This window comes from Vicia villosa, unplaced genomic scaffold (genome assembly GCF_029867415.1).
Source record: "Vicia villosa cultivar HV-30 ecotype Madison, WI unplaced genomic scaffold, Vvil1.0 ctg.001304F_1_1, whole genome shotgun sequence".
NCBI lineage: Eukaryota > Viridiplantae > Streptophyta > Magnoliopsida > Fabales > Fabaceae > Vicia > Vicia villosa.
In genome coordinates this window covers 69,282-129,935 of record NW_026705567.1, presented here as the reverse complement: position 1 = coordinate 129,935, position 60,654 = coordinate 69,282, and the positions used below count along the sequence as shown (strand labels likewise).

The 60,654-nt window shown below is 42.3% G+C and overlaps 4 protein-coding genes and 2 long non-coding RNA genes across 7 annotated transcripts in view; 3 read left to right on the top strand and 3 right to left on the bottom strand.

The window, feature by feature from the left end:
* Positions 1 to 28,149: 28,149 nt before the first annotated feature.
* On the bottom strand, positions 28,150 to 33,207 carry LOC131634485 (kinesin-like protein KIN-10B). 2 transcript variants are annotated; one of them, XM_058905156.1, is made up of 13 exons: positions 32,825 to 33,204; positions 32,560 to 32,728; positions 31,379 to 31,769; positions 31,092 to 31,297; positions 30,324 to 30,643; positions 30,176 to 30,242; positions 29,882 to 29,951; positions 29,222 to 29,556; positions 29,092 to 29,138; positions 28,966 to 28,987; positions 28,712 to 28,774; positions 28,578 to 28,616; positions 28,150 to 28,470 (listed from the first exon to the last, which is right to left on the bottom strand). In XM_058905156.1, the coding sequence occupies exons 1-13, from the start codon at positions 33,052 to 33,054 to the stop codon at positions 28,399 to 28,401; spliced, it is 2,031 nt and encodes a 676-aa protein (XP_058761139.1). In that variant the 5' UTR covers positions 33,055 to 33,204; the 3' UTR covers positions 28,150 to 28,398. The 2 variants fall into 2 exon arrangements, with proteins under 2 accessions (XP_058761139.1, XP_058761138.1); XM_058905155.1 differs by having other exon boundaries at positions 30,176 to 30,239; positions 31,092 to 31,769; positions 32,825 to 33,207.
* An 898-nt stretch (positions 33,208 to 34,105) lies between these two features.
* On the top strand, positions 34,106 to 35,633 carry LOC131634469 (uncharacterized). Its single transcript, XM_058905141.1, has 3 exons — positions 34,106 to 35,074; positions 35,186 to 35,343; positions 35,438 to 35,633. Exons 1-3 carry the CDS (start codon positions 34,106 to 34,108, stop codon positions 35,631 to 35,633), a joined length of 1,323 nt encoding a protein of 440 aa, XP_058761124.1.
* Positions 35,634 to 45,883: 10,250 nt separating this feature from the next.
* Positions 45,884 to 47,579, top strand: LOC131634481 (uncharacterized). The gene is made up of 3 exons (XR_009293550.1): positions 45,884 to 46,313; positions 46,390 to 46,669; positions 47,193 to 47,579. It is a non-coding gene; the product is annotated as an uncharacterized LOC131634481 (long non-coding RNA).
* A 6,545-nt stretch (positions 47,580 to 54,124) lies between these two features.
* Positions 54,125 to 55,820, top strand: LOC131634480 (uncharacterized). Its single transcript, XR_009293549.1, has 3 exons — positions 54,125 to 54,554; positions 54,631 to 54,910; positions 55,434 to 55,820. It is a non-coding gene; the product is annotated as an uncharacterized LOC131634480 (long non-coding RNA).
* Positions 55,821 to 59,386: 3,566 nt separating this feature from the next.
* Positions 59,387 to 59,785, bottom strand: LOC131634468 (uncharacterized). Its single transcript, XM_058905139.1, has one exon. The coding sequence runs from the start codon at positions 59,783 to 59,785 to the stop codon at positions 59,387 to 59,389; it is 399 nt and encodes a 132-aa protein (XP_058761122.1).
* A 486-nt stretch (positions 59,786 to 60,271) lies between these two features.
* The window catches only part of LOC131634467 (uncharacterized), a 680-nt gene continuing 297 nt past the window's right edge, over positions 60,272 to 60,654 (bottom strand). Inside the window, exon 2 of the mRNA XM_058905138.1 lies at positions 60,272 to 60,654. This exon is cut by the window's right edge and continues 103 nt beyond it. Coding sequence (XP_058761121.1) covers positions 60,272 to 60,654 — 383 coding nt within the window.

The window sequence follows — 60,654 nt, the reverse complement described above, 5'->3', positions numbered from 1 at the left end:
GTTTTATCCTCTTGAAGGACAGGTTGTCTTCAGAACTCCGTTGAGCAGAGGCAGCAATATTCCAAAGTCCGATCACCCTCAGGGGCACAGAAGCATTTGATTACTCTATCGAGTAACTTTTCACTCAATCCAAGGCAATCAGGTCAAGATTCGAAGAATCTCTCAAAATGCTGAATAATCAAGGGCATTCACCCAAGCACAGTAGAAGCTACTTCCAATATAGGTCAAGCAGGGGCATGGTTCCAAAATTCTTGATACTGGGGCAAGTTTTTTTCATGATAGCACGGATCTCAAGAAGTTCTTACATAACGAATCTCTTCAAAGTCCTCACAGGCTGGGGCAAGGGACTATGCATTGGCATTTTATCCTAATCAGGAGGTGTTCAGTTTAAGTTCAGGTGTGAGCTAAACAAATTATGAACTCGAAGACCGTCGAGAAGTCAGGGTCATCATCCTCAGCAGTTAGAAGCTGAAATTCTAATACTTGTTGGCATCCTTACAATCAATGTGAATCTGCAGAATTCTTTGAAAGCCAATGCCTGTTTGGTCCCTTTGAAGTCAACACTTGCTTGACCTCTTAAGCCCACTTCCTGGTGGCACTCTCCTGGAAAGTCAATGCCTGTTTGATCCCTTTGAAGTCAACTTGCTTGACCCATTAACCCCACTTCTTGGTGGCGTTCCCTTGAAGAACTAATGCCTGTTTGATGCTCCGGCCGATACTTGTTTGGTGTTCTAATCATGGCTTGCCTATCAGCTCATTGAATCCATTGCTTGTATGGAAAGTTTCAAAGCCAAGATGGCTGACAATCTGTTTGCTCTTGCATTTTCCCGTTGTGGGTACATCCTTTTGAGCGCATCATATCAACACATTGGCGGATCTAGCCGAGTGAGAGATTCTCATTCCCCAGCTGAGTGCATCTAGATGAGGTTTTCTTTGTTCCAAGATTCTCATCTCCTCAGCAAAGCACATCTCAATGCAATCTCTGTGCTTCAGAAGTCTCATTCCCAGGTGGAATGTCTTCTCCCCAGTTGAATCACGATTGAATGGTGTCTGATTCCCCTAGCAAGCTCTTAATGAGGTTCTTTGCCCGAATGCCTCTCTTTCCCCAGTAGAGCGCTTCTCTCTCCATCAGATGGACCTGTTTTCCCCAGGAGAGTCATCTTATTCCCCAGTGGAGTGATCTTAACAAAAGGTTCTTACGCCGAGTTCCTTATCCCCAGCGGATCTCTCATATCCCTAGCAGACCGCTGTACAGAAGTATTCATCTTCCCCACTGAATCTTTCCTCAGCAAAGAGTCACATGTATCCTCAGCATAATCTGTTTCCGTCAAGGATTTCCCCAGCGGAATGCGTCCTACACAAGCAAGTTGGTTGCTCCTCATCAGAGTTATCTCCATGACTTGCTCTTATCTCCTCATCCCCGGTGTGTCGAGAATTTGCTTCTCCAATGAACTTGCAAGGGTCTTCCCCAAGCAGTTAAGTGGGACGTTCTTATCTCCAAGCAGGATTTGTTCCCCAAACAGAGCTCGCATCCAGATTTGATCGTCTCCAGCAGATTTCTGATCCATCTTTGCCAGCTCGCAGCTTGTGGCTTCTAGTCACTCAATTTGTCCTCCCCGCAGAGTTCCATACTCTCTCCAGGACTTCTTCAGCAATTCAGTGCTCCTCCGTTGTTTCCTTAAGCAACGCCCGAATCATGCATCATTCGCATTGCATTCTCTAAGCGTGTAGCGTCTTCCTCCTCGGAAACGTTATTCCATACACATTCATACATGCATCATGCATAAATCATATCATATCTGTTTCTTTCTGCAGGAAAGTTATCAAGATACAAATGCTCCCTAGAGAGCAATATTCGCCTAGTCATTACAGGCGCTTATCCTGATGTTTTGAATCAGAAGAGGATTGTTCTACTTATTTTCTGGCATAGCTCAGATCAGTTCAAAGACATTCCTATTCCCGATGCCCCCAGATCGGTGGAAGATATTTGTTCCTATTCCTGATAAATCAGACTTTCAGTTGAAGGAACCGCCTCCGGATCTCCCAAGATCTTCCGAAGGAGCAAGCCCTCTGATACATCAGATCAGTTGGAAATATCTACTCCCTGACGATTTAGTTCGTTCAGAAGAAGAAATTCGTTTGCCCAGTCCTGATACCTTACTATCAGTTGAGGACGTTTTCTTTACCCGGCGTACACAGTTCGGAAGAGATATCTGTTCCTATCCTAATATCCAGTTTCAGATTAGTTGAAGGAACCGCCTCCGGATCTCCCAAGATCTTACGAAGGAGCAAGCCACTGATATCATCAGATCAGATGGAGATATCTGCCTGATTGACTTTTTCAATCAGATGAAGATTGTCCTACTTATTTTCTGGCATCATGTCCAGATCAGTTTAAAGGCATTCTTTCCCCGGCGTACACAGTTCGGAAGAGATATTGTTCCTATCCTGATTTCCAGTTCAGTTGAAGGAACCGCCTCCGGATCCCCGTGGTCTTACGAAGGAGCTAGCCGCTAATTCCCAGATTAGTAGGAATATCTACCTGATGATTTAATTGCATCGGAAGAGATGTCTGCCCAGATTCCCAGATCATGATTCCCAGATCAGAGATACCTATTACCCGTTGATGTCCGATTCAACCGATGTATCTCCCTCGATTCCCAGATCGACTTAAGACATCTATCCCGATGCAAGTTCGGAGACATCTGCTACGTCTGATACTCAGATCATTCGAGATGTTCCTTCTCTTGATGCCCAGATCAATTGAAGTGTTTCCCCTGCCTGTGGGTGCCCGTTCCTTCTTATCACAAGTTGGAGCATATTTAATTGTCCAGATCAATTGAAGTTTTTTCTCCCTGCTTGCGGGGTGGTACATTCCTTCTTCATTGCTAGATGGAATCTTCTATTGATCAAGAGCGCAAATTTTCGAGTTCATTCTGGTATTCAATCTCCTTTCACCTCAACTATTCGAAACATACGTTTCTCACTCGTCAGGTTCAAGAAGTTTGAATAGGGGCAGCTGTTGCACCCCAAAATTTGCCCTCTTTCTCTGTGCCATAAGTTATAAATGACGTTTATTTCGTCAGTTGAAAATTGAAGAAAATTATAAAGAGTTTTATTGAAGATGCGAGTTGATTTGAATTTGTTCATTGAGACTTGAGGTAGATTTAAGTTCAAGGATAATCAAGGTGAATTAAAGTCCTTAAGCACTTGTGTGAGATTTCTTGGTATCAAGTTAAAAGGAACAATTCAAGATTATCAAAATGCAAACATACAAAATTCGAGTTTCAGCCTTATTCATCCAAAGATTCAAAGGTCATTCAATTACCTTGATGATCCATTCAAGTGTCTCTTCCACTACAACTTATTGGTGGATTGTTTTATAGGTCATTGAACAACTTTTTTTTCTTTGTTATCGAGTTATGGTTTGAGTTACTATTGAAGGATAAGTGCAAGTGCCGGTTTTAACTACAAGCATTGAAATAAACGGCATGATTCGGTTTTGTAAAATGTCTATCCATTATGAATTTACAAGTTTCATCAATTACATCACAAGACATGAATTACATGGAGAAGTTTTGATGCCTAAGTCTAGACTAATTTTCTATTGTCTATAATCTTTAGTCCTGTTCCATCCTCATCATGCTTTCCAAAACCCTGCAGCATAATACAAAGTCAACAGCACCGCATATGAAAGGATATACCGACTTGGCACCGTTTCCACACTTGTTGCAAAAACCTCTTCCCATCAAACCGTAGCCTCACCAAAACTCCCTGCATCGTAAATAAACCAAACAAAATCTCAGCTTGCAAAAAAACCGGGTCGGCATAGCACATGTTACAAGAAGAGGAAAACCGATAACCTGTTAAAAAAAAAAGAGAGAAGTTCAGAACAGAAAAAAGATAACAGAAAACCAAAGAAAATGTAACAAACTCTGCAACCGAAATCTCTCTCTTTCTGGATCATCTTCAACCTTCTTCAGATATTCTTCACCTTCCCTCATCTTGGCTTCTTCATCACCTTCAATCACCTTCTCCAATCTCCATCATCGAACCTTCGTCACCTTCATTACCTTCATCACTGTAAATAACAAGAGAAAAACTCAGAAATTCAGAATCGAAGAACGTAACAGAAACTCAGAACATGTAACAAACTTTCTGCATCTCTGATCAATCATCATTTTCGGTAATCATCACCATAGCAAACCTCCAATCGCACATCTCAATTCACCGAACCTGCAGAAATCAAAAGAAAGAAATCACAACAATCTTCATCGGCGATCGTCACAGATTCATTGCACTAATCATCGTTTTCGACCTTCATCAACAAAGAAGCTTAACCAAATTCTTCACGCAATCACCAACATCACGATAACCTTCTTCTTCGATCTCAACGTGCAACATGTTCAACAATCCTCATCATCGATATTTCATCGTCAATCTCTAATCAACAACAACTTCTATAACCTGCAATGAACAACCACCATATTCATTCATTTTCACTGTGAACAGCAAGATTTCCGCGTCACCAAGCGAATAGGATAGAGAGAAGAGTGAGACGGAGGACCGATATCGAAGAGATGAGGTGGTACCTTTAGGTTATTGTTCACGGCGGAGATTGAAAGGGAGATACCGGAAAGGGAATCGAGAGTCTGAGAGCGGAGATCCGAAGGAGATGAGGGAGAGATATGAGACTGAGACTGTGAGAATGAGGTTCCGGTATCGCGCCGTCGCGCTGAGAGGAGGAGGGGAGCCACACCGCCGCGCCGATTCGTTGAGGAAGAGAGGGAGAGAGTCTTTCACGTAAACGCCAAGGGTCACAATTTCTTACCCTAATCCCCTTTGTTCATTAATTTTCTTGTTTTAATTGAAGTTAATTGCAGTAAATGGAATCATGTAGTGGTTAATTGACATTAACTAAGAGAAATTCGTTTAATTAGGATTAAGATGAGTGGAGTGGGTTAACACAAATCTGAAACATCAATGTGGATCTGAACCACACAATTGGGCTTCTGAACACCATTGCGATTCTCACCCTCTAAGCCCGCATCACCATTGTTTTTTGGCCTGAATTCAAAACTGAACAAAAACAATCTCTGCTGGGCCATCCACACAGTGGGCCTGCGCCCTTTGCTTATTACACCATTCTTTTCAATTTGAACCCCCCTGATTCAAGTTTCTTAGGTGTTTAGAATTGAATTTTGTACATAATTTCTTCCTATTATTTTCTAGATGATAATGCCATGAAAACAATAGTTTTTGTTAGGTTTTTGCATGATAAAAAATAACTAAAAACATGTAATATCTTTTCTTGTTAGAATTAGATTTTGTTTTCTATATTTGTTTTAAAAATAATCAAAAACATGTAATATTTTTAGTTAGAATTAGATTTTGTTTTCTATGTTTGATTAGATTTTTGCTTGATAAAAAGAGATAATAAAAATATGTAATATTTCTTTGTTAGATTTTAAATGCTTTTGTTACTTAGTTTTGTTCTATTATTTTTTAGATGAAAATGTCATGAAAAACAATTTGATCTTGTTAGACTTTTGTTTAGAATTTACTTAGAATTTAACTTCTATTATTTTCTATGGCGGGTGCGTGTCTCCTTGTTATTACTGATTTGGTTGTTGAGATGTGCGAGGTACTTCGAGAGAGCCTTTGATTGCGATTCGACTTGCTTCGTGTTCTACTTTATTTGTGGGACACAAATTCGCTTCCGGTGCGATTGATTTGCGTCGTGTTCCACTTTATTTGTGGGACACGAACTTATGCCCGAGGCGATTCATCTGATCTCTCATTCATTGAGATGTATATTCCTGCATTGTCTGGCTTGTGTTCTCTTGCAGGTTGCTTATGTGGTTATGCTCGACGCGTGCCACATGTCGCCTGTGATTTATTTTCACGACGACGCTTTCTGACTCGCTTTGCTGGATGTTAGATTACGTGAAGTTTCTTCTTTGCTTACGCTTGCTAGCTCATTGCGGATTTGCTATCCGTTTGGTATCGTTCTCTATTCTCTTTTACCTCTTTCTGTACTTTATCGCTTTCTCGCATCATCCCTTAACATGAGAAGTAGGAATTAGACATGCATCTGGCCAAGCCCTCGAAAGAGGCTCTGTTTTTGTTGGTGTGTTTATATTTGTGCTTTGCGGCAGGGAGTCACGGTGTAATAAGTCCTATATGGCACTCCGTTAAGTCCTCATGGAAGGCATGCGGTCAAGGGTTCGTAATCAACCCCCGCCTAGTCTCATCGAGTCTGTTTGGTATGCGCACGCTTCGCGTTGTTTGCTTCCGAACGTGCAAAAGATCTTGTTATCGAGTATGTCAGGTAAAGGGTTCATGCAGTCGGACCCCCGCCTTTCCTATAGCTCATGTCACTCGACGTTGATGCTCGGTGTACGCACGCACCGTTTTCCTTTATGATCCGTGACGGCTTGGTTGCTGAGAGGGGTCCGCCCTCTTGTCTATGGCCCGATCATTTTCACGAGGTCTAATGCTTGGTTGACTTGGGTTGAGCTGCTCCCCTTGGCTATGGCGGGACCGCCTTTCTACCACTTGGCCAATGCCTTTGGTTTGTTTGCTTCACGAGTGGATGCTCGTTTGTGTGCTCATTGTGTGCTTTTGTCTTTTCCTCCCGTAGGTTGCTAGCTTAGCTTAGACTTGTACCCTTTGTATGATAACATTAGGTAGCAAGCTTTCCCCCTTAGCTTAGGTTTTCCTCATGCATTCTTTAAAACACAAACCACACTCTTTAATTTTCTTTTCTTAAGAGCTTGTTATTTCCGCTCCATTCCCAAGCATAAGTCTCCAAAGGTCGAGCAGCGGAGTGTGAATATAACTTGTTCACCTAAAAAACACAAAACAAACAGAAATTAGTTAGCCGAGCTACGGTAGCTCTGATTCTGCAAAACAGATACGTAGGCAGCGGGGTAGGGCCCGTGCGAGCATAATTCTTTATTTTCCCTACATTCTGCATTCATTTTAGTCCAGATTAGCGCAGTTTGCTTACACACCCATAGATTTAGACACAAGCGTGGATACCATCGAGTACGATGGGCGCGAGGGGTGCTAATACCTTCCCCTCGCGTAACCGACTCCCTTACCCTTTTTCTCTGGTCGTGAGACCGTTGTTTTGTTTTGTGGTTTGCTGGCATTCCCTTCCTTTTCAGGATAAATATGTTAGTGGCGACTCTGTTAATTTTCGCGGTAGCGACACCCTCATGAAGTTCTTGTAATATTTCAAACGCCTGAGTGGCGTCGACGCACTTGAGTAGAGGAATGGAAAATTTGCGTCAGTACAGCTTGTCTTCGACGATGACGTACGAGCAGACTCGTCTTTTGATGAAGGAGGCTTCCTTCGTGTCGGTCGGCAGATCATCCTTTTTGAGAAAATTGTATACCGAGGTCATCCAGCATCAATTGTCCCCGATGGCGTGCACCTGGAGTAGGGTGGTGTTTTTGTTCACGCTCGGTTTTGGGAGGATTTCCTGGATTACTGATTTGCTTCCGCCCTTTTTCCTCGTGCTAGCGAGTTTGGAGAGGACATCAGCTCGGGAGTTGTGTTCGCGGGATATGTGTTCGACCTCTGCCCGGGCGAAGTTTCTTATCTTTTGTTTTACTAAAGCGAGATACTCAATGAGGGTGTCGTTTTTAGCCTGGTAGTCGCCATTGACTTGCGAAGCGACGAGTTGAGAATCCGTGTAGATCTTAACTTCTCGGGCGCCTATGTCCTCGGCGAGTCGTAGACCGGCGAGGAAAGCTTCGTATTTGGCTTGATTGTTCGGCCTGGTGAACGATAGGACTGAGGAGACTTCTATGACGAGGCCCTCGTCGTTTTTGAGGATAATGCCTGCTCCATTCCCCGAAGTGCTAGAAGCGCTGTCGACGTAGATAGTCCACCCGTTCTCGATGAGGAAGGTGGTGTGGTGTGATCGCCGTTATTTCGGCCACAAATTCGGCCAGTACTTGAGCTTTTAGGTATTTCTTGCTTTCGTACTGGATGTCAAACTAGGACAACTCTAGCGACCATTTTAGCATTCTACCGGCCATATCCGGTCGGCCGAGGAGCTGCTTGGTGGGTTGGTCGGTCCTGACGGCGACCGTGTGTGTGAGGAAGTAGTATCTCAGCCTCTAGGCGGCGGTTATCAGTGCCAAAGAGATCTTCTCGGTTTTTTGGTACCTTACCTCGGGTCCTTGGAGTGCTTTACTGGTGAAGTATACGGGTTTTTGCCCATTTTCGGTTTCTCGAATGAGAGCCACGCTGACGGCCTCGTCCGAGACGACTAGGTAAAGGTATAGTACCTCCTCATTCTCTGGTCAGGTAAGGACGGGCGACTCTGAAAGGACTTGTTTGAGGTGGGAAAGGGCTTGCTCGCACTCTTCGGTCCACTCGAAGGTTGCTTTCTTTCGTAAGAGCTTAAAAAATGGGAGAGCATGTTGGGTGGATTTTGCCACGAATCGAGATAATGCTGTGAGCATCCCGTTTAAGACTTTGATGGATTTTTTATTGTTGGGCGTTATTAGTTTAGAGAATGCTCGGCATTTGTCAGGGTTGGCTTTGATTCCTCTCTCGGTTAAGTAGAATCCGAGGAACTTGCCTGCCAGGACGCCGAAGGTGCACTTCTCTGGATTGAATCGCATCTTGCAATTCCTTGCTTGCTCGAACACGCGCTCGAGGTGTGCGGTGTGATCGATGTCTTCTCGGGATTTGACGATCAGGTTGTAACACCCCATAAACTTCTTTATTTAATTTAATTAATTTTTTATTAAATATTAGAATTAATTGAATTATTTGAGAAATATGGAGTAATAAGGCTAATGGGCCAGTGTCGCAAGTAGCAATTGGGGGGTGTGTCAGTTGCAAAGCCTTTTCTAAACTAAGGTTATATTTTTCATAAAATAGAAAAGAGGAAATTTTGTGAAAAGAGAACCAAAAAGGAGAAGAGAAGATTGAACGTGAAATTGGGAGAAGAGCAAGTGCGAAGAGCAAGAGCATCCAAGAATTCGACATCGAGGTAAGGGGGGATTCTTCTCATTAATCTCTATTATGGGTATTATGAATGATTCGATTGAATTCGTATGTTAGGATTCTGAATTGGATTATATGTCGGTGTTTGGGGTTTTGGGGTTTGTAGAACTTTAGGTTCAATTTATGATGTGTGATGCAATTGAGTTGTTGTGAATGATGTTTGACGTGATTACTGATGTTAATACCTGTTAGATGTATAAATGTGCATTTTCGTGCTGTGATGAGATTTTGGACGTTTTGGGATGATTGGGTTCGCACTTGGGATGAAAACAGTGCTGCAGAAAAGTGATTTTTCTGCTATATCAGTAATGTAACCGGTTACATGGGGGAGGTAACCGATTACATGGTCTCAAACAGGCGAAGAACTGCATTTCGCGATGATGTAACCGGTTACATCATTTAGGTAACCGGTTACCACTGGGCGAAATTGAAAAATAAAAGTTACTGCCAGTGATGTAACCGGTTACATCATTTAGGTAACCGGTTACCACTGAAGCTTTTTGGAAAAATATTTATTTTTAAAAATCCGTAACTTCTAAACCGTTAATCCTTTTTGTACGCCGTTTCGAGGACCTGGTAGATGAATCAATTCCCTATTTTATGGTGTATATTAGGGGATTATAATTTTAAAAATCATTTTTTTGGTTTTGTGAATTGGTATTTGATAGTAGATTGAGTAATGGTACGAACATGCTATGCGGTGTTTTGAGCTAGTATGATTGCTGAGATGATAATATATTGTTGTGATTAAATGTATTATGTTGTGGTGAATATCAAATGGTTTTGATATTATTATGCTTGTATGTTGTGAAATAATGATTATGAATTGTTGGAGAATGTTGATGATGAGCATGTCGTGGTTGATGCATGCATTTCATAATCATGTTGTGGGCTGTATCCCTTATGGTGGTGGGTTAGCGGTAGCTAATTCCCATTGTGTGGAATTAGTGAGAGAAGTAGCTGAATCTTTATGGTGGTGGATCGGTGAGATGGGTTATCCCATGTTTGGTACCACATGTATTTAGTCGCATTGCATTAGGTTGTTGTGCATAATTGTAACATGAATGGAAGTTGTCCAATGTTGCAATTTATGTGTATTTTGGTATGAATGGCTGTATTTGATAAATGTTGCTATGCTATCTGAATATAATTGATTTGGGTGAATGATGTATGGATGAAGTTGTATTGTTTATATTCCTATAACATTTGTTAATGCGAATGAAACTCAACCTTACTGTTGTTATTTTTCATATTGAGGAGTAGCTTGTGTACTTGGTGAGGATTAGCTCGTCAAGTAGTTCGTTAGAGTCAGTTGGGTCTGGGTCATGCTCTGGTCGTGTAACACCGGGAACGTTATTTTAGGATTGGCTGATAAACTTCTGTTTTGTTTATGGTTTATGGTTGAATTATGAGTGTCCGACTCTGAATGTTTGATTATTCAGTTGTTAAGAATATTCCGCTGTGTTAACATGCTACCTGAGTAATTTTTGGTTTATCGTTCCTTTTTATGGCATGACATGAATATTTATTTATTTTATTGGAGTTGTAATACCCTTTTTCATGTTTTACTCTGATTAATGTTAATATTTCGCGGGGTTTAGAAGGGTGTTACAATAGTGGTATCAGAGCATAGTCGGTCGTTTGAGTCAGAGTCTTAGTGTCAGTTAATCCTTCGTATACGATTAGTGTAAGGATGACACTGTCGATACTTCTTGTTCTAATGAATATTGTTTGATATTTAGCATAACAATGGCCGGAAGAGGAGGAAGAAATGACGACGCGATCGCTGAGGCTCTGGGCATGATTGCTGGTGTGTTGGGAGGGAATGCCAATGGAGCTGGTATTGGTGCTGACAAGCAGCTGAACAGTTTTCAGAGGAACAATCCTCCGTTGTTCAAAGGCACGCACGATCCCGAAGGCGCTCAGAGGTGGCTGAAGGAAATTGATAGGATCTTCAGAGTGATCGATTGTGCTGAAAACCTGAAAGTGAGGTATGGGACTCACATGATGTCTGAAGAAGCTGACGATTGGTGGATGGCTAGTAGGGATGAGCTTGAATCGGCAGGTGTAGCGATTACTTGGGCTGTATTCAGGCGAGAATTCCTGAGGAGGTACTTTCCTGAGGATATTCGAGGCAAGAAAGAAGTTAAGTTTTTGGAGCTGACACAAGGTAACATGACGTTGCCAGAATATGCTTCAAAGTTTGTTAAGCTGGCCAAGTACTATGTCCACTATAACAATGATGAAGCGAGCGAATTTTTAAAATGTGTCAAATTCGAGAATGGTCTCCGTGATGAAATTAAGCAGGGACTCAGGTATCAAAGGATTCGTCGGTTTACAGATTTGGTAGATTGTAGTAGAATCTATGAAGAGGATAACCTCAAGCTGAAGTCATCTCACTTCCGCGAGTTAGTTGACAAGAAAGGGAAGAAGCCTATGGACCGTGGTAAACCATATGGTAGAGGTAATTATAAAGTTGGAAGTTGGAAGAAGCCTAGTGGGGGAGACTCTAGTGCTCCTGTTAAGTGCTTTAAGTGTGGGGAACTGGGATATCGTGTTCACGAGTGCAAGAGTGAAGAGAAGAAGTGCTACAGGTGTGGTAAAGCAGGCCACATTGCTGTTGACTGCAAGGGAAGGATTGTGACTTGTTATAACTGTGGTGAAGAGGGCCATATTAGTCCACATTGTCCTAAGCCAAAGAAGAATCAAGTTGGGGGTAAAGTTTTCGCTTTATCAGGTTCAGAGACTACTCTAGAGGATCGATTGATTAAAGGTACGTGTTTTATCCATGGCACTCCTTTAATTGCAATAATAGATACTGGAGCAACTCACTCGTTTATTTCGTTGGATTGTGCTAAACGTATGAACTTGGAAATATTTGATATTAATGGAAGTATGATCATTGACACTCCTGCGTCGGGTTCAGTGACTACTTCGTTTGCCTGTTTGAACTGTCCAATTGATATTTTCGGTAGAGAGTTCGGAATGGACTTAGTGTGCCTTCCTTTGGAACAACTTGATATTATTCTGGGCATGAATTGGTTGCAATTTAATCGGGTTCACATCAACTGTTTCACGAAGACAATTATTTTCCCTGAAGATGTCAGTGTCGAGAATTTAGCAATGACTGCTAGACAAGTGGATGAAGCAATGAAGGACGGGGCTGCCGTGTTTATGTTGATTGCATCCATGGAAGTGAAAAAGAAAGCGGTAAGTAGTGACTTACCGGTAGTATGTGAATTCCCAGAAGTTTTCCCAGAAGATGTAAGAGAGTTACCGCCAGAGAGGGAGGTAGAATTTGCTATTGAGTTAGTTCCTGGAACTAGTCCTGTGTCGATGGCGCCGTATCGTATGTCGGCATCTGAATTAGCGGAGTTGAAGAGTCAGCTGGAAGAATTGCTGGAAAAAGATTTCATCCGTCCTAGTGTGTCGCCGTGGGGTGCACCGGTGTTGTTGGTAAAGAAGAAAGAAGGCTCTATGAGATTGTGTGTGGATTATAGACAGCTGAATAAAGTTACTATCAAGAATCGGTATCCATTACCGAGGATTGATGATTTGATGGATCAACTAGTTGGTGCGAGTGTGTTCAGCAAAATTGACTTGAGGTCGGGATATCATCAGATTCGGGTGAAGACGGACGATATTCAGAAAACGGCATTTAGAACAAGGTATGGTCATTACGAGTATACAGTGATGCCATTTGGAGTGACTAATGCGCCGGGGGTTTTCATGGAGTATATGAATAGGATCTTCCATCCTTACCTGGATCAGTACGTGGTGGTATTTATCGATGATATTCTAATATATTCTAAGAGTGAAGAAGAACATGCAGAGCATCTAAGGATGGTATTAAAACTATTGAAAGAAAAGAAACTTTATGCAAAACTGTCAAAGTGTGAGTTCTGGCTAAGTGAAGTAAGCTTTCTTGGGCATGTAATTTCTAAAGATGGTATTGTCGTTGACCCAACAAAAGTGGAAGTAGTGTCTCAATGGGAAGCTCCGAGGTCAGTTTCCGAAATCCGTAGTTTCCTTGGTCTTGCGGGTTACTATAGAAAGTTCATCGAAGGTTTTTCGAAGTTAGCGTTGCCATTAACTAAGTTGACTAGGAAGGGTCAAGCATTTATCTGGGATTCAAAGTGTGAAGAAGGATTCCATGAATTGAAGAGGAGGTTGACTAGTGCGCCGATCTTGATTTTGCCAAATCCTGCGGAATCTTTTGTTGTGTATTGTGATGCTTCATTGTTGGGATTAGGAGGTGTACTAATGCAGAATCAACAGGTAGTCGCGTATGCGTCGAGACAACTCAAAGTGCATGAGAGAAACTATCCGACTCATGACTTAGAGTTGGCAGCAGTGGTATTTGTGTTGAAACTGTGGAGACATTATCTGTATGGTTCAAGGTTTGAAGTATTTAGTGATCACAAGAGCCTGAAGTACCTCTTTGATAAAAAAGAGCTGAATATGAGGCAAAGGAGGTGGTTAGAGTTCCTCAATGATTATGATTTTGGGCTGAATTACCATCCAGGTAAAGCAAACGTGGTTGTCGATGCTTTGAGTAGGAAGTCCTTGCATATGTCTATGCTTATGGCGAGAGAATTGGATTTAATTGAACAATTCAGAGATTTGAGTTTAGTATGCGAAGACACTTATGTCAGTGTTAAGTTGGGTATGCTGAAGCTGACTAGTGGTATTCTGGAAGAGATTCGAGAGGGTCAGAAAGCTGATGTAGAGTTGGTGGATAAGTTGACTCTGATTAACCAAGGCAAGGGAGGTGAATTCAGAATCTACGAGAATGGTATTATAAGGTTTGGTAATCGTGTTTGTGTTCATAATGTTTCCGAATTGAGGAAGAGTATTCTCGAAGAAGGACATCGTAGTGGATTGAGTATACATCCTGGTGCTACCAAGATGTATCATGATTTAAAGAAGCTGTTTTGGTGGCCTGGAATGAAAAAGGAAATAGCTGAATTTGTCTATGCTTGTTTGACTTGTCAGAAGTCGAAGATTGAGCATCAGAAACCATATGGAGCTATGCAACCGTTATTTATTCCAGAATGGAAGTGGGATAGTATATCTATGGATTTTGTTTCTGGTTTGCCTAAGACGGTGAAGAACTATGAAGCCATTTGGGTTATTGTAGATAGGTTGACAAAGTCTGCTCATTTTATACCAATGAGAATGGATTACCCGATGGAGAAGCTGGCTCAATTGTACATTGAGAAGATAGTGAGTTTACATGGTATTCCTTCGAGTATCGTGTCAGATAGAGATACAAGGTTTACATCCAAATTTTGGGAAGGTTTGCCGAAGGCTTTGGGTACTAAGCTGAGATTGAGTTTTGCTTATCATCCGCAGACGGATGGACAGACAGAAAGAACTATTCAATCGCTAGAAGATTTGTTGCGTGCTTGTGTGTTGGAAAAAGGCGGTACTTGGGATAGTTATCTACCCTTGGTCGAATTTACCTACAATAATAGTTTTCACTCGAGTATTGGTATGGCTCCGTTTGAAGCTTTGTATGGTCGGAGGTGTAGGACGCCTTTATGTTGGTATGAATCTGGCGAAAGTGCGGTAATTGGACCAGAGATTGTTCAAGAAACGACGGAAAAGATTAAGATGATTTAGGAGAAGATGAAGGCCTCTCAAAGTCGTCAGAAGAGTTAGCATGACAAGAGACGGAGAACACTTGAGTTTCAAGAAGGGGATCACGTGTTTATGAGAGTTACTCCTATGACTTGTATCGGACGAGCTCTAAAGTCAAGGAAGTTGACTCCGCATTTTATTGGCCCGTTTCAGATTTCAGAAAGAGTAGGAGAGGTGGCGTATCGCATTGCGTTGCCACCGACGCTTGCGAATCTGCATGATGTATTCCATGTGTCGCAGTTGAGGAAATACATTGCTGATTCGTCTCATGTGATCCAAGTGGATGATGTACAGGTAAAGGATAATCTGACAGTTGAAGCTTTGCCTATGAGGATTGAGGATCGGAAGGTGAAACAATTGCGTGGCAAGGAGATAGCGTTGGTCAGAGTAGCTTGGGGAGGACCAGCCGGTGGAAATGTTACGTGGGAATTGGAGAGCCAGATGAAGGACTCCTACCCGGAACTCTTTGCCTAAGGTATGTTTTCGAGGACGAAAACTTTTCTAGTGGGGGAGGGTTGTAACACCCCATAAATTTCTTTATTTAATTTAATTAATTTTTTTATTAAATATTAGAATTAATTGAATTATTTGAGAAATATGGAGTAATAAGGCTAATGGGCCAGTGTCGCAAGTAGCAATTGGGAGGTGTGTCAGTTGCAAAGCCTTTTCTAAACTAAGGTTATATTTTTCATAAAATAGAAAAGAGGAAATTTTGTGAAAAGAGAACCAAAAAGGAGAAGAGAAGATTGAACGTGAAATTGGGAGAAGAGCAAGTGCGAAGAGCAAGAGCATCCAAGAATTCAACATCGAGGTAAGGGGGATTCTTCTCATTAACCTCTATTATGGGTATTATGAATGATTCGATTAAATTCGTATGTTAGGATTCTGAATTGGATTATATGTCGGTGTTTGGGGTTTTGGGGCTTGTAGAACGTTAGGTTCAATTTATGATGTGTGATGCAATTGAGTTGTTGTGAATGATGTTTGATGTGATTACTGATGTTAATACCTGTTAGAAGTATGTATAAATGTGCATTTTTGTGCTGTGATGAGATTTTGGACGTTTTGGGATGATTGGGTTCGCACTTGGGATGAAAACAGTGCTGCAGAAAAGTGATTTTTCTGCTATATCAGTAATGTAACCGGTTACATGGGGGAGGTAACCGATCACATGGTCTCAAACAGGCGAAGAACTGCATTTCGCGATGATGTAACCGGTTACATCATTTAGGTAACCGGTTACCACTGGGCGAAATTGAAAAATAAAAGTAACTGCCATTGATGTAACCGGTTACATCATTTAGGTAACCGGTTACCACTGAAGCTTTTTGGAAAAATATTTATTTTTAAAAATCCGTAACTTCTAAACCGTTAATCCTTTTTGTACGCCGTTTCGAGGACCTGGTAGATGAATCAATTCCCTATTTTATGGTGTATATTAGGGGATTATAATTTTAAAAATCATTTTGTTGGTTTTGTGAATTGGTATTTGATAGTAGATTGAGTAATGGTACGAACATGCTATGCGGTGTTTTGAGCTAGTATGATTGCTGAGATGATAATATATTGTTGTGATTAAATGTATTATGTTGTGGTGAATATCAAATGGTTGTGATATTATTATGCTTGTATGTTGTGAAATAATGATTATGAATTGTTGGAGAATGTTGATGATGAGCATGTCGTGGTTGATGCATGCATTTCATAATCATGCTGTGGGCTGTATCCCTTATGGTGGTGGGACAGCGGTAGCTAATTCCCATTGTGTGGAATTAGTGAGAGAAGTAGCCGAATCTTTATGGTGGTGGATCGGTGAGATGGGTTATCCCATGTTTGGTACCACATGCATTTAGTCGCATTGCATTAGGTTGTTGTGCATAATTGTAACATGAATGGAAGTTGTCCAGTGTTGCAATTGGTGTGTATTTTGGTATGAATGACTGTATTTGATAAATATTGCTATGCTATCTGAATATAATTGATTTGGGTGAATGATGTATGGATGAAGTTGTATTGTTTATATTCCTATAACATTTGTTAATGCGAATGAAACTCACCCTTACTGTTGTTATTTTTCAAATTGAGGAGTAGCTTGTGTACTTGGTGAGAATTAGCTCGTCAAGTAGTTCGTTAGAGTCAGTTGGGTCTGTTGTATGCTCTGGTCGTGTAACACCGGGAACGTTATTTTAGGATTGGCTGATAAACTTCTGTTTTGTTTATGGTTTATGGTTGAATTATGAGTCTCCGACTCCGAATGTTTGATTATTCAGTTGTTAAGAATATTCCGCTGTATTAACATGCTACCTGAGTAATTTTTGGTTTATCGTTCCTTTTTATGGCATGACATGAATATTTATTTATTTTATTGGAGTTGTAATACCCTTTTTCATATTTTACTCTGATTAATGTTAATATTCCGCGGGGTTTAGAAGGGTGTTACACATGTCGTCCATGTATACCTCGAGGGTATCGCCGATTTCTCTTTGGAATACTCTATTCATCATTCGTTGATAATGTGGCGCCGACATTCTTGAGTCTGAAAGGCATTACATTGTAGTAACAATTCCCTGACTCAGTCATGAATGTCGTGCATTTCTTGTCGCATCTCGCCATGGGGATTTGATTATAACCTAAATAAGCATCCATAAAAGACAAAATTTTATAGCTGGCCGAGTTGCCGACCATCCTGTCAATGTTAGGTAACGGATAAGCATCTTTGGGACAAGCCCTATTAAGATCGGTATAATCAACACACATTCTCCATTTTCCATTAGATTTTTTAACTAGTACAACGTTTGAGAGCCAAGTTGAATATTTGGCCTCGGAAATAAAATTTTCCTCTAGGAGGTCTTTTACAGCTTTCTCGGCAGCCTCCGCTTTCTCAGGAGACTACCTATGCCTACGTTGTACTACTGCCCTAGCGGCTGGATCAATGGTCAGATGGTGGCAGGCGATCTCGGGGTCGAGTCCGGGCATTTCAGCTGCGCTCCAGGCGAACAAGTCTGCATTTTCTCGAAGGCAGGCCACGAGCTGCTTCTTCGGTAGATCCGGGAGACCTTTGCCTATCTTCACTACTTTGTTGGGATTGTTACCTAGCGGGATGAGCTCGAAGTCCCCGTCCGGAATCGGTCAGACGGGGTGTGCTGTTCCTGGCTGTGGTTCTTCCCCGCTCTTCAGTTCCTCTTTGGTGAAGCGAGCGTCAAGGTCGACCGAACTGACGTTGGCCGGAGGCTGCTGGTCTTCTTGGGCTGGTTTGTCTTCGACCCATGGCTTCTTGTTGGGGGACGATTTGCTGCAGTCCTTTCATTGATGCATCGAAGATTCTTCTTACTGCCTCGATGTCGACGTTGAGGGTGGCCACCCGTCCTCTCTTTCTGTAGAACTTCATTTTGAGATGGACGGTCGAGGGAACAGCTGTGAGCTCGGCCAGGGTTGGTCTACCGATGATGCAATTGTAGAGAGACGGGAAGTTGATAACCAAGAAGCGTGTCTTGACTTGTCTGGATGCTTCTCTTTCACCGAGGGTGACGATAAGCTCGACGTAGCCCCACGGTTTGGTGGTGGTCCCGTTGAAACCTTGGAGGTCGGAGCCCACATAAGGAATGAGGTGGGAGTCGTCGAGCTGGAGGGTCTTGACGAGTTGGGAGTACATGATCCTTCGAGTCTCGAGGCTTGTCATCGTTTCTTTTTTCGCTTCCCCGACGAGAAAGTGAATAGTCTTGGCCAGAGCTGCGGGAGGCGTCATAGCTTCCCGGTCCTCTATTAGTAGCTGCCTCGCTTTCTTCGTAGGCGATATAAGCCTGAGCCTTGAGGAGGAGGGCGTCCATGGTATGTACCTTCTCGATCCCGATGGCTTTTTTGAAGTCGTTGCCGGGGGTAAGTCCTCGTTCAAGGAGGTACCTCTTCATATGACCCGTCGTTTGTATCTAGACGGCCTCCTTGTTGAATCTATCGAGGTATTCTCGGAGTGGCTCGTTGGCTCCTTGGACAATGGCCTCGAGGGTGGCTTCAGAATTTGGTTGCCGACGAGAGACTGTGAAATGGTTGGAAAAAAGGCTCTTTAAATCTGGCCAGGAGTGGATGGAGTTGGGAGGGAGGTTCCGGTACCAAGTCATTACTCCCTTCCTGAGTGTTGTCAGGAAGATCATGCATTTGATAGATCCTCGGACTACGTGGTAGTCCATGACAGCTTCGATACTCTGAATATGATTGTCTGGATCTGTGGTTCCGTCGTAGAGATTCAGAGTTGGGGATTTCTCCATTCCCCTGGGAAGTCGGGCTCTTCTGATTTCTTCAGACAGGGGGCTGCGGAGGTCGTCCTTATCACTACGCCCGGGTGACGGGGAGTTTCTCCCTCGGTTGCGGTGGCGGCGTCGAGGGGGGCTTCGCGGGCGTTTCTTCCTGTGCGTCCTCTTTGGGGAACGACGATTGTCCTCAGGAGGAGAGCGTTCGCGGTTCTTCTCAGAGTTCTTCCTTTCCAAAATCGGGCCTCGAGTTCGAGGTCTGGGGGAGATGCTTCTCGAATCTTCCCTCTCGGGTCCTCGCTTTGAGGAGGGAGAGTCTTTTCGGCGAGGGGAAGGTGTAGGAGATCTTCGACGATGATATCTCATAGGCAGGGTCCGAGAGGATGAAGAGGAGTGCGATCAGTAACGTCTCCACGGGGGAGATCGCTGTCTCTTCTCTAGATTGTCGATGCGCTCGGTCTGCTGCCGAATCAGACGATTCGTTTGGGGTCGGCATTCTCTGGGATGGGAACGTCGAGGTTTTCATAAATGTGCTCTTGCTGGCCCCCGTTTTGTTGAGATGTGTGATTGAAGGAAGAAACAGGTTGTCCGTCTCTGAAGTCGACTCTGTTGTCTCGGGTTTGGACCTGCTCATTGAAAGTGGGTTGAGACATTTCTTGTCTCTGTCGATTCTGCGCGTCAGTTCCAGGCCGCTACTATTCGTGCCTGACGCGACCTTGCCCGTCGACCGTTGCAACGTGGATTAGGGGGTCGACATTGAAAGGGTCAGGACTTGGGTTGTTGTTGTTGTCGGCCATGACGATCATAGAATGAGTTTGTGATTTGGTCTTTGTTTCAGGAAATACGGGGAAGCAAGTTTCCCACAGACGGCGCCATTGATCTTACCTGATCAGATGGATCTTCAATACCTGCAAAGATCTGGATCTTCTGTGAACAGGGGGTGTACCTACAAGGTACTCTGATGCTAAAGTAAGAAGATGAGCAACAGAGCGCAAGCGCAAGGTAAAGGATAAGAAGTGAATACCTGACCCTCTAGTGAAAGAGGTTATTTATAGCCCCTAGCGTTAGGCCAAGATCTCGCTACTAGACTGGATACCCAGGCCCAGTTAGGATACTGCCAGGATTCCAGGCGGAAATATCAGAGACCAGTACGTGGTCTCCGTCCTGGTCAACCACTCTGAAGTTTAAGGGAGACGCGGTCTTTCAGAGACTATGTGCACTCCGTATTATTCGGGGGGTTTGGGTGCGAAGTGACCCTATGAGGAGGAGGGTCCTCGGCGGAAGGGACGCTTGCGGGGAGCGTGCCTAGTAAGCCTGAGTCTGGACGAGGAGGGAAATCCTCGTCAGAGGGGACACTCGCGGGGAGCATCATATACCAAGCATGTGCTGCAGTGCTCCAATGTTATTGGGTTTCCGTGGAGCCGAGCACGTGTTCGCTCCTCGAGGGTTTAGAGAAGTTTAGGCTTCCAAATCCAATCAGACCGAAAGTAGACTGGGCTGAATCTTGGCCCAGTCTAGAACAATTTTCATATCCATGATGTGCTCGAGTACTGTTATGAATTCTTTGTTGGTTCTCAGCATTATGGGGTGAATATCCCATAAAAAATGTGCAATCATTTACGCTCTCAAAATTTAATTTGTTGCGTGTGAAATAAAAGTTTGGTTGAGTTGTATGTTGGGTCATTATGAGGAGGAGCATTGTCATAAATTCATTTAAAGGTCAAAGATTCAATCAAGTAAGTGAGGGAGATAATACATATTCATATAAAATCTTAAGACAATGAGTGCACAGATCCTCCAACTTATAAAGTGATCAACTTTCACTTTTCTAAGCGACGTGGGACTTACACAAACCACACATATTTCTCAACAATATCACTTATAAGTGTGAGTTCATTCACTATGCTCCCCCTCAAACAAAAACCCTTTCATCCACATACTTGCACTACCGTGACAAATAATCTTACCACTTCACGGGAACTTCAACGAGAGGCGCTGGCTAACCACCACCATGTAAGAAAGACTCTAGATATAAGGAGTGGATATTTTATTCGTGAAAATTCTGGTATGTCCTGATGTCAAGACATCTGATCTGTTATTAATGTAGCACAAGCAGAATACAAGGATCCCTAATTATTTGATCTCTTATGAAAGAGTCAATGAGACCTGGGATCACACATGTTTAGCATACATGACCAGATTATAATTTTTACATGGTTCTATATAGGAATAGCTAACACTTCTGAACCTGATGTTATAGACAAAGTCATAACATTCAAAACTGAACAAACAATGCAGAAGATAAATAACACAGTTAATTGTTAACCCAGTTCGGTCTAACTACCTACTCTGGGGGCTACCAAGCCAGGAAGAAGATTCCACTATAAGTAGTACTATTTTATATAAACAACCTCTGGTTTACAGATAAACAACCTCTGGTTTACCTAGTCACTAACCAACGTAATCTCTATCTCAGAACTCCATCCAAGATAAGAAAACCTCTGCTCACTCCCCGGTGATACCTAACTGTTACAACCCTGCAACTGCTATTTACACAATTAACAATGAACACATACTTGATCTGCTTCACAACTTCAATCAAGCTTACAATACTCAACTCTTACCTACAGGTTTCGAGTGAGGACAATCACTTCTCTAACCTACAGGTTTCGAGAAGGACAAGGCAGCATCCCACAACCTAGGTGTTCTACCTATAGAAACCCTAACGATTACATCGTTAAAACCAGGTTTTCTATGTCAAACTAGGTTACAAAATTTTCCTATTTATAACCTGATCCCAATTGGACTTGGGCTTACAAATTGCAGCACTCTGGCTGTTACAAATATGCAGAAAATATTCTGCTACAAATAAGGTCTTTCAATCCTGAGTTTCCTAAATTAGAAACTACTGAATCCAATCTTCTGATCTGATTCTTCCTGAATCTTCAATCTTCTGATTTGATTCTTCAATTATTCCTTTGACCTTTAAATATGCGCCATATAGGATTACATAATATTCACATAGAATATTCTGTATCTATTAAGTACAAACTTAATCTTCCTTCTAGTTCTGCAGGTGCGATGTCATGAGTTGATGTCATGACATTCCATCTAACACCTTGCTTGTAACTGTTTTGTTCTTTATAAACCTGCAAGATTCACATTTTGACCATTTGCTGCTATTATATGTTTTAGCCAAACATTAGACAATAATACAGGACAGACAGAGCATCAACAATTCGAACCAGGCTATGATACCAAATGGAGATTATAGGAAATAACGAAGGTCTTTGGTCTTTGTTCAATGGTCAAATGGTTAATTAGGAAACAGTTCCAAAAGCAATTACTCTTTCCAAAGCAGTTTTTGACTGTTTTCCTGATAGGAGTTATCTTGAATTACCGGTGCATGCATAGTCATTGAATGAACTTTACACCGACCGTTGATGTGTAGATAAACTTCAATTCAGATTTCCTTGTTTGACTGTGAAGATTCAATGTCTTTAAACATGTCATGACATTATGTCAGACATTGTCACTTTTCTTTCCTTCAGGCACATAGCCCAAGATTCCGTTAAAGATTAAGACAGAGCATCATTTGGACCAATTAACAGACTCCCTACTTACTCACTAGTCATAGACATAGACTTCTGTTATTTTTGGACACCTTGAGACTGTTAGCACACAACTACCTCATTAGTGTAGAGAAGGAATAGTGGTTACCAGTTGCACATGGTTAACTTGAACCATTCAAATAATTGACAAAAGTATCACATTTTCTTCATGATGTAAAAGTATTTTTAACCAAGAAATTTCTCCTGACAAAAGAAGTTACTCCCCCTATCCGAGATAGTTTGAGCTCCCACAGACGGAATAAGCTTGAAATGATGAATGGAAAATATAAGACTCATCTTCATATCTTCAAGAGCCGCACCCTCTGTTCAACAATCCTGCTGAACACACTCATTATAGCAAATTTGTTCCTCACACTAAATACTTACACCAGAAGTAGAATGTCATAACATTGTGTCTGACATTTGTACTACCAGTATTCTCCACAAGTTTCGTCCTCTTTTATTTTCAACAGACCCTTGCCTAAGAACTTATCTCCTTTAGAGATGATCAATAGATGACCCCTTGATACTAAAATCACACACACAGAGGTTGCCACAATCTCAACAAACAGAACTGCCACTCCAGGAATTTTGTTGAGCATAACCCTACCATGTTTGAATAAGATCATGGTCTGCTTAAGATACTTTGAAATCCTTCTTGATAAGGTGTTTTTCAATCTCACACATTGATTAACATAATCCTTGAACAGAAGAGATTCTCCTTTATCCTTAGCTGTGTTGATCCGATCATAGAACTTTTGTCTTCATAGTCATTTTCACTAAGTGAAGTCTTCATCATGAAAGTAATTATGTATGGCCATAACACATTACTTACATCCAGATCAGAACCTGCCCATTCTATTCCACATTATGTCCAAACTGCCACTCTAAACAATAATGTTGCCTTTTCAAACTTCTATATATTCCCAGTCCTTCTACCAGGAAATATGTACTTCGTGATGTTGATACCTAAGACACAAGTTCATCTGAACTCAAACAAACTCTTGACTATCCATAGAGATAACACTTCTCTATAGAGGACTTGGAACACAAGAAACGAATTGTGTTCACGACTCGAAATAAGACTCTTTATTCTTTACCAAACAGTTGTAAAGAATGACCTCAGACTTAACAATGCCTGAACACTACCCTTAAACCCATTGATTGACTCAAATAGACAATCATAAGCTAGACTCTAGACACTTCTCATATTCGAAAGAAGAACATGAGGGACTCAAACAAGACTCAAACAAAACAAAAAGACTCTATATTCCTGAGCAATTTAAAAAACATACCTGGACTTCACTCAAAGTCTTGATCAAGAAATGTTATTTGAGAACAAACTGCATCAGGTGGACTCGTGCATAGGTTGGATCATGCACTTAGATCAGAACAAGTGATACACACCTTCAATTCATGCCGTCAGATGATAATGCAAAGAATATTCTTTGCTGGTCTTTGAGGATAAACATGACTTGAGTTATGTTCCGAGGTTTTTGTGTGACTTTGTTCTTCTTTCTTCAAGATTAGTCTTTGAAAGACTTTTCAAATGAATAGAAGTAGAAAAACATTGTCTTTGCTGATCTTCATACTCTTTTACTCCCCCTGAGATATACAACTTTAGGACATCTTCGATGTCTATCCTTGAAGTTCTCTTCATTTGGAATTTGCCACAGATTCCAAGTTTAGAAACCTCAGTTTGCTTGCTACACAAGATCCAGATTGCCACATTCTGTAACTTGAAAATAGAAGAAACTATGATTATATAACCATAAATTGATCTTCAATATACATGTTTGAGTTGTTTTATACAGACTTTGTAAATATCCAGCTCCCATCAAGATATTTAACAGAATTAGTATCCCACATCAGAGACTCTTGCCTTCTTCTTTGATGTGTGAAGATAATTGAGAACTCATGGTTGTAAGAACTTCTTCTCAGCATCCAGGCTCTAAACCTAATAAGTACTAAGTCTCACGTCAAAGTACTTACCAGCTTTTTAGTTAGAATTTGCTACTCACACTAGGTCATTATGACTGATTACCTCTTCACATTTATACTTTCTGTTCTTGGAAAATAAAATAAATAACTAAAGATCTTGAGATGTTGTAACATCAGATGTGACATCATCCTTCATGGTTCTTGGTTAACATCTTTAATGTCAAATTGACAATACTCAGGTTAGTAACAGAATAATCCAATAGTCAGCAATATCCAGGCACATCAAGGGATAAAATAGCCAGCATCTCAATAACCTTTTCTTCAGACTTTAATTCTGATTTTGAGATGAAGGATGCAATGGTCTGTACCTATAGAGGAGATTCCCTCAGCTAGGTTTCTGGAACAGACTTAGTCATATCATAACACTGAATTAGTCAGATCCATCTGACTTTCTTGATTTCAAATCATACTACCCTTTCTGGATAACAACTAGGGCAGTACACATTCTTAACCATATTTCACTGTGATTGAGACACAGTATTCAGCTCCAACAACTGCTCTATGGTTATGAATACTTATCTGGTTTCATTGATCAGAGGAAACTTACAAATATAGGCTCTTCAAGAGTACAACATAAAGGATTAGAAAGGAATACCTTTATGAGTTTTTCTTAGTGGAACTGAGCACATGTTAATCGTGTCCTGATTAACTTAGCCAGATGTCTCCTCTTCCAGACCAGGAGTAGGTTCCAAACCAATGTTCTCACACTACATTAGTTTAGCACCAGAACATCTGTTCTTCAGCTGGTAGCTGCATACCAGTTATTAATGTCCCAACATCAGATAGGACATATGTTCCTCTTTTTAGGAACACCTCAACCTTGAAGATTTCAAGGTACACACTTGCAGATAATTATGAATATCATTGATCAGGTGACATTCATCAGCTCAAATAAACCATGCCATTATGAGTGGACTTGAGAGATTACTCAAGTATCTTTGACACTTTAATTATAGCTGTCAATACCTGCCATACATTCTGTTGAACCTTCATAACCCTAGGGTTTCTCAGAGACTATACAGCGGAAAAATAGTCATATTTCAAAAGAATTCACACAATGCTTACTTTAAGTGTTAGTAGTAAGCATGACAACTACAGATTGATTGTTACTCAACCTTGCACAATGCTTGCTTCTGCACCAAGCAACTGATTAGACCAAACCAAAATCCTGACTTGACGAACTTACACACAACAGAGGTTACCTTATCAATATCTTCACTCCCGCATGAAGGTTTTGATGAGCTTATTCTCTATTCATAGATACCAACTGAATTTGTATTTAAATTCAAGTTCTTCACTCCCGCATGAAGTCCTTGGACTTAGCACTCTTCATCCCAGCATCACAGCTCTTAGGCCAGGCTGGTCTAATCATATAGGTCCATCCTCCACTTCAAGGGACCATACAATATGAACATTCTTTTGTTAAAACACTCTTCTGCTTTTACCACAACCAGAATTTATCCCTTATGGATCTCATCCAGAAACAGACAGGATGCTTGCTCTGATACCAATTGAAAATTCTGGTATGACATACTCGGATGTCAATCCTGATGTCAAGACATCTGATCTGTTATTAATGTAGCACAAGCAGAATACAAGGATCCCTCATTATTTGATTACTCTTAGGAAAGAGTCAATGAGACCTGGGATCACACATGTTCAGCATACATGACCAGATTATAATTTTTACATGGTTCTGTATAGGAACAGCTAACACTTCTGAACCTGGTGTTATAGACAAAGTCATAACATTCAAAACTGAACAAACAATGCAGAAGATAAATAACACAGTTAATTGTTAATCCAGTTCGGTCTAACTACCTACTCTGGGGGCTACCAAGCCAGGAAGAAGATTCCACTATCAGTAGTATTATTTTATATAAACAACCTCTGGTTTACAGATAAACAACCTCTGGTTTACCTAGTCACTACCCAATGCAATCTCTATCTCAGAACTCCATCCAAGATAAGAAAACCTCTGCTCACTCCCTGGTGATCCTAACTGTTACAACCCTGCAACAACTATTTACACAATTAACAATGAACACATACTTGATCTGCTTCACATCTTCAATCAAGCTTACAATACTCAACTCTTACCTACAGGTTTCGAGTGAGGACAATCACTTCTCTAACCTACAGGTTACGAGAAGTACAAGACAGCCATCCCACAACCTGGGTGATCTACCTATAGAAACCCTAATGATTACATCGTTAAAACCAGGTTTTCTATGTCAAACTAGGTTACAAAATTTTCCTATTTATAACCTGATCCCAATTGGACTTGAGCTTACAAATCGCAGCACTCTGGCTGTTACAAATATGCAGAAAATATTCTGCTACAAATAAGGTCTTTCAATCCTGAGTTTCCTAAATTAGAAACTGCTGAATCCAATCTTCTGATTTGATTCTTCCTGAATCTTCAATCTTCTGATCTGATTCTTCAATTATTCTTTTGACCTTTAAATATGCGCCACATAGGATTACATAATATTCACATAGAATATTCTGTATCTGTTAAGTACAAACTGAATCTTCCTTCCAGTTCTGCAGGCGCGATGTCATGAGTTGATGTCATGACATTCCATCTAACATCTTGCTTGTACCTGTTTTGTTCTTTATAAACTTGCAAGATTCACATTTTGACCATTTGCTGCTATTATATGTTTTTGCCAAACATTAGACAATAATACAGAACAGACAGAGCATCAACAATTCGAACCAGGCTCTGATACCAAATGGAGATTATAGGAAATAACGAAGGTCTTTGGTCTTTGTTCAATGGTCAAAGGGTTAATTAGGAAACAAAAGTACGCTCAAGCTGAAGGAAGAATTTCATCGAACAACACTAAGATCTGTGATGTTGTACGAGACAGATTGTTGGGTTGTTAAGAATCAACGTGAGATAAAGTGTTGTAAAGACAAGGATGTTGTGTTGGATGTGTGGTAAGAATAGATGTGATAAGATTAGAAATGACATTAGGGAGAGTGTCGAGGTAACACTTATAATAGAAAAGATGGTGTAAGATATAGACTTAGGTGATTTGAGTAAGTAGAGAGAAGACTTGTAGATTTATCATGAAAGTATATCAAATAGAGATGAGCCAAACAACTAGAGATGGAGGAAAACCTAAAAAAAATAACTAAAAGAAACTATTGAAAAAATCTCGAGATTAACAAATTTGATAGAAACTTGATTTTAGATGAAATAAAATAGAAACTTGATTTTAGATGATATGTAACCGACTCCTCTTAGTGGGTTAAAGTTCGGTTGCTGTTTGCCTTTATTTTATATTTTATATTTTATATTTTATTTTTACACATTTTTTGTATTGTTTTTGTAAGTTATCAATCTAATACAAAATGAGATAAAGGTAAGGTTTTCAAAAATAGTTGGTGCATTCTCGATCTGTTTTCGATTAATGGTGGGATGAGTGAAATAGGGGAATTAGCTCATTTTGCTATTGCTGACTTATCTTATATATGCTCTCTTTTAAAATGAATTTAAAGATTTTATGCATAAAAAAGTAAAAATAATATTTCTTTTAAGACAAACTATGCACCGGTTTTGAGGGAGTAACTTCAATGGAATATAGTCATTGTGAATTGACACCATATATTGAAAGAGAGAATCACACTTTTTTGTTAATGCAGAGTAAAATATTTTTGTGCTGTCTTGTCTTCTTACAACAACACTGTAATACACAACAAGCTGAAATAAGCACTTGTTATTCCAATACTAACATACAACAACCAGAAATATGTTGCTAGTGGCAACAATGCTACAAAACACACAATAAGAAACTACACTTGGTTCTTTAGCTTAAAGACCATAACATGGAAATCACACACAATTTTAGAATGGAAGTTAATCCATTGTTGAATCTTCTTCTTTATGTTCAAAGAGCTTTTTTGCAGATTTAGTGAACAGGTTCTTAGCCTGCCAAAAAACAGTACAAGTTAATTTAGTTCACATTTCTAGAAGTAAACTTTTACTTTTAAACTAATATTCTATTATGCTTATATAGTGGTGGTGAGTGAGTATACCTGCTTCAAAGAGAGGCCAATCTTCTCCAAGTCACTTAACTGCAAAATGCCACACAAGAAAGCATCATTAAAATCATATTGATGAATTAATTAAACCTCTGTCTTACAAGTTAGGAGTAATCTTTTATACTAACCGATTTTAGTGGACTTTCTTCTCTGAGTTCTATTATGTATTCTGCCCTTTTCTCCCCTATGCCCTGAAGGAATAAATTGATTGAACCCCGAATATTAGAAAGTGAAGAAATATTATGTCACATTTTGATTTGAGAAAACTAGCTATACTTTAAATTTGTTTCTCAAAACAAGACAGACCCTAAAGAATGGTGCAGTAATAATGTATAAAGGAAAACTGTCACAAATAAAGAGACTATTGATATTGGACACGTACCTTTAGCTCTAGTAGTTCCTCTCTGCATTTAAGAATTAAACAGTGTGTTAAGGCACGTTGAAAGATGGTTTCACTAAGTATGCTTTTGAAATTATGCAAAAAATATAGGGCGAGTGTTTGCTTTACCTGCTTGCATTGTTTAACAAATCAATGTATTCTTGAACTAGACATTTCTGCATATTGAAAAAAATTGATATGTGAGAAATGAGGTTCATAAAATCCATTTGGTTAATGAAGTTAAAACAACTATCTGTACCTTTATTGCAGAACTTCGTGCACTGAATTTGTCAAGTGGAGTTTCATTTTGCTGCAATCCGTTATTAGTAGATGTAGCAGAAAAAGGTGTTTGTGTCAAAGTTGAGTTAGTGTTGATTGGGGTGAGGGCTTCTTTTAATGGACTTTGTAGTACTGCATCTTTACTCACATTTGCAATTGGCAAGTTCACCCCTTGGCTTAATGGACTTTGTAGTACTGCATCTTTACTCACATTTGCAATTGGCGAGTTCACCCCTTTGCTTAATGGACTTTGTAGTACTGCATCTTTACTCATATTGGTAATTTGCGAGTTCACCCCGTTGCTTAATGGCTCAACTGCATACAAAAAAAATGAGCTTTAGAAAGCACGGTTCAATTATAATTTTCCGGCTACCGAGTAGTAATCAATGCGTCATGCAAAATATCTAAAACTTCCTTGTCATATTGGGATCAAATTTCTACTTAACAGAACTACACCGCAATCAGGAAATTCTAAACTGTTGGATGATGATTGTTTAATTCATATTTTAAGCTCAGTACATCAACTATTAAAGGTAACTGTTACGGTGATTGCAATATGATATTTCAACTGCAAAGTATCCATTTGCATCATAATGCGGAATAAATGTAAATACAAGAATCACACAAAGTAGTGACATACCGGGTAGATTTCGATGTGTCTCCAACGCAGCCTTATTGACCTCATGCTCAATCTCTCTCCTATCATTGTCCTGTATAGCACTAAATATTAATATATCAAAGAAAAATGCAACTTACACTTCATAAAAATGTTACTATCCACGAGGAGAAAAAGTGTTTCCATATGTACTTTTGATAATGCATGTCCTTTTCAATATTAGTGGCATAGTACTTGTTATTAGTGAACTTCTTAGTACATGTACTTTTTATTAGTGAACTTCTTAGTACATGTACTTCACTTATGAAACTCACTAACCTCATTGAAAGAATCAAAAGCAGCTTCATCATCCATCAAATTTCTAAAAGAATCAGCAAAGGTCCTGCTGCTTACACAATAAGACAAACATCAGTAAAAGAAAGCCAATGTTATAATAGGCTAGAATAGGAGTAGGACTACTTGTTACCTTTCAGTAGTATTTTGAGCATCTTGGTTGATGGAAGTTCTTTCCATCTTCACTGAAGTACAGAAAGTAACTGACTTCTTAGCAGAGGTCATTATGGAACCTGGAGTTTTTTTCATAATTGGAGATTTAAATGGCCCAAGTCTTTGCTGTGAGGCTTTTGCCTTGCCTTTTGATTCTAGCCAAGATCTCAATTTGGCTTCCATGTCAACATTAGCTTTTGGCGTCTCAAGTTTATGAGCTGAAGGTACAAAATTAGAGACATGCCTTGATCGAGCAGCCAAACCAACGGTATTAACAGATTCTTGGTATTCTCCTGGATTCTGAAATTAAACAAGAAAGGCAATAATTTAAAACTGAATCTAATTGATGCGAGTCTTATATCGGCTAGAGATATTACATTAGTAATGCTTTTGCGGTTTAATCAGACATCATCTTATAAGTTGGTTTAATGAGACTGAATTAGGACTAAAATTCATATTCTAAGATATGAAATCAGACTACATCTTAGATCTGCTATTGGATCTGGATATTTGTTATTCCAACCACATTTGTTCACATTTCAGATGTCTAGTTGAATGCGGGTAGAATAACAAAAGTCTCAACGCTGATCATAATTAATAGGTGAATCAAACTAATATGCAACTCAGGAAACTTTAATGGTTTGATAAGTAATCTGCAACTTATTAATCACTCTCTCAGGCTCTCTTTTGCTATTCAGTTAAACCAACATGAAATGAGGAGAAAATAACTACAAAATGTCTAGTTTACCAGGCAAGCAACCATCAGCGCACGACTCGTTCCCCCTAGAGAGTCTTGTAATATACGGGTCAATTTGCTTTCTCTATAGGGTATTCTTGGTTGGTTGTTGTTCAACGCGTATATCACGTTCGACAGTGCAAACAAGGACTGATTTATCTTAGTGCTCTCTTGAAGACGTATCCCTTCATTGCAGCTCCTTCTGTTATCTTCATTACCTGCATCAACCATAAACAAATTACCACTTTCTGTTGCTTGCAATAAATCAAATCTGTTATTCCAAATGAGTGGACGGTAACCTGCTAAGTCGATGAGATTCAGCTTTCCACATACAGATCTTCCTGTCTCATCAGGAGTAGATACTACAGATATCACAAACACTGCATGACTCCTACTGGAAACATCATTGAGAGCTGTATGTGCAACTTTGCGCCTCTGAACACCGCTGGCAAAAACATCTAGAAACTCTGACATTGTTCTTACAGGAACTTGAGACAACCCTCTAAGATGAATTTGACCATCTTGGTCATCCAAAACTGAAATCTCGGTTGCTTTTAACTCTAAGAGGTCGTAACATCGGTCCATGTAGACCTCATAGAATGATAGATGTGCTGTGCTTCCAGTGCTTTGACACATATAAATGATATTTGACATTGCTAGCGGAATCAAGCCAGGATGTTCTTCAGTTCCCTGCAACACCAAGCATCAGTTACTACAACTACACAACACATACAAGAAACATACTGGATAAATTATTACTCTTCCCAAATTTTATAAAAATCGTAACACGTGCCTCTCTTCATTTAGTATTGGCAATGATACCATAAAAGTTTGTATTTCGTAAATCCTACTACCATAAAAGTTTGTATTTTATAAATCCTACTACCAATTAAGCAGAGCCAAATTGTGCATAGCCACAGGATCCAAGCATCATTGCACAACATAAGATTCAATTAATGAAGGATGACATAATTCCCTCTCAAATATCATATCCTAACTGCAAAAATGAGTCGTTTGCTTCTAAATTTCTCTTAAAACTTACAGTATACAAACATGAAAAATAATACTATTCCTCCCCACCCTCTAAATTCTAAACTTATATTTACAACCAAGGTTTTACAAAACAGTTTGTTACCGCGAAAACAGACGCGGCAAAACAAAACCAGAAGGTACCGATCCCGATACTGTTATTCACCTTTTTTGTGATGAAGAACAAATTATGGTTAATTCACGCTGCGACGACCGCAATCAGAGTCGCGACACATGTACCGATCAGAATCGCGAAAACCTTTCAAAACCTTGTTTACAAATTACAACCATATACTACAAATTTGAGAAATCTAATGGAGCACTCATTCACTTTTCTGATCCCTCACATAACCACAATACGGTGACTACTTGCTACAACCTAATTAACAAAAACTACATTTTACAAAAACAATTAATCACACAAAGTGTAGAATGAAGATCAGACTCTCACCTGCATAGTGTAAGTCTTCCCACTGCCAGTAGCCCCATAAGCAAACACAGTCGCATTGCATCCATTGAAGATATGAGGCATCATGGGGCTCACTTCCGTTTCAAATATCCGAAAAACATTGTCGTCTTCTTGATCATAGAAAGAGTCCAATTGGTAACACTCACTACGACTAAAACCAAACAACCAAACAAAAAATAAAAACCAAAATCCAAAGATCTCGTAATTGTAATTCACAAAAAAAAGGGGAAAATGAAAGTTCTGAAACCTGGTGTATGGGTCTTTGAGATAAACTGCAACTTCATCTTGAGATTGAGAATCTTGATGATCTAAAAGTGAAATGCAAGAAACTCGGTTGTTATTTGATGTGAATTCCTGAGGAAGAAAGGGTCTAACCCTAACTATGACCCTCACGTTGGAAACTGAAGTGGGGTTGTTTGAGGGTTTGTTGGGGGTTTTGGGATCGTTGGATGGGTGGCAAAGGGAAGTGGCAGCCATTGATGGAAGAAAGATTGGATTTTTGAGACAGGTTTTCGAGAATTGCGGAAGATTTGTGAAATTGATGAGAAGAGAGTGGAGAGGTTTTTGAAAGGAATTGACCGTTGGTTTTGGTTTGGATATAACGCACTTTTGGTTTGAATTTAAATGTACTTTATGATTTATGAATATGCGCATGTATGTTAGGACCCATCGATTTATCAAAAGGTGTAATAAAATAGTCTTGGTCAACTGTTTTTAATGTTCTAGAATAAATATTTTAAAATTATATTCTTATTTTAGTTGGTTTTGGTAGATAATTGAATTTATCGCGATAAATAAACAAATTAATTAAAATTAATTCTCTTTTTTTTATCAATGAGAAAAAAAGAAATAATAAAAAAATGTCTCTGACGATATATCAGAACAAAATTTCTGTACACCATTATCAACACTTCTTATTATTGAAATTGTTCTGGTCTGGGCCGAGCAGGCCCAACCCTTGTTACCAGCCGAGCAGGCCCAATTCCCTTGGCCCAATTACTGGACAACAGATAAGGGCTGCCCTTCGCGAAGACTCTGGCCGAGCAGGCCCAAACCTTTGGGCCCACTTACTGGATAACCGTCAAGGAGTTATCCACGCACGAAGACCACGCGTCACGCAGCGAGGGATTCGGTCAACCACCTCCGAACCCTACGCTATGATCATCCGGAACGTGAGTCTCCTGCTGACTCAGCCCTAGCATGGGACGTTCTGGCAGTTCCCTAGCACGTGGGCCTCCAGTTGGATTTGGCCCAATTAGGGAACCTTGGCCCAGCGCTGGGGGCTATAAATACCCTCTTTCACTAGAGGGTCAGGTATTCTATTCTTAACTCTAAACCTCATTCTCTGATAGCTACTGACTTAAGCATCGGAGAACCTTGCAGGTACCCCCCCCCCCCCATCTTGCTCTTCAAGCCAGATATTGCGCCTTGACGATTCTCCTGATCAGGTACGATCAGTGGCGCCGTCTGTGGGAACCTTGCTCCCCCTTCTTTAACAAAGATCAAAGCATAACCTTTCACCATCGTCATGGCCAATAACAACATACCTAGTCCTGATCCCTTCATCCTGGAACAACTGATTGAAGATTCCAGCCGCGAACTGACGAATCGCCGTCGGCAGGAACGTGCTTTTGCCGGACAGAGGCAACAGATTCAGCACATTCAACACGTGCACGGCCTTCAACAAGTCCAGAACGTCGAACAAACCCATCCTGAAGGACAAGTTCAGAACGGGGAAGACGGGCAGACCCGGCCCCAGACTGAGCCAGAGCAGCTCCAAGTGGTGAATGAAACTGATACCCGAGACGGGCAACCCGCTTCCTCGTTCACCCACACCTCTGACAGGCGAAGAAGCCGTAGCCCGGACGAGGAGGAACAGATCAACATTCCCGAGGGCGCTGATCCGACCGCCATCCTCCTACTCAAAGAGCTGCAGAAGACCAACCGCCTCATCCGCCAACAGGGCGACCGCATCCACGACCTGGAAAGGAAGCAACGATATCGCTCCCCCCAACGGAGACGCCATCGGTCACGTTCCTATTCCTCTTCGCGGTCTCCTCCGAGGAGAAGTCGCAAGCGCAGTCCATCTAGGTCTCGCTCCCCCTCGAGAAGAAACCGGCGCCAGCGGTCTTATTCCCGCTCTCCACCTCGAAAGACTCGGAAGAATCAGAAACCTGAAACCACTGAAGCCAAGAGTCTCTCACCCGAGCAGGAGCACCGAGGCCCCTCCAAAGCCGTGCAGAAAGTCCGCGAGCATTCTCCAAAAGACAACCGCAAAATCTCGGGCAAAGCACACACTAAATCCCAGCGGGGCAGACATTCAAACTCCCCTGAACCTAGCGACGAAGAGGATTTCCGCAGTCCCTTGTCCGAGCAAATCCGGCGTGTTCGTCTTCCCCGGGGGATGGAAAAACCACCAGCCTTGGACCACTATGACGGGACCACCGACCCCGATGACCACATAAGGAGCATCGAAGCTGTCATGGACTACCATGTGGTACGAGGATCCATCAAATGCCGCATCTTTCCGACCACGCTAAGGAAAGGCGCGATGAATTGGTACAGGAATCTGCCCCCTAACTCCATCCACTCCTGGACTGAACTGAAGGATCTTTTCCTAAGCCACTTCACCGCGTCTCGTCGGCAACCGAAATCAGAAGCAAATCTTGAGGCAGTAATCCAAGGTACCAACGAATCTTTGAGAGACTACCTCGACAGGTTCAACAAAGAAGCTGTCCAAGTGCAGACCGCGGACTACATGAAGAGGTACCTACTCGAACGAGGGCTCCTCCCCGAAAGCGACTTCAAAAAGGCCATCAAGATTGAGGAGGTCCACTCCATGAACGCCCTCCTTCGCAAGGCTCAGGCCTTCATCAGATATGAGGAAGCAGAGGCTGCTACCACGAGAGCGTCACGGGACAACGACGCCGCTCGCAGTTCAAACCATGAGCCCTCAACTTCGAGGCGCGGGCACGAGAGAAGGAAAGACGACAGGTCTCTCGATATCAAAGAACGCCGTGGACCTTCTGGTCGTTTCAACGAATATACCCCGCTGAACGCCTCACGGGAAAGGATCCTAGCCGAATGCCAAAACACTGACTTCAAAAAGTCGAACATCAGACCCCCGAAGTCAAACCCCGCGAGGCCAGGAGCCGACAAGTCCAAGTACTGCAAATACCACAGGAGCCATGGACACATGACCGAGGATTGCATTCACCTCAAGGACGCTATTGAAACACTGATCAAGGAAGGTCGCCTTTCAAAATACACACAGAAAGGGGAACCTTCCCGAAGGGACGACCACAGAAACTCTAACGAAGGGAATTCGCCGGACAACAGGCCCCTACAAGTAGCCCTGTCAGTGACCCGACCTGAAGATTTCATACCATCGGTCGGGGCACCTGCCGCACTCAGCAAATGGGAAGGATTCCCATTCGCCATGGTCGTCTCCAACGGCGGAGATCCGGGCTCCCTCACCATCAGTTCAGTGAAGAGAAAGTTCGATGAGCTGCTCAGCGCCAACGCAGACCTCGGCCCTACACTGAGAAAGTTCCGAGGGAAATCTGAACCAATCACCTTCTACCTGGAAGAACTACCCGGCGGAGCTCCAAACGCCACAATTCCTCTGCTCGTCCGAGCAAGAATGGCGAACTTCGATGTTCGACGGGTCCTAGTCGATGAAGGCAGCTCGGTCGACATCATGTACTCCCATCTCTTCCGGACACTCCAGCTGGACGACTCACACCTCACTCCCTACGTGGGTTCAGACCTTCAAGGCTTCAACGGAGCTACCACTAAACCATGGGGTTACGTCGAGCTTATTGTCACCTTCGGAGAAGGGGAGGCTTCTAGGCAAGTCAAAACTAGGTTCTTGGTGATCGACTGCAAAACCCTGTTCAACTGCATCATCGGACGCCCCACTCTGGCCGAACTGACCGCCGTACCCTCCACTGTCCACCTGAAGATGAAGTTCTACACGAGGACCGGACGAGTGGCCACCATCAACGCCGATATTGGAGCAGCCAGAAGAATCTTCGACGCCTCCGTCAAAGGATTAGAACTGATCGCTCCGCCGACCAGCTCCAACAAAAAGCCAAGGGCCGAAGACAAGCATCCTCGAGGAGACCAGCATCAGACAACCAACGTCAGCTCAGTCGACCTGGACGTCCGGTTTGCAGAGGAAGAACTAAAGACTGGGGAAGAGACGAGGTCGAAGTCACCTCACCCCTTCCGACCAGTTCCGGACGGAGATTTCGAGCTGGTCCCCTTGGGCGAAAACCCTGACAAAGCAGTGAAAATCGGTAAAGGGATCCCAGACCTTCCGAGGAAGCAGCTCATAGCCTGCCTTCGAGCCAATGCTGATCTGTTCGCCTGGAGCGCCGCGGAAATGCCCGGACTCGACCCTGAGGTCGCCTGCCACCACCTCTCCATCAATCCAGCCGCAAAGGTCGTAGTTCAACGTAGGCGTCGGCAGTCTCCCGAGAAAGCGGAGGCTGCCGAGAAAGCTGTAAAAGACCTCCTAGAGGCAAATTTTATTTCCGAGGCCAAGTATTCAACTTGGCTCTCAAACGTTGTACTTGTTAAGAAATCTAATGGAAAATGGAGAATGTGTGTTGATTATACTGATGTTAACCGGGCATGTCCAAAAGACGCCTATCCGTTACCAAACATTGATAGACTGGTCGACAACTCGGCCGGCTATAAACTATTGTCTTTTATGGATGCTTATTCAGGTTACAACCAGATCCCCATGGCGAGGAGCGACAAACAGTACACGGCGTTTATGACCGAGTCGGGCAACTATTACTACAACGTAATGCCCTTCGGCCTCAAAAACGCGGGATCCACATATCAACGGATGATGAACAAAGTGTTTCGTGGGGAGATCGGCGACACCCTCGAGGTATACATGGACGATATGATCGTCAAATCTCGAGAAGACACCGATCACACCTCCCATCTCGAGCGCGTGTTCGAGCAGGCCAGATCCTGCAAGATGCGCTTCAACCCGGAGAAATGCACCTTCGGCGTCCGGGCAGGAAAATTCCTCGGTTTCTATCTGACCGAACGAGGAATAGAAGCCAACCCAGATAAATGCCGAGCATTCTCCGAACTCCCTACTCCCAACAATAAAAAATCCATCCAAATCTTAAACGGGATGCTCACTGCACTTTCACGTTTCGTCGCGAAATCCGCCCAGCACGCCCTCCCTTTCTTCAAACTGCTACGCAAAGAAGCAGCCTTCGAATGGTCCGAAGAATGCGAGCAAGCACTTGCACACCTTAAGCAAGTACTTTCGCAACCGCCCGTCCTTTCTCGACCAGACGACAACGAGCCTCTGTACCTTTACCTAGCCGTTTCAAACGAGGCCGTCAGCGCGGCGCTGATCCGAGAAACCGTAGACGGACAAAAACCCGTGTACTTCACCAGCAAAGCTCTACAGGGACCCGAGGTGCGATACCAACAGATCGAGAAAGTCGCCATGGCCCTAGTAATAGCGGCCAGAAGGCTACGATACTACTTCCTCGCCCACACAATCTTTGTTCGGACGGACCAACCCATCAAGCAACTCCTCAGCAAAGAAGCAGCCTTCGAATGGTCCGAAGAATGCGAGCAAGCACTTGCACACCTTAAGCAAGTACTTTCGCAACCGCCCGTCCTTTCTCGACCAGACGACAACGAGCCTCTGTACCTTTACCTAGCCGTTTCAAACGAGGCCGTCAGCGCGGCGCTGATCCGAGAAACCGTAGACGGACAAAAACCCGTGTACTTCACCAGCAAAGCTCTACAGGGACCCGAGGTGCGATACCAACAGATCGAGAAAGTCGCCATGGCCCTACGCAAAGAAGCAGCCTTCGAATGGTCCGAAGAATGCGAGCAAGCACTTGCACACCTTAAGCAAGTACTTTCGCAACCGCCCGTCCTTTCTCGACCAGACGACAACGAGCCTCTGTACCTTTACCTAGCCGTTTCAAACGAGGCCGTCAGCGCGGCGCTGATCCGAGAAACCGTAGACGGACAAAAACCCGTGTACTTCACCAGCAAAGCTCTACAGGGACCCGAGGTGCGATACCAACAGATCGAGAAAGTCGCCATGGCCCTAGTAATAGCGGCCAGAAGGCTACGATACTACTTCCTCGCCCACACAATCTTTGTTCGGACGGACCAACCCATCAAGCAACTCCTCAGCCGACCAGACATGGCCGGCAGAATGCTAAGGTGGTCCCTCGAGCTTTCAGAATTCGACGTACAGTATGAGAGCAGGAAGGCACTAAAAGCACAGGCACTGGCGGACTTCGTGGCCGAGATGACCTCTATCGCCGACTCGCCCGACACGATTAAAGACAAGTGGACCATCTACGTAGATGGCGCGTCAAGCAGCTCGGGCAGCGGGGCAGGCATTATCTTGGAAAACGACGAAGGTCTTATCATAGAAGTATCTTTAGTCCTCTCCTTCAATACGTCGAACAACCAGGCCGAGTATGAAGCCCTCCTCGCGGGACTGAGACTCGCCGAGGACATAGGGGCACGAGAGATCAAGATCTACACTGATTCCCAACTCGTCGCATCTCATATCAGCGGCGAATACCAGGCCAAAAACGACGTACTTGCCGAATATCTCGCGCTCGTCAGAGATAAGATGAAAAAATTCGCCAAAGCAGAAGTCGAGCATATCCCCCGAGAACACAACTCGCGCGCCGACATACTGTCCAAACTTGCGAGCACGAGAAAGAAAGGGGGAAACAAATCAGTTATCCAAGAAATTCTGCCCAGACCAAGTGTAGGCGAAAACGCGCGAGCTCTACAGATATTCGCCATCGGGGACGACCAATGCTGGATGACCCCAGTGTACAACTTCCTCACAAAAGACGAGCTCCCCGCCGACGCGAAAGAAGCCTCAACGATTAAGAGACGAGCGTGCTCATACACTATCCTCGAAAACAAGTTGTACCGACGAGGTTTCTCCATCCCCCTCCTTAAATGCATCGATGCCTCGCAAGCACTAGAGGTACTCCAGGAGCTCCATGATGGAATCAACGGCCAGCACCTCGGTGGGTGGTCACTAGCTAGGAAAGCCCTCAGAGCCGGCTATTACTGGCCGACCATGCAGCAGGACGCCAAAGAGTACGTCAAGAAATACGACAAATGCCAGCGTCACGCCGACATGCACTTGGCCCCACCAAACGAGCTCAAATCTCTCTCCTCACCTTGGCCTTTCTCTACGTGGGGAATGGACCTCCTCGGACCTTTCCCGGTCGGATCCTACCAAAACAAATACCTGGTGGTCGCTGTAGATTACTTCACAAAATGGATAGAAGCTGAAGCGCTCGCTAAAATCACATCCCAAAACGTACTCCGATTTTACAAGAGGAACATACTCGCTCGATTCGGAGTACCACAGGCGATAATAACCGACAACGACACCCAGTTCACGGACAGAAAATTCCAGGAATTCGTGGCCAAACTCGGGACAAAGCAACACTTCACTTCGGTCGAGCACCCCCAAACCAACGGACAGGCTGAAGCCGCCAACCGGGTCATTCTTCGTGGGTTGAAGAAAAGACTGGGCGAAGCGAAAAAAGCCTGGGTCGAAGAGCTACACAGCGTCCTCTGGGCATACAGGACGACCCCACATTCAACCACGGGCGAAACACCATTCAGGCTAACCTATGGCACCGAAGCCGTGATCCCCGTGGAGATCCGAGAACCGTCTCGTCGGACTGAGTCACCTCTCGAGGAAGAACTCAACGACGAAGCTATGAGAGAAGAGCTCGACATGGTCGAGGAGATCCGAACAGGATCCTCCCTGCGAGAAGCGAAATTGAAACAACAAATAGCGTTAAGACATGACACCAAAGTTATCAAGCGCTCCTTCGAAGTCGGAGACTTAGTGCTCCGTAGGAACATGAAAGATTCACGCGAAGGCAAACTAGCCCCAAACTGGGAAGGTCCATACCGAGTGTACGATAAAACCGAAAACGGTGCATATTACCTCGAGAACCTTCTCGGCGAAAAACTAGCTCGACCTTGGAATGCTGAAAAACTCAGACGCTATTACAGTTAGAAACAACCTGACGCTACCCGGCCGCTCGTGACGAACACGAGGAAAGCTGGGCGAGGACTCGCGCCATGGTACAAGCGCGTATGCTCCACGACAGCTTCAGTCGGATAACCCTACCAGGAGGCAAAGCCGACTACGCGGCGGGCCTTATACGCAGACCCTCCGCAGAAGTACTTGCACGGCAGAACCCCAGCTCGCGATGGGATCGTTCACGCCGCGAGCACCTGGCCCCGACCGCGGCCTCGAGCTCGCTTATAGCGCACACCTGCTCTGCGCACCCGGACCGTTCCCCACACGCCCGGGCCATAAACCTCGGTCGAGCACAAACATAATTCGAGCATAAACATAAAGCATACATATTAACGGCAAAATCAGATAAGCACAAATAAACATTGGAGCATAAAACGGAATATTAAAAACCGACCAAATTGGTCGGAGATATCCAAATATTACAAAAATTATCCGGGCATCGCCCAACTAGCTACCTTGGCGCGCAGGCCACAAAATATTGGCACACAGGCCATAAAACATCGGCACGCAGGCCACAATAATAAAAGACTGGTCAAACATCGCCATCTTCGTCCTCGGCACCGTTGTCCTCGCCCTGGGGCTCCTGCTCGTCTTCCCAGTCCTCGAACTCCGGATTTGATTCAATCCGCCCGTCCACGACCTTGTGATATGGACCAATGCCCTTCGTCACCAGGCGCGGGTTGAGGACTTTCAGCTGATCCACTGCAGCTTTAAAACCGACCCCCAAGGTAGCAACACAGTCGATCTCCAGCTCCCGAACCTTGCCCAAAAGCTGAGAACGCGTCACCAAGGCCTTCTCATCATCATCCTCCTCGGCCGAAGGGAGATGAGCCCTCTCCAACTCAGCAACTCTCTCACAGAGCCTTTTCCCCTCGGCCTCCAAGTCCGCAACCTTATTACGCTCTTTAACGAGATCCTCCACTATGCCGCTCTGGACCTCATACTTGTCCTTGTACTATTCGAACTCGTGCTCTAGCTCGTCGTATTTGATCTGGAGAGCATCGTAGTCCTTCTGAGGACAGACTTTCTGAGCATTAAGAGCCAAGGCCAAGGCAGCCACCCTCATCATCCCTTCGAGGTCCTCGGACAAATCCTTGTCTCGAGCCACCCGGTCCCGCCTGACGATGTGCCTCACCTCCTCGCGCTCGAGGAGCACATTCTTCCTTGAAAAGATTCCCCTATGCAGAGTACAAGAGGGCAGCACTATGTCCTCCTCGGAGGGGTTGTCAATGATAAGAGGACGAAGCTCCGCGGTCCCGTCATTCTTTTGCTTCTTTCCGGCTGGAGAACCACGCGAGGACGTCCCAACCGACGAAGGAGAGCCACTGTCGGGGGCACTCGCGGCAGCCGCCTTGACCTCCTCAACCCGCGATCGTTTCACGGACACTTTGATGGCCCCCTTGTTCTTGGCCCGCATCTTCGTAACTTTGTCATGCAAGTCGGCCATTTTTCCTGCAAAATAAGGAGTTAGAACCAAAAAGATATTGTTTAAACAAATAATAGCTAGCTCACCTAACAAAATCATAGCATCCCCATAACTACCGCACTCGAGGACAGCTTTGGTGTTGATGTGCCGAGGCTCCAGCATGGGACTTCCATCTTCCTCGAATAGGGGATCCCCGTTGGGATATGTACATATGGCCGGCCTAAACCCGTCCACGTAGGAAGCGAGCCGTTGATACCCCCCAGTATCACGCTCATTGAGGTCCTCGTCACGGAAGATGAAATAATCAGTCCCCCGCTCGAAGTGGTCAGGCTGCCACTCCAACGGGAACCGGGCAGACGAACCCACCTTCATCACCCCATCCTCGATATACTCGCGCTCCTCGAACAAGTGGTTCTCGGCATCGGGAGTAAGTGGCTTAACCAGAAAGTATCGACTCTTGAAATGCTTGATAGAGTCCTGGTAAATGGCGAACAGCTTCTTCGGCTGCTTAAACGACACCCAACTCCACTTGCCGTCCCGATCACGCAACCTCTGCAAGTGAAACACTCTGAAGAAAAGAGGCAGGGTCGCTTCCACCTCCAAGTACCCACATACGATTTCAAAAGCTCTTAAGAACGCTAAAGCGTTGGGGTGAAGCTGAGACGGGCACAAGCGCAGCCAACTGAAGACACTCCGTTGCAAGAGAGTGAAGGGGAGACGGAGTCCAGCCTCCTTAAAGACGAACTCATACATTGCGAAACGAGGACAAGAGAATTTCGAGCAGATCCTCTGGTGAGGTTTAGGCACAAAGGCGCCCCAAGAAGGCTCCTCATCCTGGTCAAGATCCTCGATCACATTAAAAGCTTCCTTAGGACGCGTTGTGAAGCGCGATGCGATCATCCTCGGGGCAACAGCCACCCATTCTTCAAGTGCCCGAGGGGAGGTCTCGACAACGGGAATGTCCTCTTGCGAGCCAACGGCTTCGTCCCCATCTGAAATATCGAAGACAACATCATCCTTGTTCTCGTCGGCCATTTACCTGAAAAGCAGAGAAAACCGTGAATTCGACTGGTCAAATCCACCCTTCCACCGCAGGTCAAGTGAAAGGGCGAGGAAAAGGGCCGACGAGCTAAAGTGCCCTCAGAGCATAGTCGTCACACGCAGCGGAGGTCGGCAAACCCATGTCATCACCGAGACATGCAACCTCCACTGCTCGTGGCATTCATCCTACTCCCTAGTAATCCTAAAGGCTGGACGTCTCATTCAAACGTTCTAGCTCCGTTCACTCAAAACTCGCTCGGCAAACGCATGGGAGAAACGCTTATCTTCTAGGATTACTCGGTTAATTCATAAACGTTGCTCGTCATACTCATCAATCGTCCCCACCTCACTCAAAACTAACACATAAAACTTAAATAAAAACATGAAGGAGACGAGGAACTTACTTGGAGAAAGCGAAGAAGATATGAACGAGACGAGGAGGAGAGCAGTGAGCGGATCTTGAAGGCTTGGAAAATGTTAAGTGCCAAATGAGTGACCTCCTCACTCCTTATATAGGGAAAGAAGGCCAAAGGGTGTCATGATGGCCTAGGCAGCCTAGAAGACGCCATCATTGCCTACACCCCAAAGACGGCTCCCTCCACGAAAAGCTGCCACGCGTCCCAAAGATCTTGAGAACTCCAAAAGACGCCGTCTACTTTCACCCCTAGAAACGGCGCAGTAATGATTACAGCCTGTACAGCTGACACCTGTCAATCACGCTGACGAGCGACAACCAATAAGGTTAAAAACCGAGGACAACAGCCGACAAAGCCCTTGAGGAACCCAGGACTTGGAATCGTTGCCCGTGCTCGGCTAAACCTCCTCGTTAAAGTCATCACCCTTATAAGGCTAATGACTTGGGGGGCTCCTGTTCTGGTCTGGGCCGAGCAGGCCCAACCCTTGTTGTCGCACGCTCGCGAAAATGAACAGAGTCGCCACCAATATATTTATCCCAAAGAGGGAAAGGAATATCAGAAAACCTGGAATAAGGATAAGAGAAGGTCTTTCGACCAGAGATAGGGTACGGAAGTCGGTTACGCGAGGGGAAGGTACTAGCACCCCTCACGCCCATCGTACTCGATGGTATCCACCTATGTTTGTTCTATTCTAAGGGTGTATAAATCTAAAGTTTAATTACTAAGGGAATGCATGCAAATGAAAGAAAAAGAAACACGGGGAAAATAAGGTTTATAAATAATTGTGCTCGCTTAGGCCCCGCGACCTAATGCCTACGTATCCTTTTCAGGAATCAGAGCGCCGTAGTTCGGCTCTTTAGTTTTTGTTTGTTTTTGTGTTTTTTAGTTGAACAGTTACATTCACACTCCGCTGCTCGACCTCTGGAGTCTTAAGCTGGGAATGGAGCGGAAGTAACGTGTCCGATTAGGAGAAAGAATGCCCTGAAGGCAAGAGAAAGAATGCCTCGGAGGCAAGAGAGAGAAGAGAGAAAATTGGTTTGTGTCTTTTAGGTGTAATTCCATGATGGACGAAAACCTACTACAAGGCATCGCATCACTTCCTCACTTTGATTAGCTCTGAGCCTTTATTAGATATTTTGAAATATTTTTGGTTAGGTGTCTTTTAAGGGAAATTAATTTGTGACTTGAATCATGCCATAAAAGAGAGTTTTTGAATATTTAGAGAATGCACATCGAGGCCTACGCCACAATCGTTTCTCTATATGAAATACAATTTTTGAATATTTAGAGAATGCACATCGAGGCCTACGCCACAATCGTTTCTCTAAATAACGGTTAAGAAATACACCGAGGCCTACGCCACAATCATTTCTCTTCCGCTAAGTGGGAAAGAACATACATCGGGGCCTACGCCCCAATCATTTCTTTCACACTAAAAAAGGGCATTAGCATGATTCGCGTCGTCCTTTATTAATGTTTTAAAAGTTGAAAAGGAAAAGAAGGAAAACTAGCCTAAAGTGAACAACTAGCCTAATGTTATGATTATAGGTCCTAAATCTTAAAGGAAACATACAAGTGAAGTCACAAGCAAAAAATACAAATAAGCATGATACAATATTGGTACAAAAATGACTAAAAGCATGACTTGAAAATAGTACAAAATGATTCACAATATAATACAAAATTAGTACAAAAACGTGAAACGAAACAAGTCAAAATATGGCACGAAATGGATTAAAGGACTATCTATTTTCTATGATTTTTTATGAAGAAAAAGAATGCTAACTAAGCCAAAAAGAAGAATTAGCCTAACTAATATTTTTTATGTACATTTTTTGTGTCGAAAATTGGTATTGGGGTCTAAAAATTAGCGGAAAAATTAGTATTTATTACCTAAAAGAAACATAAAAGAATCTAAGTAAAAACACTAAATTTGTTAATTGAAAACAAAAGTAAACAGGAGGGTGCATATGGAAATTAGTGGTGGTGAAGAGTAACTGGGCGCAGGGCCCATTGGTGTTGGCCCAGAGAAACTATTTTTGTTACAGATTTTCTTCAGCAAACAATGATAACGTGGGTCAAAAGGGGGTGAGGTTAGCAGTCATTGGCCCATGGAGAATTGTTTTGATCCAGATGTTTCTATCATAATTTGTCAATTTCAATTAATCAGGGCATTAGACCAAATTAACGTGACCAGATTCTTAATCTCTTCCTAATTAATGCAAGGTTTTCATGTTAATTATAATTAATATCAATTAATTATCAGAATTTTCCAATGTTAATAAAAGGAAATAATGAAATAGGAATAGGGATTAGGTAACGAAACCTTGCGACTATTGGAGTTCTCTCGCTATTCTCACTCGGTGACGGTGCGGCGAGGCAATCGACGGCGCGGTCCACCTATCTCCGGCATCGCTTCTTCGCCTCAGTTTCTCCCTCTCGCTTTCGATCTCTTCTTGCTTCCCTCTCCGATTTCACTTTCTTCGATCTTTCTTCTTCTTTGAACACGTTGCGGTCTTGTTATTTGCGGAGTCGACGAAGCATGAAGGTGATTGATGATGTCGAGGACTCGATAAGAAGCCGAGGTGAAGATAATGTCGCTGTGGTTGAAGATAAAGCGAAGATGATGATATCGCTTGATGAAGATTGAGCCACAATTGAAGAATCAAGATGATGAACGAAGTTGTTGAATGATAGTTGTTAGTTGAAGATTATGGTAGATTGAATTGAGGGAGATGATGGCGAGTTCTGCAGAATTGTGGTGAGTTCTTGAGATTGGATGAATCCGGATATTGTGTGATGGATTTTCTGTTTTGCTGATTGTGATTTTTCTGCAGGTTATCAATGGAGATTGAAGGTGGTGAAGTAGCATTAAGATGATACTCTGTTGAATCGATGGAGGTGAGTTGAAGCGAGGATGAAAGGATGGTGGAGAATGAGCTTTGAAGAATGGTGGTTATGTGAAGAATTGGGAAAGGATTGAAGATGATATGTGAAAGAGATGAAGAGTGAAGGTTCAGAGAGATTGGTGGGAGAAGAATGAGTTGAGAGATTATGAATGGAAAAGTGGAAAATTGTGGAGGAGTCGAGAGTTCAGAAGCTGATGAATATATATAGGTAATTCTTTCTCCCTTTCTCTTCTGAAACTTTCTGTTATGAGTTTGTTAGGGATCAATAACTGACTTTGGGATTCTGTTAGAGTAGTTCTAGGTTGTTAGGAAGTTATATGAGTTAGTTAGGGTAGTTACAAAACGGTTTAGGGATTGTTTAAGAGGTAGTTAGGGAAGTTAGTAGTTATGAATGGTTAGGGACATTTCTGTTAAAAGAGTTTAGAAATGGATGGTAGTTATAGTTATGTTGTAACTGATTGGAAAGTTATGTGGTTAAATGATTTTGCTGAATTTTGTATGTTTGGAACTGTTTAGGAAATCAGTTGGTGAGTTTTGGTCGGGTGCTTCTAACTTAGTTAGGTTCTGTTTATAGAACTGGTTGGAGAGGCTGCAGGTTTAGTGTACGGTTAGGCGTAGATGAGGTTATTAGTTTAGATTCAATTGGCTTGCTGAACTGTTTTGGTTGTTGGTCTAACTTGGGATCGTGAATTGAATGCTGAGTGTATGTTCTCTTTTTTGGAATGTTGCAGGTTTTGGTTGGGACCGTTGACGGCATGTACGGCATGGCTGCAGCAAGATGGCATGGCCGCGGTTATGCTTGAAAGCTGGAAGAGGAGGATGGTCTTAGGCACGCAAGGAGTTGGTATTAATATGATGAATATCGTGAAGAAGAAACGACACGAGAGGCGGCATCAAGGTTGAAGCAGATTATGGGACCAGCAACGGACTTTTGTAAACTGGAGGTTGAAGTGTAACTTTTAGAAATAGGCGTGGGTTTTTTGTTTTTGTTTATGTAATACTTTTCTGTGTATGTATAGTAGCAGCAATTGGATGATATGGCTTGAAAAACTATAACGGACAGAACCAACCTCTTCCTTTCCTTTTTAATCGAATTTCAACTTCCTCTTTTTTTCTAATGCTTCAATTACCAAAAGGTGCTTGTAAATCTTTTCCTTTTCAAACCAACACCATAAGAATCTCAATCTCACAAGACTTGTCATAGGCTACCATCTTTGTTCAGGTGAATTCATTCGATATTATACTGTGACTTATAATTCAAGTAGTGTACCAAATAATTATGTCCAAGTTCCATAAAAACAATCTCCTTGGTTAGTAAGTGAATACTGAAATACCAAATCCAGTTGGTCTAAATAGAAACTTTGACGGACGCATTCATAGGGAAATAAACCCTGATCCAGTCGATGCCTTTGATCCACCACCACTAATTTAATGAACCAACATTATACTTAATGAATGCATGATGTGTTAATGACCTAATAGATGAGATTATGAGATGCATAAGCCAATTAGAAATAAAATTAAGATGGGCAAATTTTGGGGTGCAACAGCTGCCCCTATTTAATCGTCTTAAACTTGAAAGTGAGATTGGCGCTAGCCTTTCGAACATTCAAGGTAGAAGAAGATTAAATATCAAGAGAACCTGAAAATTTGCCTTATGAGAGATAGAATCCACTGGGGAAAGTGATAGTGTCATTTATTGAGGAAAACTGCGTCAATTCTGGATTGAACGAAGTAACTCTGGGTTAGAAATGAAATGGAATTCAACTCTGAGTTGAAGAAGAAAAGTGGGTCAACTCTGGGTTGAAGAACGGAGAAAAGTCAACTCTGGGTTAGATACAAGATAAACATCGATTCTGGATCGAGAATGGAAAGAAAAACATCAACTCTGGGTCGAAGATAAGATGAGGATATCAACTCTGGGTTGAGAAAAGGAAAGAAGAGCAATTAGGGATGATCGTCAACTCTGGGTTGAGAAGAAAATAAAGAAAGAAAATCGTCAACTCTGGGTTGAGAAAAAAATCAGGAAAGAAGACCGTCAACTCTGGGTTGAGTAGAAGAGGTAAAAGATAACTATCAACTCTGGGTCGAAAGGGAAAAGAGACAAGACAACCATCAACCCTGGGTTGAGTGGGAAAAAGGATAAGGGGTCAACTCTGGGTTGAATAAAAGATAACTGTCAACTCTGGGTGAGTGGGAAAAAGATAGGCATCAACTCTGGGTTGAATAAAAGACAAACATCAACTCTGGGTTGAATAAAAGGTGACCGTCAACTCTGGGTGAGTGGGAAAAAGATAGGCATCAACTCTGGGTTGAATAAAAGACAAACATCAACTCTGGGTTGAATAAAAGGTGACCGTCAACTCTGGGTGAGTGGGAAAGAGATAAACATCAACTCTGGGTTGAAGAAGGTAACCGTCAACTCTGGGTTGAGTGGGAAAGAGAAATCAATTCTGGATCGAATAAGGGATAACCATCAACTCTGGGTTGAGAGAGAAAAGGATAAAAGAATAACCATCAACTCTGGGTGAGAGGGAAAGAAGAAAAGAAATATCCGTCAACTCTGGGTGAGAGGGAAAGAATAATTAACTCGGGGTTAAAAGATGAAAGGAGAACCAACTCTGGGTTGAAATCGAGAACATCAACTCTGGGTTGAAGAAAGATGAACATGATTGACTTGGGGAGATGACACCACAATGGTAACTTTGAGTGATCCAGTGGAATATCAATTGATTGCTTGTAGGGACCTCATCTGACGAGTAACTTGGCTTATGCTTCATATGCAAATGTTTGATTTATTTGATGCACTTTTGGAGATGCAATGCTATGGATTCTATATGCAGTGTATTGATTGATTGGGGTTTCTGCTTTGTATGGTATAGATTAGGTGGAGTTCTGAACTCTGCTTGATTCAAGATAGGGTGGATGCCCCTGCTTTATTGATGATTGGATCATGCGGGAGAAATGATAACGTAAATGCAATGATATGCATGATGTATGTATGATTATGAATGGAATGATTGTTTCCATGATACTAGGAGTGAATGGAGGGCTCCTTGCAAGAAGGTTATTGCTTGAAGGATAGAATTTGTGAAGGTGAGGTGTTTGGCTTGACTCTTCGACACCTGTCTCAATATCTGACACTTGCTTGAAGATGAAGAAATGAATTGTTACTAGTCTGCCCCAACTTGTATGATCTCTTGAGATAGGACTTTGATAATGCTTGAATCATGGAGATTTGAAATGGTCTGCCCCAGTATTGATCATGGAATGAATGCCCCAAATTGAAAGGAACTATTCCACCAAATGGATGCTTCAGGTATTTGCTCAGTGGATGACCAACTTTTGCCAATGCAAGACTACTCGATGGAATTTCAATGTTGAACTTTCCTTGGTATCAAGTACTTACCTTCAAGTTAGAGACAATTCTGTTTTGAAAAAGATAATGAGAATGCAATGCACATGTTAATCTCAAAGAAAGGTTTTATTTGTCAAAATGTTGTACTGATACTAACACAAATGACACAACAACAATAGGAGTCAGTTTTGACATGATTTTACAGTTTGTACGCTTTCGGAACGAACCCTACTTCAATTAGGACTTTCGAGGGTTGTAACGTGGCCGGGTTCACGGTTTAAGAAACAAAGGATAAAGGCTCAAGTTCTACTTAACCCACCCCTTCTTCGTGATGTTCTCCAGTCCTACGTTCAGCTAGTTCGACCCGAGCATTCGCCTTTCAGGAAGGATTATGATGGATGAGGATCTTTTATGGCTTTGATGGAGGTGGCAGTCACCCTTCAGTGCTTTCATTGATGATTATAACAACTTGTCCCTTGGAGGATTTTTGTTCTTGTTATTTTCTTTTGCTTTCCCTAACTTTTGCCTGGACAGAAAGTTTCTTTTGATTTTGGTGTTCGTTGTCCAGCGGGATATGCCCTAATTTTTGCCTAAGTCAATTGCTTCAAAGCTTTTCCTTCTTTCTCTTTTTTTTTTTGACTTAGCGGGCTCTTTTTTTTTTCCTTTTTTTTCATGATTCATAACTTTCTTTTCATTCTTTTTTTGTCTCGTTCAGGAACAAGTTGTATGATTTTTGTGATTGTCTTGATGAAAAGGTTGTGACTGCCTTCTTCTTAGTGAATGAGAGACATCCATTGTGGATAGTGCTCTTCTTCTTTTGTTATGAGAGATGGAATATGATTGATCCTCTGATGGAATACCTGAAAGTTGAGCGCTCAGTCACACTAACTGAAGACTACCCTGCCCCTGGTTAATATTGAGGGTTTTGTACTTTTTGAAAAGAAACTACTACTCCTTAGGCTCAAAGGGGTTGACGAGGGTTTCACTCCCTTATAACTCCGGTGTTTAGGAATTGAAACAATGCCTGTACATCGTCAGCAGGGTCTTGTTCCAAAAGCATAAAATTAGTGATTCATGTGTTTTTGATTTTTCATCATTCTCCTTTTTTAGTTGCTTAAGACAAATGAGTAAAGTATCAATGAACATAATGACAAAGATGAAATGATTTGAGAAAAACATGTATATTGCATTATTTTTATTTATTCAAACAGAATGAATTTCTTACAATGAGAAGTACTTGATAACAACAAAAGTAATACAATTGAAAATACTAAAGAAATCTATACAATGGCAAGCTTGGCCTTATTCTAATGCAAATGAAATGTTCTCTGACAAACATGAAGTCTTCATGGTCCATTGGTGGAAGGTACCCTCATGAGGAGGCGTGGGGTCCTTAGATAGTAGCTTGATTTTTTTTTGTAATTCCCCATGATTCTTTGTCGGTGAGCTCTTGTCAGATATCGGTGTGGAGGAATTGTCTTGTCTGATCTGATGGAGAGGAAGTGTGGTAAGAGTCTTGGTAACCATGGATGCATATGCATGAATGCAAAGTGTTAATGATGATGCAAATGTAGTAGGAATCAGGATCAAGGATCAAGACCTCTTGGATAACAACTTCTCATGGTCAATAAGATATGGTCGAATCCTCTAGATTCAGAGGTTCGACGTTGCTTTCTGGATAAATAGCTTGTGCATAAGTCAAAGATGGTCGAATCCTCCAGATTCAGAGGTTCGACGTTGATTCTGATATATAACTGATGTAGAACTTCTGTATAAGTCAAATGTGGTCGAATCCTCTAGATTCAGAGGTTCGACGTTGATTCTGATAGATAACTGATGTATAGCTTCTGTATAAGTCAAATGTTCCAGGATCAAAGGTTCGACGTTCTTTTGAGTACCAGGAGGACCAATAGTCACCAACAGAACATGTACCTGTACCTGTTAAGAATATGATTCCCTCCCCACTCACGGGTGTAGTCTAGGTCAGGGTAGGTCAATATGGCAACCAGCGTTATCAGTTCTCCTGAGATACCACCATTGTTGCATCTACATGCCAACGATGATACCCCATTTGAACCTCGACTGGGCGTGGGTCTCATGATCGCACTAGACAAGACCTGACATCTCATCGGCGTCATGACTATCCACTCTATCCTAGGTATCCTATGTGTCAACTCTGGCCTGGGTATTGGGCCTTTTACCTCATAGAAACAACCCACCCAATCCTGCAAACAGATAAAATATGTGGCCCCCACGGGGACCCATAATATAGTCCAGAATGCGAGAAAATAAACATGATATGCGAGCAATAAATAGTCATGATATGCAAGCATAAAATAAATGAAGCGAAGTATAAGCACTATATAAGCACACCCAAAAAACAGACAAACAAACAAAGGCTAGGATCGACTCGCTAAATACGGACCCGCAATAGGTCTAACGTCCCCAGCAGAGTCGCCAGCTGTCGCACGCTCGCGAAAATGAACAGAGTCGCCACCAATATATTTATCCCAAAGAGGGAAAGGAATATCAGAAAACCTGGAATAAGGATAAGAGAAGGTCTTTCGACCAGAGATAGGGTACGGAAGTCGGTTACGCGAGGGGAAGGTACTAGCACCCCTCACGCCCATCGTACTCGATGGTATCCACCTATGTTTGTTCTATTCTAAGGGTGTATAAATCTAAAGTTTAATTACTAAGGGAATGCATGCAAATGAAAGAAAAAGAAACACGGGGAAAATAAGGTTTATAAATAATTGTGCTCGCTTAGGCCCCGCGACCTAATGCCTACGTATCCTTTTCAGGAATCAGAGCGCCGTAGTTCGGCTCTTTAGTTTTTGTTTGTTTTTGTGTTTTTTAGTTGAACAGTTACATTCACACTCCGCTGCTCGACCTCTGGAGTCTTAAGCTGGGAATGGAGCGGAAGTAACGTGTCCGATTAGGAGAAAGAATGCCCTGAAGGCAAGAGAAAGAATGCCTCGGAGGCAAGAGAGAGAAGAGAGAAAATTGGTTTGTGTCTTTTAGGTGTAATTCCATGATGGACGAAAACCTACTACAAGGCATCGCATCACTTCCTCACTTTGATTAGCTCTGAGCCTTTATTAGATATTTTGAAATATTTTTGGTTAGGTGTCTTTTAAGGGAAATTAATTTGTGACTTGAATCATGCCATAAAAGAGAGTTTTTGAATATTTAGAGAATGCACATCGAGGCCTACGCCACAATCGTTTCTCTATATGAAATACAATTTTTGAATATTTAGAGAATGCACATCGAGGCCTACGCCACAATCGTTTCTCTAAATAACGGTTAAGAAATACACCGAGGCCTACGCCACAATCATTTCTCTTCCGCTAAGTGGGAAAGAACATACATCGGGGCCTACGCCCCAATCATTTCTTTCACACTAAAAAAGGGCATTAGCATGATTCGCGTCGTCCTTTATTAATGTTTTAAAAGTTGAAAAGGAAAAGAAGGAAAACTAGCCTAAAGTGAACAACTAGCCTAATGTTATGATTATAGGTCCTAAATCTTAAAGGAAACATACAAGTGAAGTCACAAGCAAAAAATACAAATAAGCATGATACAATATTGGTACAAAAATGACTAAAAGCATGACTTGAAAATAGTACAAAATGATTCACAATATAATACAAAATTAGTACAAAAACGTGAAACGAAACAAGTCAAAATATGGCACGAAATGGATTAAAGGACTATCTATTTTCTATGATTTTTTATGAAGAAAAAGAATGCTAACTAAGCCAAAAAGAAGAATTAGCCTAACTAATATTTTTTATGTACATTTTTTGTGTCGAAAATTGGTATTGGGGTCTAAAAATTAGCGGAAAAATTAGTATTTATTACCTAAAAGAAACATAAAAGAATCTAAGTAAAAACACTAAATTTGTTAATTGAAAACAAAAGTAAACAGGAGGGTGCATATGGAAATTAGTGGTGGTGAAGAGTAACTGGGCGCAGGGCCCATTGGTGTTGGCCCAGAGAAACTATTTTTGTTACAGATTTTCTTCAGCAAACAATGATAACGTGGGTCAAAAGGGGGTGAGGTTAGCAGTCATTGGCCCATGGAGAATTGTTTTGATCCAGATGTTTCTATCATAATTTGTCAATTTCAATTAATCAGGGCATTAGACCAAATTAACGTGACCAGATTCTTAATCTCTTCCTAATTAATGCAAGGTTTTCATGTTAATTATAATTAATATCAATTAATTATCAGAATTTTCCAATGTTAATAAAAGGAAATAATGAAATAGGAATAGGGATTAGGTAACGAAACCTTGCGACTATTGGAGTTCTCTCGCTATTCTCACTCGGTGACGGTGCGGCGAGGCAATCGACGGCGCGGTCCACCTATCTCCGGCATCGCTTCTTCGCCTCAGTTTCTCCCTCTCGCTTTCGATCTCTTCTTGCTTCCCTCTCCGATTTCACTTTCTTCGATCTTTCTTCTTCTTTGAACACGTTGCGGTCTTGTTATTTGCGGAGTCGACGAAGCATGAAGGTGATTGATGATGTCGAGGACTCGATAAGAAGCCGAGGTGAAGATAATGTCGCTGTGGTTGAAGATAAAGCGAAGATGATGATATCGCTTGATGAAGATTGAGCCACAATTGAAGAATCAAGATGATGAACGAAGTTGTTGAATGATAGTTGTTAGTTGAAGATTATGGTAGATTGAATTGAGGGAGATGATGGCGAGTTCTGCAGAATTGTGGTGAGTTCTTGAGATTGGATGAATCCGGATATTGTGTGATGGATTTTCTGTTTTGCTGATTGTGATTTTTCTGCAGGTTATCAATGGAGATTGAAGGTGGTGAAGTAGCATTAAGATGATACTCTGTTGAATCGATGGAGGTGAGTTGAAGCGAGGATGAAAGGATGGTGGAGAATGAGCTTTGAAGAATGGTGGTTATGTGAAGAATTGGGAAAGGATTGAAGATGATATGTGAAAGAGATGAAGAGTGAAGGTTCAGAGAGATTGGTGGGAGAAGAATGAGTTGAGAGATTATGAATGGAAAAGTGGAAAATTGTGGAGGAGTCGAGAGTTCAGAAGCTGATGAATATATATAGGTAATTCTTTCTCCCTTTCTCTTTTGAAACTTTCTGTTATGAGTTTGTTAGGGATCAATAACTGACTTTGGGATTCTGTTAGAGTAGTTCTAGGTTGTTAGGAAGTTATATGAGTTAGTTAGGGTAGTTACAAAACGGTTTAGGGATTGTTTAAGAGGTAGTTAGGGAAGTTAGTAGTTATGAATGGTTAGGGACATTTCTGTTAAAAGAGTTTAGAAATGGATGGTAGTTATAGTTATGTTGTAACTGATTGGAAAGTTATGTGGTTAAATGATTTTGCTGAATTTTGTATGTTTGGAACTGTTTAGGAAATCAGTTGGTGAGTTTTGGTCGGGTGCTTCTAACTTAGTTAGGTTCTGTTTATAGAACTGGTTGGAGAGGCTGCAGGTTTAGTGTACGGTTAGGCGTAGATGAGGTTATTAGTTTAGATTCAATTGGCTTGCTGAACTGTTTTGGTTGTTGGTCTAACTTGGGATCGTGAATTGAATGCTGAGTGTATGTTCTCTTTTTTGGAATGTTGCAGGTTTTGGTTGGGACCGTTGACGGCATGTACGGCATGGCTGCAGCAAGATGGCATGGCCGCGGTTATGCTTGAAAGCTGGAAGAGGAGGATGGTCTTAGGCACGCAAGGAGTTGGTATTAATATGATGAATATCGTGAAGAAGAAACGACACGAGAGGCGGCATCAAGGTTGAAGCAGATTATGGGACCAGCAACGGACTTTTGTAAACTGGAGGTTGAAGTGTAACTTTTAGAAATAGGCGTGGGTTTTTTGTTTTTGTTTATGTAATACTTTTCTGTGTATGTATAGTAGCAGCAATTGGATGATATGGCTTGAAAAACTATAACGGACAGAACCAACCTCTTCCTTTCCTTTTTAATCGAATTTCAACTTCCTCTTTTTTTCTAATGCTTCAATTACCAAAAGGTGCTTGTAAATCTTTTCCTTTTCAAACCAACACCATAAGAATCTCAATCTCACAAGACTTGTCATAGGCTACCATCTTTGTTCAGGTGAATTCATTCGATATTATACTGTGACTTATAATTCAAGTAGTGTACCAAATAATTATGTCCAAGTTCCATAAAAACAATCTCCTTGGTTAGTAAGTGAATACTGAAATACCAAATCCAGTTGGTCTAAATAGAAACTTTGACGGACGCATTCATAGGGAAATAAACCCTGATCCAGTCGATGCCTTTGATCCACCACCACTAATTTAATGAACCAACATTATACTTAATGAATGCATGATGTGTTAATGACCTAATAGATGAGATTATGAGATGCATAAGCCAATTAGAAATAAAATTAAGATGGGCAAATTTTGGGGTGCAACACTTGTTACCAGCCGAGCAGGCCCAATTCCCTTGGGCCCAATTACTGGACAACAGATAAGGGCTGCCCTTCGCGAAGACTCTGGCCGAGCAGGCCCAAACCTTTGGGCCCACTTACTGGATAACCGTCAAGGAGTTATCCACGCACGAAGACCACGCGTCACGCAGCGAGGGATTCGGTCAACCACCTCCGAACCCTACGCTATGATCATCTGGAACGTGAGTCTCCTGCTGACTCAGCCCTAGCATGGGACGTTCTGGCAGTTCCCTAGCACGTGGGCCTCCAGTTGGATTTGGCCCAATTAGGGAACCTTGGCCCAGCGCTGGGGGCTATAAATACCCTCTTTCACTAGAGGGTCAGGTATTCTATTCTTAACTCTAAACCTCATTCTCTGATAGCTACTGACTTAAGCATCGGAGAACCTTGCAGGTACCCCCCCCCCCATCTTGCTCTTCAAGCCAGATATTGCGCCTTGACGATTCTCCTGATCAGGTACGATCAGAAATCATACTCATCTCTTCGCATTTCCAACTCTTACTCGCGATTCAGAACGTTTCAACAACTTCAACAGCCTCTACCACTGTTTCCATCACTTATCAATAATCCTACAGCAAGGTATACAGCAATCCTTCACTTAATCACCGATCCAACATCGACATTTTATGCAACACTGCTCAAACAACAACTTCACAGTCCATCAGCAACGCTGAAACATTGCAACTTTCTAAATTCCATCATCTAGAAATAACCATCAACTACGTCTAATCATCCTCCTTCAAGACACTCTAACTTAATTAACAACCAAAATCTTAAATACAAGTCACCTTCGATTCTAGAAACAACAAACTCCCTCAACACCCGCACTGTCGCCAACAGCAGCATACTAACGTCCTGCAGCTGAAACATATCCGAGAAGCATAGCTTCTCCCCCACTTAGCTTCAAACCAACTCCTGCCGACAAATGATCAGAAAAAAAACAACAAGTACCGACAGTGTTTCACACACTTGTAGCGTACACAGGAATAAACAACATTAGACAACATTGGCCGGGCAGACCAACCTGCTCTGATACCAACTTGTAACTCAATATGAAACTCAATACTATGCATATGCATGTGGTAACATTTGGAGTAAAAATCATGTCTCAAACATTTGCCACTTGGGTCATCGTCGTTACCATTTTTAGGCTAATAGTCGTTGTCATTTTCAGGCTAATAGTCATTGCCATTTTCAGGCTAATAATCGTTGTCATTTTCAGGCTAATAGTCGTTTCCATTCTAAGGCTAATAGTTGTTTCCATTTTGAGGCTAATAGTCGTTGCCATTTTGAGGCTAATAGACACTTATGCATTGGATGCGACTCAATGATGCACATCCAAAAAAGACACATCCACAACACACAACAACATCATCTTATTAATATCAACTCAATGCCCAAGTTCTATGGCAACAACAACATCATTACTCTTATAGTAATTTCTCACGTCTCAATCACTTCTTTACGGTATACAAGCATACACAAACATTCGACTTAAACAAAACATCAACTAATTAGAAAATACAATTCAAGAAGGTTTCTAAAGAGTCATTCCAATCACATTCATTAGTTAGACATTGATTTTAGCATTACGGAGGTTCAAACGGCGTTTAGAAAGGAGTTACGGATCAAAAGATACATCAATTGGAAGTTTCAAAAGTTTTCAACAGCAAGGTTAGCTTGGCGGCGTCAAGCGCACTTCGCATAACTAAATCCAAAAGCGAAAAGTTTTCGCAGCTCCGCTTAGCGGACGCGCGATTATGCAGAAAAATAACAGCGATATCAAACCTGCGAAACCATACTTCCACCACCCAAAACCATTCTCAAACAACAATTTAAGCCACATATAACCAGTATTGAACATCCATTAACAACAATCATTACCAAAACATGTTTAATAGCTCAAATCTACAAAGTTAGGGTTTCATCAAAATTAACACATATTCACCAATTCACATGTTATTCTCATACCCATTTATAGAATCGTGCATATAATCATAAATACAAGTTAGGTTTCACATCATTTATGGATTATCCTATAAATTTCACAACACAACTTATGAAATAGAAAAATCCCCAAATCCTAAATCATGCATTTACTAACCCAACAACCATTACCCAATTAACTAAACCTATAATGATTTAGATTCACACTCTTACCTTGAATCTCTAGTCCTTCCTCTTCAAGAATCTACTCCCCTCTTTTCCTTCTCTTCTTTCTTCTCTTCTCTCTACCCTCTTTCTTTCTATTCTCTAATTTTAAGGTTTTCTAACATAACACTCTTACCAACTCTATTTTGTTATGTTGGACTTAACCCACCCAACTCTTCATTCTAATTAATTAGGTCCATTAACACATTACTTCATAATATTACTAATAGTCCAATTAATCTAATTAGCACGAAACTCTAATTAAATAAATATCAAACCAATTAATAAATTACCACATAAATAATAATTAAATAAATAAAACATCTAATAATTAAATACAGGAAATAAAATCGGGTTGTTACAGTGTCTACGGAACGTGTTAAAATAGAGTGTTCCGTAGATGCACCTATTGAACAGTCTGTAATATTTTCAAATGATGTACATTTCACTCAAAAACTCAATTTTTATAAAAACAATGAAAAACCCAATTACAGTAAGTTAAAGTAATACAATTTAAAGGCAATAGTAAATATTGCACCAAAAAAATAAATCGTATAAATTGTCGGCCAATAATGTCGAATACATATATCAAAACCTCATACATAAATGAAATTAAAATACATATATCAAGCAAATCATAGGCATCACTATCGTGTGAGTCGAACATCATCTTGCGCCTCTCCGCTGCCTCTGGCCCCGCCTCCGTCTCTATGTCCACCGCATCGTCTGCTGGCTACTCTACCTCTACCGTTGAGTGCCCCACCTGTCCTGACACAGTTTCTAAGGAACAAAAATGCATCATCTGCCATCCTAATGATACCCTTTACTAGACGCATGCCATCAGACCCCTCAAGGAATAAACCATCGGTAATGCCTGCCCGCGCCATGTATGTTATCTCACGATAACAGGGAAGAACATCGTCAGTGTGGTCCATCTGTGAGTGTTAAGTCTACAAAATTTCCTTGTGGGCTGGTCTGGGCGGTGATCTAGGTGCGGTGGGAAGCATGTATAGGTGTGACACTCTATAGTATGAGGTGATGTACCCATCGACGCAGCTCCAGTCCCTCTCTGATGTGGTCGCCCGAGCCTCAGCAGGAACCATATGGTGATCCCAGTTTGCAAAGACCTCATCTAGCCGCCGACGGGTCATGGCGATAAGAGCAGAGTCAGAAGGTTGGCGAGGTATCGTGTGCTGGTAGTCGAACTGACGCACGACGCGCTCTGGAAGATAACGAACAATGATGGTCGAACTGGCAGCCAACCATCTAGAATATAGTACGATCTCATCAAACAAAATCGTCTCACGGTGATCAGCGTAGCAGTCATAGTAGACATTTTCAACAGTCATGCGGTCAAGACATCGTTTGTAAGGATCCGATACCTAGTTTGCTCTGATGGGGGCGTAGGCTCTGGCACGCGACATGGCCTCGGTGTAACCCGACACCTCTCCCCAGCCAATAATTTCAGGGAAGTGTTGTAGTATCCAACTCTGGAAAAAAATACGGTGGTCAAACATACTATCAGAAATATATAATAAACTTTGAAAAAATGTATAAGGATATAAGATTGTTACCACTAAGAGGGTGTAGTTTCCAGCCACAGTCCTTGCCTTCCACATGCATCCCTCTCCGAGTCTGTGGTAGGTGTACGCCAATGTAGCTGCTCCCCGGTTGTACTCATGGACACATGCGATATCGGATAAGTATGTCAAGTAAATAAATTCTGTGTATGTCGAGCTCGTGTCCACAAAGAGCTGAGTGCCTATCAAATATAATAAGTAACATCTCACCACCCGCTCTTTGTGGATATCCTCCTTTGCCTCGTCACCAACAGCCTAATGTGCCGCAAGAAGCTCCGCATCATATATCCGCTGCAAGGAGTGAAATCTCATGTGCGTCCCGCGAGTCCTCTCCACCTCCTCAAGCGCGTCAGTAGGATCAACCCCCAACTCCTCAATCAGCATCTCCATCACTTCCTCCTTCGTCAGCCTACCGTGACTAAGGAGGGTAACCCTTATAGGGAGATGCAGGAGGAATGCAATGATGTGAAGAGTAATGGTTATCTCACCGTGAGGAAGATGAAAAGACGAAGTCCCTAGATGCCACCTCTCTGCAAATGCCATCAGCATCCCATTATGGATTGTATGGAAGCCAACCTGACAGAGGTCCCTCAGCCCAGAAGTTGCGAGTGCATCCTGGAACAACGACTCGCCAGGCT

What these genes read in the sequence shown, in the direction of transcription:
- LOC131634485 (XM_058905155.1), bottom strand. Translation starts at nt 33,054, where the DNA reads ATGGCTGCCACTTCCCTTTGCCACCCATCCAACGATCCCAAAACCCCC. An exon ending in GGAAGACTTACACTATGCAG is followed by an intron (nt 31,770 to 32,559) that starts GTGAGAGTCTGA and finishes TTGGTGTTGCAG; the next exon opens with GGAACTGAAGAACATCCTGG. An exon ending in CTTTTGATTCTTTCAATGAG is followed by an intron (nt 29,952 to 30,175) that starts GTTAGTGAGTTT and finishes AGTGCTATACAG; the next exon opens with GACAATGATAGGAGAGAGAT.
- LOC131634468 (XM_058905139.1), bottom strand. Translation starts at nt 59,785, where the DNA reads ATGACTGTTGAAAATGTCTACTATGACTGCTACGCTGATCACCGTGAG.
- LOC131634469 (XM_058905141.1), top strand. Translation starts at nt 34,106, where the DNA reads ATGGCCAATAACAACATACCTAGTCCTGATCCCTTCATCCTGGAACAA. An exon ending in CTGTCATGGACTACCATGTG is followed by an intron (nt 35,075 to 35,185) that starts GTACGAGGATCC and finishes ACTGAACTGAAG; the next exon opens with GATCTTTTCCTAAGCCACTT. An exon ending in ACCGCGGACTACATGAAGAG is followed by an intron (nt 35,344 to 35,437) that starts GTACCTACTCGA and finishes CTCCTTCGCAAG; the next exon opens with GCTCAGGCCTTCATCAGATA.